The sequence below is a fragment of the Aegilops tauschii genome, chromosome 2 (assembly GCF_002575655.3).
Source record: "Aegilops tauschii subsp. strangulata cultivar AL8/78 chromosome 2, Aet v6.0, whole genome shotgun sequence".
Lineage (NCBI taxonomy): Eukaryota > Viridiplantae > Streptophyta > Magnoliopsida > Poales > Poaceae > Aegilops > Aegilops tauschii.
Window position 1 is genome coordinate 136087935 of NC_053036.3, and position 72089 is coordinate 136160023.

Here is a 72089-nt window from a genome sequence, read left to right on the forward strand (position 1 = left end):
GTTGGGAGGGCAAGTACTCTAGCTTTTTTGGATTGTAGCAAGGTAAATGGGAAGCCGGTCAGCCGGCTGTTCTGACAACCGGTAGGCGTCGTGGGAGGCCGGCTTGTGTTATATAGGTTCATTAGTCCTTAGCCATTTTTTGTGTGGGCATCCTTTCCTGCCTTAGGCTCTTGCCAGTCGGTCAGTCGGTTCTTCGGGCTGCGACTTTCGACAAGAGAGGGCTCGGGTGCTGGCACACTACTTGTCTGACTGCAGGTAGAACTTTAATATAACTCAAGGCGGCAAGTCCCCGGGCCGACTGGTCGGACCCGGTGCCGGACAGAAAATCAAATGTAACAATACATTCATATGTATGACACTCATCATATATAGATAGAAGAGGGTAGTCCCCGAGTACACCTCGGGGGGCCCGTTGTCTTGTACTTAATACAAAAGGTAGCGTGGTACATACTGCTTTCAACTGTAAAATCTTCTGAGGAGATTGGCGTTCCATGGTCGTTCCGACTCCTTGCCGGAATCATCTCTCTTGCGTGCTTTCGGCTTCTGTGCGTCGATCAGGTAGTAGGAGTCGTTGCCTAGGGCCTTGCTGAGGACGAAGGGGCCTTCCCAAGGGGCCGAGAGCTTGTGCTGGCCGGTTGTTCACTGGATCAGCCAGAGCACAAGATCGCCTTCTTGGAAGGATCTTGGCTTGACCTTCCGGTTGTGGTAACGGCGCAAGCCCTGCTGGTAGATGGCGGACCGGCTGAGTGCTAACAGCCGGCCCTCTTCCAGCAGGTCGACGCCGTCTTCTCGCGCTTCCTTGGCATTCGCCTCCGTGTACATGGTGATCCGAGGCGAGTCGAACTCGATGTCAGTTGGGATGACCGCCTCGGCACCATATACAAGGAAGAAAAGGGTGGAGCCGGTTGACTTGTTCGGGGTAGTACGCAGACTCCAGAGGACAGCCGACAGCTCATCGAGCCAGTAGCCAGCCAAACGCTCCAGTGGTACGACCAGTCGGGGCTTGATGCCGGAGAGGATGAGGCCGTTTGCTCGCTCGACCTGGCCGTTTGACTGCGGGTGGGCTACGGACGCTAAGTCCAGTCGGATGCCCTATGTCACTCAGAAACGTGCCAGTGCTCCCTTGGCGAAATTCGTGCCGTTGTCGGTGATGATGCTTTGTGGTATGCCATACCGAGTGGTGATATCTGCGATGAATGTCACGGCAGTCGGCCCATTCAGCTTCTTGATTGGCTTCGCTTCAATCCATTTGGTGAATTTGTCTACGGTGACAAGCAAGTGTGTCATGCCACCGCGCGCCGTCTTGAATGGGCCCACCATGTCCAGCCCCCAGACGGCAAAGGGCCAGGTGAGGGGGATGGCCTTGAGTGCGGAAGCCGACAGGTGTTGCTTGGAGCTGAAGACTTGGCACCCTTTGCAGCATTTGACTAATTCCTTGGCGTCCTCCAAAGCAGTCGGCCGGAAGAAACCATGGCGGAAAGCTTTGGCGACAAGTGACCTTGAGGCTGCGTGGTGGCCGCATTCGCACGACGGCGTGGTGGTGGAAGTAGCGGGGATCTCGGCAGGGCTTCGCCAAGCTCAGCGAGAGGGAGAGGTGTCACGGGAGGGAGAGGGAGGCGCCAGGGGCTTGGGTGCGTAGCCCTCCCTCCCCCCTCTTTATATAGGGGTCTAGGGGGGCGCCGGCCCCCAGAGATCCATCTCAAGGGGGGGGGGGGCGGCGGCCAAGGGGGGGACTTGCCCCCCAAGTCAAGTGGGGCGCCCCCCACCCCTAGGGTTTCCAACCCTAGGCGCAGGGGAGGCCCAAGGGGCGCACCAGCCCACCAGGGGCTGGTTCCCTCCCCCACTTCAGCCCATGGGCCCTCCGGGATAGGTGGCCCCACCCGGTGGACCCCCGGGACCCTTCCGGTGGTCCCGGTACAATACCGGTGACCCCGAAACTTTCCCGGTGGCCGAAACTGGACTTCCTATATATAATTCTTCACCTCCGGACCATTCCAGAACTCCTCGTGACGTCCGGGATCTCATCCGGGACTCCGAACAACTTTCGGGTTACCGCATACTAGTATCTCTACAACCCTAGCGTCACCGAACCTTAAGTGTGTAGACCCTACGGGTTCGGGAGACATGCAGACATGACCGAGACGACTCTCCGGTCAATAACCAACAGCGGGATATGGATACCCATGTTGTCTCCCACATGTTCCACGATGATCTCATCGGATGAACCATGATGTCGAGGATTCAATCAATCCCGTATACAATTCCCTTTGTCAATCGGTACGTTACTTGCCCGAGATTCGATCGTCGGTATCCCAATACCTTGTTCAATCTCGTTACCGGCAAGTCACTTTACTCGTACCGTAATGCATGATCCCGTGACCAAACACTTGGTCACATTGAGCTCATTATGATGATGCATTACCGAGTGGGCCCAGAGATACCTCTCCGTCATACGGAGTGACAAATCCCAGTCTTGATTCGTGCCAACCCAACAGACACTTTCGGAGATACCCGTAGTGCACCTTTATAGCCACTCGGTTACGTTGTGACATTTGGCACACCCAAAGTACTCCTATGGTATCCGGGAGTTGCACAATCTCATGGTCTAAGGAAATGATACTTGACATTTGGAAAAGCTCTAGCAAACGAACTACACGATCTTATGCTATGCTTAGGATTGGGTCTTGTCCATCACATCATTCTCCTAATGATGTGATCCCGTTATCAATTACATCTAATGTCCATAGTTAGGAAACCATGACTATCTGTTGATCAACGAGCTAGTCAACTAGAGGCTCACTAGGGACATGTTGTGGTCTATGTATTCACACATGTATTACGATTTCCGGATAACACAATTATAGCATGAACAATAGACAATTATCATGAACAAGGAAATATAATAATAACCATTTTATTATTGCCTCTAGGGCATATTTCCAACACTTAGTGGGTCGCTCAGAAAACTTAATCACATAAAGACTGTTCTAGACATGCCCAACAAAGGCTACTTTAAGAGTCTTTCTCCACAAGAGGGCCACGAAATCAATATCAAAGAAAGTGGCAAAGCCCATGAGTGCAAGTTGACGAACGGAAAGTAAGTTGTATGCAAGGGACTCAACAAGCATAACTTTCTCGATCGTGAGATCATGAGAAATGACAACCTTGGCAAGCCCCAATACCTTACAAGATGAGGCATCACCCCACTCAACATTGGTGGGCATAGATGAAATCTTGTGCACGTCCACCACCAAGTCCTTGCTTCCGGTCATATGATTTGTGGCTCCACTATCGAGCAACCATGATCCCCCACTGGAAGCAAACACCTACAAGAGATCAATGCTTGGTTTTAGGTACCCATTTTGTAGTGGGTCCTTTGATTTAGTAACAAGGGTCTTCGGAACCCAAATAGACCACTCAATGTACTCATAAGAAGAACCAACAAATTTGGCATAAACATGCCCATCACTAGCACGGCATAACACATAAGAAGGGTTAAAGTCGCCGGCTTTGTTGGAAGGGGTGGCATTGCTCTTCTTTACACCACCACCCTTCACATTGTTCTTCTTCTCCTTAGAAGCATCCTCTCCCTCATTCACAAAAGTTTGCTTTAGAGGAGGAGGTCGTTTGGCCTTGTCATTCTTCTTCTTGTTCTTGGACTTGGGTTCAAACCCAATTCCCTCCTTGGCCACAACTTCCTTTTGATTGCTCAAAAGGTCGTTGAGGTTCTTCCCACATTGTATGCAAGACAAAAGGCCTTTCTCAAGTTGCTCCTTCAAATTTGTATTCTCCTCCACAAGATGCACATCCTCACAACATGGGTTAGTAGCATTTGTATTTTTAATTAAAACCATATAAGGAAATGTGGCTTTCTCCTTGGTTAGCTTCACTTGGAGTTGATCATGAGACTCTTTAAGGCTAGAATGAGTACCCTTCAAGGCCTTGTGAGCCTTGTCAAGTATATCAAACTCCTCCTTGAGTCTAGCAAGATCAACCCCAAGTTTGGCCTTCTTGGAATTGAGCACACGAGATACAACAAGAGCATGATCAAGATCTTTCTTCAATTTAGCATGATCATCCTTGTGTGACTCCTCAAGAGCCAAACGATGACCACGCTATTCCTCAAGCGCATTAGAGAGATCTGATATCTCATCGGCATAGTCACGACTATGCCCCTCCATCTTAGAAATGGTTTCTTCGTGAGCCTCGATCATGTCATTGGCTTCACCAAATTGTTCCAAGAGAGCAACAAAGTGCTTCTTGGATTTACCCTTGAGCTTACTCATAAAAGACTCAAATTCATTTTCTTCCTCATTAGACCCCTCACTTTCATCAATGCAATCTGCCAAAGAGGGATTAGTAGTGATGGTGGTTTTGATTTGGGGGTTACCTTGTTGGTGGCTTTGGCCATGAGGCACTTGGCGGTGATGTTCTCGTTGGGTGAATCGAAGAGGGACACCCGTGGAGTTGTGGCAATGGCAACGGAGGCCATGGCAACCGTCTCACCGTCTTCATCATCATCATCATCATCATCCTCATTGTACTCCTCTTGAGCCACCAACCCCTTGGGAGGAGTCTTCTTGGTGAAGTTGTTCTTGTTGGGGAAGGACTTGGTCTTGTCTTTTTAGATGAGCTTGCCACCATTGTCTTCCCTCTTCGCATATGGGCACTCCACAACAAAGTGGCTCACATTGCCACAATTATAGCATGTCCTCACACGTTGCTTGCCCTTGGTGCCACTTGAGTTGTTCTTGTTGAAGTTGGGCCTTGAGTTCTTCTTGCTCCAAAATTGCCTTGAAGCGAGAGCCATGTGCTCATGATAAGCATATTTTGTATCTTCAGGGTTACTGTCCTCTTCTTCCTCTTCGTTCTCTTCTTCCACATTAGCCTTGGCCTTCAAGGCAAGGTTGGGCTTCTTTGCGCGTTGAGAACGCAACACCGCATTGTCGGCGGTCTTGTCCAAGATCCTCATTGCCACAAACTCATCCAACACTTCACTTGAGGACAAGGTGTGGAAGTCCGGCCTTTGACGGATGACGGAGGACATGGCCTTATGGTAAGGCATCATGGCCTTGAGAAACTTGCGTTTGATCCAATTGTCATCTGTATCCTTGCTCCCATGATCTCGGAGTGACACCGCGAGAGTGGTTAGTCTCCGGTAAAGCTCACGAGGTTCTTCATCTTCATTCGTTACAAACTCATCGGCTTCATCTTGCACCACTTCATAGTTGGAGCGTTGAATGCTTGTGCTTCCCTTGTAAATGGAAACAACATGTTGACATGCTTCCTTGGCCACGGTGAAAGGTCAGAGATGCGCAATATCTTCGAAAGGAATTGCATCTTGGATGATGAAGAAATTGGACTCGTTGAATTGATTATCCGCGGCTTCTCTAGGGGTGAAGTTGCTTGGGTCATGTGGGTAGAAACCTTGCTCAATAATTCTCCAAAGATTAGTATTAATATGATTTAAATGACGTTTAAAGCGATAGACCCAAGAGGAAAAATCCTCATTTTTCACAAACTTAGGAGGAGGACCAACATGATTCAAATGAGTGGAGGGAACCGGTCCTCCATAAGTAAGGGGTGGTTCAACATGGGCAAAGATGTCGTTTCCACTTCTACCACTAGACAAAGGAACTTTATCACCAGTAGCCTCCCCCTTGTCGGAGTTAGCATCCGTCACCTTTTTAGTGGGATCGATCACTTCCAACGGTGCGGTGGATAATTTAAGACCATCAAGAAAGTTCTTAAGCATGCCTTTGACCTCGGCCGTCATGGAGGTCTTCAATGTGTCCAAGGCCACATTGAACTCCTCACAAGAGACTGAGGTTCCCCCATCGGCCGTAGACGATGACGGAATCACACCGGGGTGCTCCTCCCCACCGTCTACGGTGTCAACCATACTCTTCGGACGGCAAAGTCCTTAATAAAGAGACGAGGCTCTGATACCAATTGAAAGGATCGATATAGTTGACTAGAGGGGGGTGAATAGGCAACTAACAATTTTTAGCTTTTCTTTACCAAATTAAACTTTGCATCAAAGTAGGTTCTAGATATGAACTAAGTGAACAACCTAAATGATGCAACAACAACAAGCACAAGAGCAAGCAAGGGATACCCCACAATATAGCTTGCACAAGTAAAGGTGAGAGATAACCAACAGTGGAGCCGGTGGAGACGAGGGTGTGTTACCGAAGTTCCTTCCCTTTGAGAGGAAGTACGTCTCCGTTGGAGCGGTGTGGAGGCACAATGCTCCCCAAGAAGCCACTAGGGCCATTGTATTCTCCTCACGCCCTCACACAATGCGAGATGTCGTGATTCCACTATTGGTGCACTTGAAGGCGGCGACCGAACCTTTACAAACAAGGTTGGGGCTATCTCTACAACTCAATTGGAGGCTCCCAACGATACCACGGAGCTTCACCACAATGAAATGTGGCTCCGAGGTGACCTGAACCGTCTAGGGTGCTCAAACACCCAAGAGTAACAAGATCCGCAAGGGATTAGTGGGGGGAATCAAATTTCTCTTTGTCGAAGTGTAGATCCGGGCCTTCTCAACCAATCCCTAAAGAATCAACAAGTTTGACTAGCTAGGGAGAGAGATCGGGCGAAAATGAGCTTCGGAGCAACAATGGAGCTTGGGTGACAAGAGGTAAGTCAACTTGGAGAAGAAGACCTCCTTTTATAGTGGGGGAACCAATCCAACCATTACCCCCCCTCTTCAGCCCGCACAGAGCGGTACTACTGCTCAGTAGAGCGGTACTACCACTCGTAGCAGCGGCACTACCGCGACCACCAGCTGTACTACCGCATAGACTGAGAGTAGAAGAAGCAGAGGTAGAACAGAAGAGAGAGAGAGGGGGGGTATGGACGGTACTAGTAGCGGTGGTAGCCGCAGTACTACCGCTTGTGGGCGGTACTACTACTGCTACTGCCGCTACTAGTGCCGCACAACCGGACACGAGAAAATGCATCCTCAAATCGAGGCGGTAGCGTTGCCGAGCCAGTGTGGTACTGCCGTCGATGCCCTGAAGCGGTACTACCGCCGTTGGACAGCGGTACTGCCACTTGAGGACCATGGGCGGTACTACTGCTTTCTCCTCATAGTTTCCACTTCTGATAAAACAGCAAACTCCAAGGTGAGGGAAGGATTTGGGGGTGCAACAAAGACATGTATGTGCTGATTCCACCCTAGCCTTTCCAATGGGGACCCCCTCTTGATAGTACGGTGTCTCATACGACTCAAGTCCACCAACCCGAAATGAAAGAGACTACACCGTCTTCACATAAAGATCCTAGGGGAAGGAATCGTCTCGTGCCAATGAATGAATCTCTGAAATACTCAATGCACACGATTAGTCCGCAAAAGCATTGTCATCAATCACCAAACCTACTTAGAGAGAGACATGCCCTAACATGAATGCTAAATATAAACTTGCTAGAGATAAGGGTTGAGAACATGTTGTGTTTGCACCTGGAGATATTTTTTGGTTACATTTGCGTGATAGATTTCCTGATTTGTGCAAATCAAAGCTAATGCCACGTGCTGATGGACCTTTTAAGGTGTTAGAGAAAATAAATGATAATGCATATAAACTTGAGCTGCCTGCAGATTTTGGGGTTAGTCCCACTTTTAACATTGCATATTTGAAGCCGTATTTGGGTGAGGAAGATGAGTTTCCATCGAGGACGACTTCATTTCAAGAAGGGAGGATGATGAGGACATCAATACATTGTTACACCCACAGCCCCAGCTGCTATACATACTGGACCAATTACTAGAGCTCGCGCACGCCAATTAAATTACCAGATACTTTCGTTTCTTGGTAATGATTCTAATGTTCATGAGAATATGATGCTGCCTAAATTGGATACATTTGCTTTGCTTACAAATGAAGGGCCAAGCTTGGAGAAGGATGAACATTGGAGTAAGAACAATCATGGAGATGATTGCACGCGCAAGGGGAACAAGAATGGAGTTTCAAGTGATGATTTCAGGACTTTGAAGCCACTGTAATGAGTGCATGAAGGCTTGGACGAAATATACAAGATGCCGCTTCACAAATTTCGTCCAGAGGCTATTATAGGTGCTGTGTCACCTTATTATTGGGCCAAGCCCATGTAATTACGAAATACTTGAGTATAGGCTGTTTTTAGAGTCCGTATGTGTGGGGAAACAAGAGATAGGGTTGGATTCGGACCCCTCCTTCAAGGGCCACGAAATTCCCCTCTGTTCCTCCATATATACAGCACTTAGGGCGTCGTTTATACTTTGGGTTTTGTTTAGATTAAAAGTTTGCCACAGCTGCAACTTCGCATACTTCGTTTGTGTTCAACGACCAGGCCAAGACGTCACAGAACCCCACCTTGATCAATAAAGCTTTCATCTTATATTCGCAATATCCAGATTGCAATCTTAGTTTCTTGCTTGTAGGAAATAGACCTTTGTGGTCAGGTTGATCGTGCTCCGGCGTGGTCAATAACCTCTCGGAGTTGGTTTAGCGATTGCTAAGGCGCGACGTCCTCGCACGTTCGTAGTCGGATCGTCAAAGTCTACTCCTCCGAAACGATAATCACCATCTCATCGAAAGACGGGACACCTTAGCCTCTATCAAGTGGTATCAGATTTCCAGGTTGCTCGGTGACATATTACAGTTTTTCGTAGTTTAGATCCAAGACATTCCAATCCACCACAAGAATCTTGATCTCTAGCCTTCGCCAAGTTGCTTTCCACTCAAATCATCTTTCCACCATAGCCAAATCTGTGAGAGAGAGTTGAGTGTTGGGGAGACTATCATTTGAAGCACAAGAGCAAGGAGTTCATCATCAACACACCATCTATTACTTTTTGGAGAGTGGTGTCTCCTAGATTGGTTAGGTGTCACTTGGGACCCTCCGTCAAGATTGTGGAGTTGAACCAAGGAGTTTGTAAGGGCAAGGAGATCGCCTACTTCGTGAAGATCTACCCAAGTGAGACAAGTCCTTCGTGGGCGATGGCCGTGGTGGTATAGACAAGGTTGCTTCTTCGTGGACCCTTCGTGGGTGGAGCCCTCCGTGGACTTGCGCAACCGTTACCCTTCGTGGGTTGAAGTCTCCACCAACGTGGATGTACGATAGCACCACCTATTGGAACCACGCCAAAAACTTTCGTGTCTTCAATTGTGTTTTCACACTCCAATCCCATCCCTTTACTTTCTTGCAATTTGCATGCTTTACTTTCCGCTGCTCATATACTCTTGCCATGCTTGCTTGAAATGTATTGTGAATGCTTAAACTTGTGCTAAAACTCCACCTCAACTTGAAGAACTTAAAAACTGCCACTTTTACTTGTTGAGGGTCTAATCACCCCCCCTCTAGACCCCTCTTCTCGATCCTTTCACAGGGGCACTACTGCTACTTTTTTAGCAGCAGCTCGCTTTACACTACGGCGCTACTGCTAAACCGCAACCATCACCTTTTTCATCCCCCTCCCTCATCCTCTCTCCTTCACTTTCCCCTAGCTCCCACTTCCTCTCTCCCTCATTTTGCTTCTTTCTCACTACTTCTCCCCCCATTACTCTCTTTATTCTACCTCTCTTTCTCTCTCTCTCTCTTTATTGCTCCTAGCTAACTACACCACCTCCATTAATGCATCTCCTTTCTCTTTTCCTCCCCCTCCACTAGTTAAACTCATCTCCTTCCCCAACTAGCTAGGTAGATCTAGCATTTAATGAAATGACCTATGTACCTCCCTAACTAGATCTAGCCATGTCAAGAAGTAAGCTTTGTTCACTTTTGATCATTCCCTAGGTGTGTGGCGACACCGATCGACATCATCATCACCGTGCTCGATTTCAAGATAGGTGATTAAAAATTCGTGCTTTTGCAAGAATGGAAATATGTGTATGTGTGTGATATGACATAATCGGGTGATATGACATAATGTGTGTGTGTGGCATGAGTTGCCGTCGAATTGTGCTTGAGTTGCCTATGTTTTGCCGAAATGTGGATTTATTTCCGTTCGGCGAATTTCGGGCGAACTCTATATGTCCTATTTTTAGGGAAGGTCATGTCAATTTTTTGTATTACTTTGATGCATGCATGCATATTTATAATCAATTTGTTTATTATTACCGTGCATGCGTTCATGATGGTCAGTGGAACGATGGTGGAAAGATGGTTGCGGTCGGCAGTGCAGGACCTGAATGAAAATAACCGGACAGAGATTTTATGTCCGTGTAGAAGATGCAAAGGAGGAGTTTGGCTCGACCCCTATGAGGATGGTTGTTTGATGGCGCACCTGCTCATGACTGGTTTCATGGATGGCTTTACTCGGTGGATAATTGAAGATGAGGAGGAGGACGCCGATGGGGCAGGCAATGACGACACAGAGCAAGACGAAGAGATGGCCGATAATGGTGGCGGAGAAGGGGCCAGACATGGCGGCGGGGACAAAGCACTACAACTATTAGCAGTAGCGCGTTTAGGAGAAGCCCTCTACTGCTACATATGTATAGCAGTAGCGCGGTTCAACACGCGCTACTGCTAGAAGTTAGCTGTAGCGCCGTATCAGTAGTGCGGGACACCTTAGACGCATGCTACTGCTAGGCTTTTCCCTAATAGTGCTCCCCTCGGATGATCCGCCAGACCCTCCTAAGAATGAGGGAGACGTTCATGCGACGGGAGGCAAGGATGCCCAACCTCCCAGATCTTTAGGCAAGAAAATGTCGGTCCACCTCACCATGTGGTACTTTTGTCGATCGTTCATCACTTGCCAGAAGAACGGGAGAGGTCTTTATTGAACAAGCTATGAACTCCCTTCAAAAGAATATAAATCCTCATCATATACATGGGCAGGCTAGAGAGATTAGAGTCAATAAGGACAGTCTTACTTCCCTTGGAAGTAAACCGTCCACACCGCAGTTCGGCCCGCGCGGCTATCCTCACCATAAAAGGGTCGAACGCACCGAGAAGAACCCTCGAGTCACAAAGTGGCATCCCCAAATTCTCTATGGGGAAGGCGGACAAACTACAATTCAGGTTGTCCGCAATCCGCTGCTACTCGGCCTTAGAATATCCCAACACAACCACCTCGCACTTGTCAAAATTAATTTCCAACCCACAGGTTTTTTTTTTTGCGAAGAGTTTCTTACACATAAGAGAAGCGAAGTATCATTAACATGTGTTGCTTGTCTGGCCTACTTTTTCTAAAACATTGTTAAATCTTAAACAAACTACTCCCTCCAGGTCATACATAACTGATGCTTTTGGATACTGATAATCTACTAGATGCGACTTTAACCAACAGTTTCTACTATAGTATGTATATTGATAACGCTCAAATACTTTTCGACAAAACTACATATAATATTTCCAAGTTTTTCCCTACTAAATATACTTAAAATAATATGAAATCTACATATAAGATTTTTCAAGTTTTTCCCTAATAAAACACTTAAAATAATACAAACAGTCAGAGTTGTAAAAGCTTTCAATAGATATGTCCAAAAATATCACCTATATATTTGCTATGGGTGCTATTTAAAACGAGTTATGGACGTTTGTTGATGTGATGGAACAATATTGTAGAAGTTCATACAAATACTCGAAGGAGTGCATCTATTTAGCCGTACAAATCAATTGGTTATTTATTTTCATTTTTTCTTAGTCAAGATTGATGTGAATTGTGGAGACATTTTTCATGCTCCGGAGGATGTAATGCAAGTTTTAATTTTGTTGAAAGAACAAAAGAATAGGAATTGTATGATACTATGTAGTTATGCCAACATAATAAAAAAAATCCCCATTACAGATACTTACTTCCTCTGTTCCAAACTATTTGAAGTCCTAGCTTTGTCCTAAGTTAAACTTGAACCTTATTCAAGTTTGACCAATTATATAGAAAAGTATATTACTATCTACAATATCAAATATATACATATAGAATGAAATTATATTTTGTGACGAATCTAATGCAACTAATTTGGTTTTGTAGAAGTTACTATATTTTTCTGTAAACTTGGTCACACTTGACACTTCAAATATTTTCAAATGGAGGAGTATAGAAAAATATATTTTCACCAACTTGATGAACAAATAGTTCTACTTGGTACCTAAACAATAAGATGTGCTAATGAAGTTAGTGACCATCTTTGACTATATCCAGTGTTATTTATGTTGCATAAGTTGTAATTTATTTATTTATTTGGGGAAATCCCTATTGTTGCATAGGGAGTAAGACCCCAAAAGTATATGACAAGATGATAATGGATTAATAACATATAGTCCTTCTGTTAGGTAGCTTCGGTGAACACACTTTTTCGTACAATGACATGCATTCACGGGCTGGGGTATCGAAGTATTATTATTACGAGCTGGCCCTCCGTTTCTTTTTACTCTGCATATAAAATTTGATCAAAGACAAACTTTATAAAGTTTGACTAACTTTATAGGAAAAATATCAACATCTACAATATTAAAGCTAAAAGACTCCCGACCCGTATCAAACAAATGTGGAACTCGGTGCAAAGCAGCTCGACTTGCTCTATTTGGACGAGCTGCAATGGCATGTTTGTCGGTGTTGCATCACCGGCTGGTGCAGACGGTGGAGCAGTATGTCGGAGAGTCATGGACCAGTCGTCGCAAGGCTTTAAAAAAAACAAGCTTTATCCCGAAGTGGAGGCAACTCGTGAACCAAATTGGACCCCTGCATTTGTGGGTGCGATGACCTCTAGAAAGGCATCGGAAGCAACGATACTTCACCAAGGTTGGGGATTTGGATGAGCAATGAAGGCAAGGGTGATAGAAGGAAGTCGAAGGTGACCAGCACGTCCAGTGTGTCGGCATCCCAGAGGATCCCCATGAGATTTCGGTGTCCAACACACAGGAACCATAGGCGCTGCTCGACGCCAATGCCTTTTTTTTTCGAAAAGGGGATCTCCCCGGCCTCTGCATCAGAGTGATGCATACGGCCATCTTATTAAAGAAATAAAAGGTTCCAACAAGGTTCCAAAGTCTCCAACTGAAAAGTAATAAAAAGACAGCTCACACAGAGCTAAAGAGGTTGGCCACACAGCCTAGCCAAGATAAGACGCCACAACCGGCTGGCTAAAGATAGATAGGTAAACCGGCTCGACGCCAATGCCTACAAATCTTTATAACAACTGTCGCAACTACTAAAAAATACACGCAACATTATGTCGTTATGCCAACATTATCAAAAACAAAATATCCATTAAATGTACTTACTAAATATATATCTTTACCCATTTGATTAACAAAAATGTTCTAATTGGGGTCTAAACAACAAGGTGTGCTAATGAAGGTAGTGACTATAGTTTCCAATATTATTTATTTTGCATAAATTGTAACTTATTTATTTTTGTGAGAAATATTATCATTGTTATATGGGGAGTAAAAGCGACCCTGAAGGTAATATATAACAAAGCGAGAAGTAGATAATAATATAGTCTTTTTGTTATATAGCTTTGATTAGGGTACTTTTCCTAAAGCGCCATGCATTCAGGGTATCAACTATCAAGTACTATTATCAATATACATTTCTGAGCCTTGCCTCATCTGCACCTGGTGAACAGTAAATTAAAAAAACTTTTTTTTGCATGAAAGATGTTTCAATGCATGAGATCCATGCCAATTTTCAGCGTGTTAGGACATCTACTTAGCAAAAAAAAAAACGGTCTGAACAAATAGTAAACTGTTTCACAGACCCCCCAATTTTTTCTTTTTTGCCGAGAGCTACTGGGATGTCCATACGCTCAAAATTGGCACGGACCTCACGCACTAAAACATCTTCGGTGCAAAAAAAAAACTCAGATTTTTTTTATTTTCCAGTATTTTTTTCCTCTTTTACTGTTCATGGCAGGAGTATATGAGCCCGGGAGCCAAATCACCGCTCTCGTACTATTATTACTAGCTACACCCTTCGTCGGGGAGTTATTAGTACCCATCATATTCCAGTAAAATTTAAACCATACATGTGGCTTGCAAATATAAATAATTTGTCGTAAAAGTTATATTATTGGATTTGTATTCAAAAGTAGTTTTTTTGCGGGGTGTATTCAAAAGTAGTTACCAATGATACTATTTTTTCTACATACTATAACTCAAATATATGGTTGAAAATTGATCCAAAATACAATGAAGCCCAGTAAATCCAGACGGAGGAAGTAGCTGGTACCTGAAGAATTTTATGTGTGTATGGCTTTGGTACCTGGAGAGTTAGATTGCTTAAGTTGCTTGAATAATGGTCACGTACGCCAACATGAAAAGGAAAGCGCCATGGAATGGTCATTTTCAACTCCATTTGAAACTAGCTAGTGAAGTCAAATATACTTCATTGCACTACTATGCATCTCAGCAGCTTGTCTTTGACATCCAAGTCTGCTCATTCGTTATATAAAAAATAGTCTGCTGATCTGCTCTTAGTATTCCCAACTAATATACCCGGAAGTCGTTTTCTGCTCAACTTGCAACCGAGCTAGCAACCGCCTGGTCGATAGACACATCCCACATGTTGCATGCGATCACGTGAAACTAGCCCTAATGAAGCACAACCACCACAAATGACATTCCACCATATCAAAATAAGCTCGGGGGGGCACACGTTAAGTGTGATAAAAGCAATCTCAAACACGGAAATTAAGCGCGCCGGGATGTTTCCTCACCACAGCCACTGAAATTAACATGCCTCGATCGTTCGCTGGCGGGTGACTGGTGACCTAACACCTGCCGTACCACGACGACCGTGCGCCAGTGACCTGACACGGCGGTACGGCGACGGACGCTCCTACGCGAACGCGCGCGCGGGCAGTTCATCACCAAACGGCCAACTCTGACTAGTGACTGATGTATGGCGTCTTCAGGAGATCAGCCAGACCAACCAGATAGGTGCAGCTGAGCTGCCCAACCGGCCGACCAATTACCGAATCATCCCAAAAATACTTGCCTTCAGGTTCGATGTACCACAAAATATTTCGGTGCATAGGCTGAATAGCATGTATTGATATGAGTACAATTGAACGGCAGGCTCTGGTACAATCTTAGAGCCATTCTGTAGAGCAAACTAAGCAAACAATCAGAGCTTGAAATGTATCACTGACCATATCATGTGATCACTCATGTCTTCTCAATATTCCAAACTAATTTAACCACACATAACTAGAGATGGATAGGCAGAGATGGATCACACACAAAGTAAACAACCACCGAGATGCAGGTGGCCTACCAGGCCACCAAGGCACCAAAATTCAGTCAAATCACTACTAGTGTCTACCTCAAACATGCATGCATGTATACCCTACACATGTAGGTCTAGCATTTTTGGCTATAAATACCAGCCTTCTTCTATCTCCCAGCCATCACAGCAAGAAGTTGCCTCTCGCTGATCGATACACGTAGACAAGAACACTATGCCGCGCAAGAGCACCATGTCCTCCCTTTTCTTCCTCGTTGCGCTGCTGCTCTCATGCAGCTCCATGAGCAGCGCAGCACGGTACCTAGAGGAGGCTGTGCCCAAGGAGTATCCACCACATCCGATCGTCCCGGAACAGCCAAAGCCGGAACTTCCACCGCACCCTGCCATGCCCGAGCTGCCGAAGCCTGAACTACCGCGCCCTCTCGTTCCCGAAGTGCCACACCCCGTGGCGCCGGAGACACCAAAGGAGCCTGAAGTGCCACACCCCGTGGTGCCGGAGACACCAAAGGAGCCTGAACTGCCGCACCCCGTGGTGCCGGAGGTGCCAAAGCATGAGCTGCCGCCGCACCCTGCTATGTCTGAGCTCCCGAAGCCTGAACTACCGCATCCGGCTGTGCCACAGACGCCAAAGGAGCCTGAAGTGCCACATCCCGTGGTGCCCGAGGTGTCAAAGCATGAGCCACTGCCGCACCCTGCTATGCCCGAGCTCCCAAAGCTTGAACTACCACATCCGGTTATGCCTGAGGTGGCAAAGGAGCCGGAAGTGCCACACACTGTCGTACCGGAGGTGCCAAAGGAGCACGAGCTGCCGCACCCTGCCTTGCCAGAGTTGCCGAAGCCTGAAATGCCACACCATGCCGTGCCAGAGGTACCAAAGGAGCCCCATGTGCCGCACCCTGAGGTACCAGAAGTCGCAAAGGAGCCCGAGTTACCGCATCCTACTGTGCCAGAGGTCCCGAAGCACGAAATGCCGCCGTTCCCCAAAGCCGAGCTGCCCCCGAAGCCCGAGTTTCATTTTCCGGAGCCAGAGGCCAAGCCATGATCGGAGCTGCACCCGCGTAGTGCCGTTATCTAAGTATTATTAAACTATATACTATATGTGTGTGTGATTGTTTTATTATACATGTGCGTGCGTGCGTGCGTGGTACATGTCGTTTAGAGCATGCACTCTAGTTCCGGACGGCAGCGTTATGTTTGAGTGGTGTTGCATGGTGCAGCTGCTCAATTTGTTCCCTACTTCCCTTTACGTACACGCAGATGTATATGATATATGTACATGAATAATTATGTTTTCGTGTTTGGAGTTTTTATATTGGATCACACATTTGTGTTTGGATTTACATATGTGCATCACTAAAGAGTTCTTATGTTTTGGCTACATTATGCGCTTCGGACAAATTTCTTTTTTGAGCGGACAATTTATTTCTTTTGTCATTTTGTATTAATAGTACAGAACTCCCGCAAAAATATATTAATAGTACAGAAGGCCTGAAAGCCCAAGTTTGATCGGAAGCATAATAAGATATAACGTCTTGAAGGGGCGCATCTCTTATTCATACAAAATCAAATGGTTATTTATTTTATTTTATTCTGAATTTTCATGCTCCAGACGATATTAGTTGAGGCGAGAAATATTGGGTGTAATGCAGAAGTTTTAATTTCATTGAAAGAACAAAACAATAGGATTTGTATAACACTATGTAGTTATGCCAACATAATAAAAAAAAATCCCCATTACAGGTACTTACTCCCTCTGTTCCAAAATATTTGAAGTTCTAGATTTGTAAATTCAAAGTATTCAAGTTTGACCAAGTATACTGAAAAATATGTAACTATCTGGATTAACACCAAATACAACATATAGGATGGGAATATATTTCGTGACGAATATAATGCAACTAGTTTGGTTTTGAAGATGTTAATACATTTGTCTCTAAACTTGGTCACACTTTAGACTTAAAAAAATGGAATGGACGGAGTACAAAAATATATTTTCACCAAACTGATGAACGAAAATTGTTCTAATTGGTGTCTAAACAATAAGATGTGCACATGAAGTTAGTGACCATCTTTGACTATTTCCAACGTTATATATGTTGCATAGATTGAAATTTATTTATTTATTTATTTCAGGGAAATCCTTATTGTTGTATGGGGAGTAAAAGCGACCCCTATATAGTAATATATGATAAAATGAGAATGAACTAACAACATATAGTCCTTGTGTTACGTAGCTTTGGTGAACATACTTTTTCCTAAAAAGGGCCATGCATTCACGTAGCTTTGGTGACGCAGGCTGGGGTTGAACTAAAAGTCCTTGTGTTACGTAGCCCGTGAGTAGGAGTATATTATTACTAGCTGGTACCTGAAGAGTTGGCTAGCTAGCTTGAGTTGCTGGTCACGCCAACATGAAAAGGAAGGCGTCATGGAATTAATGGTCACCTTCAACTCTCGGAACTACGCAGCGAAGTCAAATGTACTTCGTCGCAGATGACTGTTTATTTCAGCAGCTTGTCCTTGACATGCAAGTCTTGAGTGCATCGTCTCCTGATGGCGTGGCGCGGCGCGGCCGGTGACCTGCATCACGCACGGGACCGTCGACGCTCCTACGCGACCGCGTGGACGCGCGATTCGTCCCAGCCAGCCCTGACGGGTGTCGGGTAGGTGGACGACCTGCTTCCATCAGGAGACGGACCGGCCGGATCGATCAGGTAGCCTCGGCGAACCACGAGCAGCCGATCGTCTAGCGCAGTAGAAGGATAGCGAAAACGACCGGGACCTACTGCCCGGAGCAGCTGAGCTGCCGATGGATCGAGATCGGCAATTGACCCCAGGAGCAGTTGCATTTCGGTACTGCTGTCAAATGACCGTCCAGCGGAGGTTTCGTGTCTGAATCCGACTTCTTTGTATGCTTTTGTACATGTTTCTTCTCAGACAACAGCTGACAGCAAACAAGTGTTTTTAAAATCACCGCCAATAATCCTCTCATCTAAACATGAAACATAATATTTGTGCATATATCTTTCCCTAATAATAAAGCATGGACTGTTTTTGGTCGTCCGTCATTTAAATTGCCCTCAAAACTGCCGTAGTTTACCCATCATGTCACCCATAAGCGAAAAAATGATTCGGACTTTTTTCTGTCAAACTCGCAGTTTGGTTCGTTTCTTAAAGGGCGAGACCCTAAGGCCAACTACACTGCGCGACCCCATTTTGTCCGCTCCCGTCCGTTTGGGGTAAAAGGGACAAACGAGGCGGCCCAGCGCGCGACGGCCCGGACCCATCTGGTCCGTTTTGTGTCCGGACCGACCCATTTCGAACGCAAACATGCGCCGGGTTTGGGTCATGGCGGACAGCGAACGGACGCTTCGAATGTCCGCGTCGGGGCCGCGTGGCAGGCGGCCACCTACCTCTCACCCGCCAACATCAATGCGCACGGGCGGGTGGCCCCACCTGTCATCCGCCCAGCGAACGGTCGCCGTCCTTCTTAAATGGGAAGCCGTGGACTGGTCGTCATCCACACTTCCCACTCCGGCCCCTCTCTGCCCCCTCGAAACCCGACACTCTCGAAACCCTAGCCGTTCCCCGTCCTCGACCTCGCCGGCCGGCCGCAGCCATGGGGCTTTGGAACTACGGCCGCAAGGGGAAGCACGGCCGCGAGGCCGGCTCCTCCTCGGGACGCCGCCGCGGCTCCGTCAAGAAGGAGGAGCCCGCATCTCCGCCGCGCTCCTCCAGTCGACCCCTCGCGCCTGCCCCCTTCACCATCGCCCCTAGGGCCGCCGGCGAGCGTGACCGGCGGTACCTGGCCGTGGATGTGTGCTGGCGGTACTGGGAGACGAGGACGCCAGTCTCGTGGAGCGACGTGCACCTCCCCAACAATTGGCACCTCTCCGCAGACCGGGTCCCGATCCCGCCGGTGCCGACGAGCGGCCGTGCGCGGCGCAATGAGATCGAGCGCCGCCGCCTCCTCCCCGACGACCTCTACTACGACGAGAGGTACGCCCCCGACTCCATGCTGTGGGACACGTGGCTCCAAGACGAGCACGACGTGCGGCGCGCGTCCGACTTCGCCGACACGGTGTCGGGGCCGCGGTGGCCACGTCGGGAGGTGCGCGGGTCTACGCGGGTGTGCGGCCTCACGCCCACGCCGTCGCCTTCCCCGTCTTCGTCACCACCTCCACCTCCTCGCATGACAGCGAAGGAGGAGGCCCGTCTCATGGCGCGTGTTGTGGAAGACTCCATGCGCACGCACGACGAGCGTCAATGGGAGGGCCTCGAGGAGATGACGGCCCTCTCCGCGACCGGCGACGTTGCCATCCCCGAGCTGGAGATGGTGCTGAAGGAGGAGGTGAGGAGCCGCCGGTGGCCGCCTTCCACCCGGGCCTGGTGGGACAGGGGTGGACCTGGTCGTGCACGGCGGAGCAGATGGCCAACGCTGTGGGGAGCGTTAACTGGTGCCCCACGCCGCCGCGGTCGCCTGAGCGGGACGCCTCGCCTCGGGAGGAGGTGGTGCAGGCATCGGACACCTTCCAGCCCGCCGCCCCCGTGCACCACGGACTGCCGGCCCACCTCTGGACGCCGCCGGACTACGTCGACCTCGTCAGCGACGACGACGACACAGGCGGTCACTGAAGACAGCGACGGCTACGGCATCGACGGGCGCGGCAGGAGCACGCGGGCGGCGTTTTTTTATTTTGTTTTATGTAAATTATGGAACTGGGCCGTTTAAGCGAACCGTGAAACTGGGCCGTTTTGTGGCCGTGACCCCTAAATTATGTTTTAAGTTTTTTTAACTGCATTTATTTACCTTTTTACGCATTTTATTTAAGTTTTTATGTTTTTTTATCACGTCCACCCCGGACATGATTTGGGGTGCGGCCGCGCGTTGGGCGCACCCACGACCCAACGGACAGAGGCGGACATGGGCGAACCCATTGCCGTCCCAAAAGGACAAAATCTGGCCAAACCGGACATCCATTTAGGTTCACACGATGGAGTTGGCCTAAGGAATCATGAGGACGTCAGAGGTGTAGTGGTTGGAGCGCCCGTCCTCCATACAAGAGACCTAGGTTTCATCCCTCGTTGTTGCACTTTTTCTTCCCTCTTTTCTCTCTTTATTATGCAGCAAAACTCTCCTCCTCCCCAGCACGGGTTTATGTTTTATTATTTTAATTTGTTTTTCCTTTCTTTAAATTAATTCGAGATTTTCCAAAATTCTAAATTTAAAATGTTGTGAGTTAAAAAAAAAATGTTCATGAAATCATAAAATGTTCAGGAATTCAAAATGAGGACGTCCGAGGTGTGGTGGTTGGAGCACCCGTCCTCCATACAAGAGACCTAGGATTGATTCCTGGTTGCTGCACTTTTTCTTCCCTCTTTTCTCTCTTTATTATGCAGCAAAACTCTCCTCCTCCCCAGCACGGGTTTATGTTTTATTATTTTAATTTGTTTTTCCTTTCTTTAAATTAATTCGAGATTTTTTAAAATTCTAAATTTAAAATGTTGTGAGTTTTGAAAAAATGTTCATGAAATCATAAAATGTTCAGGAATTCAAAATGAGGTTCAAGAAATCATAAAATGTTTATGGATTCAAAAAATGTTGATGATTTCAAAAAGTTGTTTGAATATTATAAAAAATTCACGATTTTTAAAAATATCTTCAGCAAATATAAAATGTTCATGATTTTGAAAATGATCATTTATTCAAAACTTGTTCGTGAATTGGAAGAAAATATCTATGAAATTTTTAAAAAATGTTCACAAAAACTCAAAAAAATCGCGAATTTCAAAATTTGTTCCCCAGTTTAAAAAAAGTTCACCGATTCAAAAAATGTTCGCTGAGTAAAATACTGTCCATGCATTTCCCAAAAAAGATAAGTGGACATCAATCAATATAATTTGATCACACGGACACAATGGCCATCATTAACGAGGATAAGAAAAAAAAGATAAGTGGCAACATGATGGGCCACCGTGTTAAAATAGAAAAATAGAGTACACTTATATGTCAGGGTATTAAGTCATATTAATTTGGCTATGGTGTAATCCTTTTGTCTCTATATACAAACGATGAAAACCCCCTGCTTCCATCACAATGGCGACCTTATATGACTTGCATCATCCGCAAGCCTAATACTAGCACGGATGTGTAGCAAACGTACATGTCCCATAGAGTTAGCCTTCTTTCTGAATTTATAGAGGAAGAAGAGCATATGCCCACCATATATAAATCGACAACATCGCCCCTAAACTTCGAAACCGGTTAATTGATCCCCTGAAGTTTAGAGAAGCTAACAAAACAGCCTCGAAATCCATTTTAAGTGGCCTGGATAGGTGGTAGACTGACTATAAACATCAAGTTTGGCAAAATTTGCTCAGCAATCAACTACTCCCTCCGTCCCAAAATGTAAGACATTTTTTGACTCTAGTGTAGTGTCAAAAAAAAGTCTTACATTACGAGACGGAGGGAGTACAAGACAATCAAGATCAAGGCCCATTAAGCACCAAGAAAAATTACACGCATCATCCAGTGGAGTTTGTGATCTATCTAAATCCCCGACTGTCTACGCTCACAATGTTAACGTTCCTTAGGTGCTGCGTCCTACATTTCCTTTTCCTGACATTTGGACTGCTTTATCCACTCACGGCACTCCTCCGCGGTACCTTTGGGATGCGCAAGCTGCCACTTCACTAGCCTTTCCTTCTGAAAGAAAATGAAAAAAATATTGCGTTAAGAATGTCTGACAACTAGAACAATGTGATCACTTACAAAGGGAAGGGAAGCATCAGTGTATACCCATTCTTTAACCAAGGGACCTTCTTCGATGTCCAAAACTCCCATAATGTCGTTCCCATCGAGCAGCGGTTTGATCTTCTTCCATGCACCTTCAAGATCTGAAGAACCAAATGATTAAGGTATAAATCAGGACAGCAAATCAGAATTTCAGACTAGTACTGACAGACTCGAGTCAGTACTTTACCGAAAACTATTCGGCATCATCAGGTAGGAAACTGAAAATAATTCTGCATCATCAGGTAAGTTCTTTACCGAGGTCAGTTATTAAACGCTCAACTCTGATATATATCTCTTTCCTTCTATTTAGCTCATCCTGCTGGCTGAAGGAACCATTTGCACTGCGGACTTCTGGATAGGACAGAGTGGATATCAATAGCGCCAGACGCCAAAGGTCCTTTATTCCAAGGAGTAGAAGTCCTGAAATGCTTAAACTGTCACAAAATTTTGGTCTAGCAACAAAAAAGGAGCAAGAATGTCATGCAAGAATAGATCCAATTGATTCATCAACAGCAACTCTATTCCAATATTCTAATAAGTTTAACCAAATATATCGAACGATCAAATCAAGCAATTGACATCACAGACATGGGGTTATAGAGAACCCGACAATATAAAAAACGTTCGGGATTTGAAAACAAGCATGTTCAGCACTGACCTGCCAAAACGCGTGCTACCATGTCTGTTGGTATCTCAAGATTTTTTTTTTCGAAAAAGGGGGACTCCTCAGCCTCTGCATCAGAACGATACATACGGCCAACTTATTAAACAAATAAATAGGTTCAACAAGGTCTTAAAGTCTGAAAACGAAAATAAAGGAGAGCTCACAAAGAGCCAAAAAGGCGAAAAACAAACTCGCCACAACCGGCTGGCATAAAAAAGATAGGTAATTGCCTATCCTATTACATGACCGCCATCCAAACCGGTTGAAGATATCCCGTGCTACCATCTCTCAGCGGATAGATCCAGTAACCAAACGCTCCCTGGCCTCCGTCAGAGTGAGTAGGGACCACATACGGATCAACGCAGTGGCCCAGAAAATAACCTGCAAAAAATGAATATTTGTTGTTCTGTTAAAAACCAAATCATTTCTGCAGTTCCAGACTGCCCACAGTAAAGCACAAACTCCTACGCGAATGTGTCTCGCTGTTTCGGGCCCTATCCCGTTAAGCCACGTTCCAAATAACGTGTTTGACAGAACTCGATGGAGTAATGTTAAATGCAATATGGACTATCCGCCATAGAACTTTGGCTAACGGGCAGTCAAGAAAAAGGTGTTTGATAGTTTCATCCCGATCACAGAAACTACACCTAGTAGGTCCTGTCCAATTACGCTTTGCCGAATTGTCCTTGGTTAAAATTACTTGTTTATGGACAAACCACATAAACACTTTGATTTTCAAAGGAACTTTGACAGCCCGAACATGTTTGGAACTAGGAATCGAGCTTGAATTGATAACATCAACATACATTGATTTAACTGTAAACTCTCCAGACCTAGTAAGTTTCCAGCGTAATTTATCGGGTTGTTGAGATAGTTGAACTTCCATCAGTCTACCTACTAGATGGAGCCATTCTTCCCAACGATTGCCAATTAGCGTCCTTCTGAACTGCATATTAAGGGGAGTGGATTGAAGTACCGTTGCAACGAATGCTTCACGTCGTTGAACAATACGATGCAGAGACGGGTATTGAATGGCAAGGGGGGTCTCTCCGAGCCAAGTATCCTCCCAGAATCGCGTGCTAGCGCCGTTGCCAATAATAAACTTTGTCCTATTAAACGAGGTTAATTTGACTTCCATAAGCCCTTTCCAAAAAGGTGAGTCAGTCGGCCTTGCTGTCACCTGGGACAAAGTTTTGGAGTGAAGATACTTGCTACGAAGGATTTGCGCCCAAGTGGCATCAGTCTCTACCGATAACTTCCACAGCCATTTGCTGAGAAGACATCTGTTCTTGACCTCAAGATTCTCAATACGAAGACCCCCTTGGTCTTTCGGTCGACAGATGATATCCCATTTGGCGAGTCGGTACTTTCTCTTTAGTTCATCGCTCTGCCAGAAGAAACGTGATCGATAGAAGTCCAGTCTTTTCCTAACTCCAACTGGGACTTCGAAGAACGACAAAAGAAACATAGGCATACTCGTGAGAACCGAGTTTATCAGAATTAATCGGCCTCCGTATGACATGAGCTTGCCCTTCCAGGAACTCAGTTTCTTTTCAAATCGGTCTTCGATGCACTTCCATTCTCTGTTTGTCAGCTTACGATGGTGAATTGGGATACCGAAGTATGTGAAAGGCAAAGTCCCCAATTCGCACCCAAACAATTGCCTATATGCCTCTTGTTCGTCATTGGCTCTACCAAAGCAGAACAATTCGCTTTTGTGAAAGTTAATCTTTAATCCGGACAATTGTTCAAATAAGCATAACACCAGCTTCATATTTCTCGCTTTGGCCAAGTCATGCTCCATAAAGATGATCGTATCATCGGCGTACTATAGGATAGACACACCTCCATCAACTAGATGAAGTACCAAGCCACCCACCTGACCAGCCTCCTTAGCCCTTCCTATCAGAATTGCCAACATATCAACTACAATGTTAAACAAGATAGGAGACATCGGATCCCCTTGTCTTAGGCCCTTATGTGTCTGGAAATAATGACCTATGTCGTCATTCACTTTAATTCCAACACTCCCTTTTTGCGTAAACGATTCTACCTGGCGTCGCCAGGCTTCATCAAAACCTTTCATACGCAAGGCCTGTTGAAGGAATGGTCATTTGACTTTATCGTACGCTTTCTCGAAATCCACCTTAAAAACAACTCCATCTAATTTTTTCGAGTGGATTTCGTGTTGTGTTTCATGAAGGACCACCACCCCTTCTAGGATGTTTCTGTCCGGCATGAAAGCAGTTTGGGACTGCTGCACCACAGAATGCGCAATCTGTGTGAGCCTATTAGTCCCAACCTTGGTGAAAATTTTGAAACTAACATTGAGAAGGCAGATCAGCCTGAACTGCTCAATTCTCACATCCTCCGTTTTCTTAGGAAGCAATGTTATTGTTCCAAAATTTAAGTGAAATAGCTGAAGCTGTCCAGAGAATAGATCATGGAACATAGGTAGCAAATCCCCCTTGATAATATGCCAACACTTTTTGTAGAACTCTGCCGGAAATCCATCCGGCCCTGGAGCCTTATTGTTTTTCATCTGCACAATAGCTTCAAACACCTCTTTCTCCGAGAACGGGGCAACCAAAATATCATTATCATCAGCAGTGAGTTGAGGCACATCCTCAATCCTGGACTCATCCAAAGACACACAGTTATCCTCCGGAGGACCAAACAACTGCTTATAGTACTCGGTTATGTATAATTTTAGGTTATCCTGACCTGAAATAGTTCCTTCATCTTGTTCAAGCTGAAAGATTCTCTTCTTTCTGTGCTTGCCATTAGCGATCAAGTGAAAGAACTGAGTGTTCGCGTCCCCCTGGACAACTTTGCGGACCTTAGCCCGCAACGCCCACTTTAATTCCTCTTCACGGAGCAGCTCTTTCAATCTCATCTCTGCTTCTAGCTTAGCATGAAGCTCTGTGGGTTGCAAAATTGTGGATTCGGCTTTTAAATCTAGGGACTGAATAAGTGTAAGGAGCCTTTCCTTTTCGACCTTATAAATCCCACTAAGGTGCTTAGCCCACCCACGTAAGAAACTCCTCAAATGCCTAATCTTATTCTGCCAGCGCTCAACGGAAGTCCTACCTCCTGCATCCTTAGCCCATTCCCTGGCTATCAGATCCAAGAAGCCTTCACATTCAAACCATGCCAGCTCGAATGAAAAGGAGTTTTTGTTTCCCACGTGGTTTGGCTCACCAGAGTCCACGAATAAAGGCGTGTGATCAGAGATTCCGCGCGAGAGAGCCTGGACCGTTACCAAAGGGAATTTATGTTCCCATTCGACGCTCGCTAGGACTCGATCCAGCTTCTCAAACGTCGGGTTTGGCAAAGCATTAGCCAAGTAAATTTTCTGCCAGAAAGCTCTATCTCTCTCAGATCCAAGCTTTGAATAATGGTATTAAACATAAACGACCATCTGCCGTCAAAATTATCATTATTCTTTTCCTCTCTCCTCCTAATGATATTAAAGTCACCCCCAACTAATATTGGGAGCTGCTCAGAGCTGCAAATTCGAACAAGATCCGCCAAAAACTCTGGTTTAAGCTCGGGCTGCGCGGCACCATAGACCGCCACCAGAGCCCAGTTAAACCCATCTGCTTTGGACCTAACCCGAAACTTAACCGCGAAGTCACCCATCACGACACTTCGGACTTCCAGCGAATCGCATCTCACTCCAATTAAGATCCCACCCGATCTTCCTCGCGGAGGCAGGCAGTGCCAATCGAAATCGACACCGCCCGATAAAGTATTGAGAAACTGGGGCGCAAAATTATCTCTACTAGTTTCCGAGAGAGCAATAAAATCTAATCTATGCTCGATAGACGCATCTACAAGAAACCTCCTTTTAGCCAAGTCTTTCAGACCTCTGCTATTCCAAAAGATTCCTTTCATATTTCATCATGAAATTTTTTAGTAGTACGGATCCTAGCACTCCTACGAACCGCTGAAACAGGATAAACTTTCCGCTTCCACTTGCGTTTGGGTTTGCTATAGTCCTCCACCCGGTCCTCATAACCGGGCTCAGTGGATCGAACTACTGTATCTTCTAAAGTAGCATCCTCTTCCTCAGACTCAGGAATGGATGGTGCAAGATCCGCACAAAAATTATCGAGCACTCTGACACCCAACGCATCAATATCTGCATCATTCATGTGTTTTACTGCTGCTAAATTTCGAATTGTTTCTAACGCGCGTTCCGCTTCCAAGTCTAGGAGATCATTAACAGAGTTTGAAATTTCACTATCATTACTACCTAGTGAAACTCCTAACTGATTTGCATTATAAATAATTTCATTATTAGAGAAATGCAAAATGGAGTTGGAGGTGTTGACCGACATACCAGTAGTGATCTCGATATCACGAAGCTTGGCCGCCCGCTTGGCGCACCTCAGCTGCATGTCATCAACATCCTGCTGGTCCTGGAGACGGGAGCTCATCCGCCTCCCCTCAGACACAGGATCTGGGATGCCTCCAAACGCGATGACCTCCTCCCGAGTGGCCCCGTGAGGGACGAGGCCTCCAACCCCACCCCCAACGCGCGGCCAAGCCAAATCTCCCAGAGGGGCGCCAGGATCCGCAGGCACCGGCACCGGCGACCTCGGAGAAGGAGAGCTCAGGGCCGCCTGCCCACGCTCCGCAGTAGGCGCGGTCGCCCCTCGCCCAGGAGAGAAAGGAACCGGGGCCTCCTGCCGCGTCCCTCGCCCAAACACTGCAGGAGAGGAGAGGGCCAAGACCTCCTGCCCAGGCCCCCCTCCCAAAGCGGGTGTGTTGCCGATAGTCACCAAAGACACCTCCACTGCAGTCCTCAAAGGTGGTAAAGCATCGGAATGAGATGGGGTCATTCGGGTTCTCTTTAACAGTTTCCAGATTTCCATTTGACTCGAGGAAAATAATTAAATCGGCAAACTTGTCACTTGCAGCATGTATTTGGACAATCTTTAAGAACAAAAATAAAAAGATTATGAAAAGTGATAATCCCAAGGTGTACGATATGCAGAAACAAATGCTGTTGGAGGCTGCTCAGGAAACTGTACCGCTTCAGCATCAGAACCATTCAACTTCAGAGAGTTTCCAATAATATAGCGAACGACCTCCTGCAGATGATGCCACAAACTTGGTAATGTACTTGCTTCAAAACCGACCAAATTAGCTCAATTAAAGCACCTAATATCCAGTTTCGTCAGCTTACTTACAGAAGAACTGACCCAAGTCTTTTCTAGAGCAACAATTCAACAGAATTTAAGTACATAACAAAAGAATTTTTTCCCTGCTTTAACAGATAGAATTTTTGAATCAAATAGGGTGAAGATGATGCAATAGTAGCATCTAATATTTGTACTAAGATATATATTATGATTTCGATGAACCAAGACTGCTCTCTCCAGTCATTCTACTTGCAAGCAAAGTTCGAGCTTGCCTCCTTAAATAGTTACCGTTTGCATTGAAGTTTGGAGGATTCATGAGTTAGATGTTACCTTTTTCTTCGTGTACACCATATTTCGAACTGGAGTAAATAGTGCACTATACATGCAAAGCCTTCTCTGTTCATCCTGAACAGCATCACAAAACTTAATTAGTGTTATGAAAATAAAAGGAAATTATTTGCAGGTAAAAGAATGTCAGTCGTAACAAAAAGCATGTACAGTAAAGTTGTATACCATAGGAATCATCAGTTTTTCTATAATTAAGATGAAACTGTGATGAGGATCTTAGTATCAAAATTTTTTTGACAAGAAAACACTAGGAGAGGCTCCTACTGCTGTATTATTATATATAGTGGAGGATTTACATGGAATATTACAAGTCCATCAGCAAAATTCTATGACCAAATTACGAAGATCTGAGAAAGAGTTTAATAGATGATATAATGTCCTTTTGGAATCTATAACGAAGAAACTCAAAAATCTGTTCGCAACCTTCTCAACCAGGTTCGGAGTGATAATACTGTGTGTAATCATCTATAAGATTTACTGAATTGATAAACAGATTCATTTTTTTACGAAATCGATTAACAGATATTGGAAAAATGGAGAAGCTTTACTTGGTAGTACCAACCATGATTTCAATCAGGTGCAAAAGAATGTATGTGCCCTGTTTTTGTTTGTAAAAATGAATCTCACACAGTTTACAGATAAGAATAAGGGTAATGTTGGTTACACTTTCGACTCTGCTCAAAATGTTACACCCTTGACTATAAGCATTTTAAAACCATCACTGAAAAGTATTTTAAGCCAAGCATGGAAGATAGAACAAAGAAAAAAACATGCATAAATCATGTCAGAGTACGATATTTCACGGTGTATCCTTAACCAGACATGCTGAAAATCTCAGACCTGCGACATGGAACCAGAACCACCTCTGAAAACCGAGCAGCCAATTGATTGTGCAAGATTCCATGCTGCTTCAATATGTGAAACACATAGCCTGCGTCAACAGAAGATACGAGATGAGACTGAGTTGAAGTAAATATGCCAATGGAAATAAACACACCAGTGAACACTGGTAGTGTCAAACTCTACGAGTACAGAAGTTCGAAGTGTAATTTTGCCAGACATTGTTGCTTATATTGAAAACACAGACTAATTACATATTAGAACATGGACATACCAATCATGTTTGTCGAGAACTGGAGGAACTGTTTTTTCAGGAAATGCAAAAACAATGTAAAATAATCCCAAATCACGGATATGGCACATTGCATCAACCGGATATTTGCCTGACATCATGTGGTCAACCTGCACAATTTAGACTTAGATAAAATCGGTGACCTAGGGTCTTGCATGATATCAAAAGATAAAAGAAAGTGACAAGGAAAACAAGAAGTGTAGAAATCAAACCTCCTGACCAATGCGTTCTCTGCTAATCTTGCTACGAAGATTCAACTTCACTTTTTCATCAGAAGCGGCTTCTTTCAAATTTTCAGCTAATGTAAAGCTGAATCTAGCAGCTGTCAGAGATAAATATTGGCACATACAACGAAAATCAATATTACAAGTCACTGTTTAACTATTTAATTGACTAGATAAGGCATAAGCACAGCAGCAAAAGAAAATGAAATGACAATGGGTTGACTACTTATGGACACACATAAGATTTTGACTTACAAACATGAGAAACATTTTTCCTTGAGTTTTCAGAATAGATTACCGCAGTATTATACTTTTCATGTCATTATTATCGAATATTAGCAAACCAATTTATACACCTCTCTAATCTTAATGGTTTAGATAGTAGCATAATAAAAGAGAAGGATAAAACTATAGCAAGAGTTATTGGTGTTCAGGTACGTGATGTTTGAATATACCAAATCGGATTGCTCGAAGAACCCTCAGGGGATCATCGAGGAATGTAACTTTGGCTGGTAAAGGAGTAACAATAAGGCCTTTCTTCAGATCTTCAAGACCTTCATAGATTATAGGATATTGATCAATTATGGTTACATAGAAGCATGGATTTTAAACTGGTCACATGAGTTTACAAGCGTGTAATAATGGCTAAACTCACCTCTTCGAGTTAAATCTTCCACCAAGTTCGTGTTGATATTATAGAATAAGCTGCCAAAATTCAAAATTCAGAGAGGACAAAATAGGATACTATCTTAAAAATAAACATTGTAGCAATGAAAGCATAAATCTAAATACCCTAAAAATCATTTCAAAATGAAAACTGTATTACCTATTAATTGTTAGGTCCCTGCGGAATGCATCTTCTTCGGGCATACCATACTCCTGCACGTCAACAAGTATGACATATCAGTAAACTATAGTAAATTGGTGCACAAGGTCGCTAAAATGAGTATGCAAAGCAATTCTAAGTGCATGTGCGTACCGCAGTGGGAATACGACTGTTTTCAGCATATTTTTCAGACCTCAAGTTGACAAAATCAATCGTGATGTCAGAGATGTCAGATAGTATTATCTTTGCGGTTTCCAAGTGCTTAGATTGGCCAGGTTTGCTGCAGGAAACTATAAAATGTCACAAGTTCATGATAAAAGGCATTTAAATTACTGCATATGTTAATGCGACAAAGTATGGTACACTTAGGAGTTGGGAGCATGTATATAACACTCTGCTTGGACCAAAAGGTGACCTATCCTATGGTACACTTATGAACATATAGAGCACACTGCCTTGATAAAATAGTTACACTCCCTGCCTCTGTTTAAACTCAACTCAAACAAAATTGAAATGCACAGAAGTGTAAAGGCTATAAATCTCAAAGAAGTGGCAAAATGATATCAGCATTGACAGTAATACGGCACTAACCAGAATTAGTATAACAAAGATTGCATACCATGGGATAACACAAGGTGTTTTCAGCTCATGGCTGATAACCTTCTCGTAGTAGTCAGTTATTTTCTCACAGAATTCTTTGCCGGTCAAGTCATCAAGCGCGATGTCAATGTCAGTAGAGTTTTTCCCCAATAGCTGCCAAGAATATGCCAAAGCAAGGGTTTAAGTCACAACACCACCCAGTGCCCCACAATCGTTTAGTAAACCACAAGCCACAGATGCGATTTTCATGGAATTCTCTACTTGATCATTAAACAATTCCTCCTTTTTTTTTTAAACTAAAAGTGCCTCCTTAAACCCTAGTACATAAACTCTAGAGAATATAAAGGGCCTACATCTGCCCATCACCCAACGATTTTCCCCATATTTTCTAAACACAGATATCGAACCCTGCAGGAGAGATCACACCATAAACCCTATATAGACTAAACACTGCTACGTTTCTAATTTCAGTATTTTTACTGCACCGCGAGAAAGTGGCACTGCTCACCTTGTCTCTGACCCATCCGCCGGCGACGCGGAGCTGGGTGCCGAGGCCTCCGTGGTGGACAACATCGAGAAGGCGCCCGAAAATCTGCTGCTCCAGCTCTGTGGGCACTATGCTCGGCTGCTGCGCCCCCGCCGCCATGCCGGCTGGAGCTAGTTCTCCGAAGGCGGAGAGGGGAGATGAAAAGGAGGAGGCCGCCACGAGGTGGGATGAGCAGGCAAAGAGACCTCCTGCATGCAGGGGTTGGCCTCCCGGCTGTTGTTAGGATTAGAAAGAAATAATCCCGATGTGCAATCCGTCCGTGTACCCAATATCGAACAGCCGTAAACTTTTGGAAATCGCTAGGGCATGCATAGGCTGTTATTAGGTTACCTTCTCTGCTGGGCTCGTGACGCGGCCGCGTGGACGGTGGGAGACCGCCGCCGACTGCTACCGGGCGTCCATGTGGCGGCTATGGCCTCCTGGCTCCTGTTCGCCTGGCTGCCGCAGTCGCTGCGATGAGGTGAGGTGGTGGGGACATGAGCCGATGCGATCAGGCAAGGCAACGGCGTCGCGCCCGGGGAGATCAAGCGATTAGTCAAAACCGAGGTCGATCGGACCCCTCCCGCGCCGTGTGGCAGACTGGCAACGCCGAGCGGTTCGTCGGCGCGAGCGTCGTGTTTTTCCTGTCGGCCCGAGCGTCGTGGCGAACAGCGGCATATCGATCGATGGGCGTAGGGTGGACCGGCCCATTAGCTCTGATCGACACGACTTGTAGATACAACTAGTACAAATGTCCGTGCGTTGCAACGGGCAAAAACTATTGTAAAAATTACTCTGCATGATTGTACGCGCCATTTCTTACATACAGTTTTGATAAACATCATTAACAAGTCTACCTTGAAGTGTGGACGTAAAGAAGCCACTCTAACATCCTTCATTTGATGGAAGAGTAGTGGAGCATGGAATAGTCTAGTAATTGGTTTTTTTTAAAAAAACACAACTATTTATTTATTATAAAATAACTAAACAATCTTGAAATTTTAATATTTTTACTAGAACTGAAACATGTTTCGAAAATGAATATTTCTTGAACACATGTTTTTTAAACACAATTTTAAAATTTTGTGATCGATTTTCAAAAAATTGGAACATTTTTTGGGAAATTTTGAGAATTTTTTTAAAAGCGTGAACATATTTAAAAGCATTAATTTTTTTAAATCAAGAAGAATTCCAAACACTCATACCTTTAAAAAAAACACACGCCCTGTGTCTGCAATTAAAAAAGATTGTTGGTGTCAATACCAGGTAGTATAAAGTTGAGAAGGTCGTAGGGATATCCTTTGATGGCACCTCCTTCGGCTTAGCACTATCATCGAGTGGAAGAGAAATAGTCTAATTGTTTTTAGTAGGATATACAAATGGTGGAATTGTTGTATACTATTCGAGAGTTCAATAACCAATCCAAAAGTTTTGCATAGAATTTTCAAAAGATCTGCAAATGATTTTTGGATTCAAGTGTAGTGGTGCATTGAAGTGAGATTGTTTGTATATAAGTTTTTTGTTAGTATTCGAAAGCAAACAAGTTTTTACTCTGTTAGAAAAGGTTGGTTATTTGATTTACAAGATTATATTCCGTTCCTCCTCTTTTGCACCATTTGGACTTGGCCATCATCACCACAACAAAAAAGCTTTTCCTCCTCATCACGGCTAAATTTCAGGTGGATGCATCGTTGTCACATTCTCTCTACTCTTCATCCCTCCCTCTCTTCACCCTATCTCACCAACGACGTCGGTGACATCTAGAGTTGAGGAATATCTTAATTGTCAGCAAGTCTGCGTGAGCTCCAAATATCTTCTCCTTTAAAAATATCTATTTCTAATATTTCACTCATTATTAATTATTGTATCTGATGATGTATTCATAAGATATGGTAGGCATGAATACTAAACTATGACAGTAACAACAAACAACGACAAGTAATTAGGGCAACTCTAACGCGCAGACACAAATTGTGTGCGTGTGTCCATTTGGATCGAAACAGACATAAATCATGGCCCAATGCGGCGACGCAAACGGACCCAAATTTGGGCAGGGTTTGCGTCTGCGCGGACACGGAGCAGACGCACGCGACACCCACCCTAGTCCTCCCCTGGCCTGCCAGTCGATGGCACATTGGCCATCCCCCCCCTCTCCCACAGACATCCACCACACCCGGCCACCCCTCCCTCGCCGTCGTCGCCCAGTTCTGATGCCCAGGCCGCCGCCCGCACCCACATACCTCCGCAGCAGCACGCCACACCCGGCAACTGTTCTTGCTGGCGTTGGTGAACTATTTTCTCCGCCGCCGTAGCACCCCAACGTCCAGGCCACCCCTCGCCTTCGCTGCCGGCAGCAACGCTCCAAGCGCGGCTACTATGAGATTTAAATTTTATCTTTGAAATTTATTTGTGATAATTTAAATTTTATTTGATTTGTAAATCATGAGACTTTATTTGGTTGTGTAACTATAAGATATTTGTATTCGGTTGAATTATGTGAACTTTGGGCAAAAAAATTATATATACGCTAAAAGAGTAAAAACTGTGTCAGCGTATTGGATGCACTACCAATCAAAATGCGAACGGGCGAACAAAGCCGAAAATGCCGACCAAAGGACAAAAAATGGATAAAATTCATGGAGTTGCTCTTATATCAGTGCTTTGCAATCGGTGCTAGGGCTAGCACCTTCTGGTCGGTTAAGCCATTAAAAAAACCAATCCACAACAAGAAATCCCCACCGAGAAGCTCACCACTGCGTGGACTTTTATTCCACATCTCCATTCCTCCATAGCAGTGCTGCTCTTCTCCTCTTCTATCTATCCATCCATCCAGCGAGCCAAGGAACCCCATCTCCATCAGCGCTGCTCTTCTCCCATCTCCATCAGCGCTGCTCTTCTCCCATCTCCATCAGCGCTGCTCTTCTCTCTATCCGTGCTCCAGCCACACCACACCCACGCGCCCGTGGCTTCCACAGCCCACGACGTCGCGTTCCCCTCTCTCTTCCTTCACCGCGCGGTAAGCTCCTCCTCCCCGCCCCTGATACCCTCCTTTGGCGTTTGTTCCGTTCACCCCATCTCTCTCTCTCTTCTGATTTCCCAGGCCCGTTGACCCCATCTCTATGATTTCCCAGGCCGCATCGCCTGCGACCGATGGTTGCTTCGCGTTCGTCAGCCGGTTGCGGCGCGGGTTTGGCTGGGCCTGCACGCACGGGGCTGGATGGGCCTGTGACAGAGGCGCGGCAGCGATGGCCTGCTCAGGCTCGACCTCGGCGGCTGCTTGACGGGGCCGCGTGCCGACGCTCCGGCGCTCCGGATCGGCATGGATCCGCAGTGGCATCCTCCTCATCCTGATTCTCTCCATCGTCACCGGCACGGCCTCGGGGTCCGCGCTGGTGGGTGACAGGTGCGCAGCGGGCTCGCAGTCCCCATGCGGCGCCGGGATGCGCTGCGCCTCCTACTCCGCCACCTCGTCCACCCCGTTCGCCGCGGCGGCCTCCAACACCGCCGGTCTGCATACGAAGAAACAGAGGACACGCGAAAGGGATTTTTTTTACCGAATCGTTTTTCCCAGAGCCACTTACGTGGGAGTGCGGGTTCAATCTCCGGAAAAGAGAAGGGCCTTTTTGCAATAGTGCCACGATGGGTGTGCGGGAAAACTAAAGGCTCACATGATTACTAAAGGCTCACATGATTTTTTTTTGGCCCATATATGTATCCGTACGAAGGAGGCCCAGCACCCAGCAACAGACTTAAAATTGAGATCAACGTTTAGTACCACCTCGCCACCTCGTACGTGTTCAAAACTAATGGGAAAAGAAACTAATCGCGGGACGAAACCAAGAATATCACCTTGCTATATATATTTGTGGCTTTTTCCCTTCTGCTTTTTTTTCAATCCATCGAAAAACTTAAAAGTGCTCAAAAAAGGGAAAAAATGTTTGTGAATTCAAAAATCGTTGTACGAATTTGAAACATTGTTCGTGAGTTTGAAAAAAGTTCAGTAATTCCAAAAACATCGCAAATTTGAAAAACAATCATGGGTTTGAAAAAAAAAGTGTTAATTTTTAAGAAGTTTAAAAATTGAAAGAAATAATTTGTGAAATTTTTAAAAATAGTGATTTTTAAAAGTGTTTACGAATTTTGAAAAATGTTCATGCATTTTAAAAATATCGTTAATAAAAGAAACACGAATTTAAGAAATATTGGCGGACTTGAGAAATATAGAAGAATTAAAAAATTGCGAATATGGAAAAAATCACGAATCCGAAAAACATACATGAATGTGAAAACACTTTTACGGATTCAAAAAAATTCAGAAATTCAAAAAATGAGTATGAAATTAAAAAAATTCTGCATATTATGAAAAACTCGCAACGTCGGTAATAAATTCAGGGATTTGAAAATTGGTTGCTGATTTAAAATAAGTTTTTGAATTTTACAATTGTTCTCAAATTTTTTAAGTGTGAACTTGAAAGGAGATAAGAAATTAAAAAATCACATATATATAAAAAGGTTCATGGAGTTTGAAAAATGTTAGCAGATTTAAAAAGGACTATGAATTCTAAAAATGTTCACGGATGTAAAAAATGTTAATTTTTTGGTCAAAACCAGTCAAACATAGGGATGAAACTGATATAACTAGAGACGGGTTGATTTTTGTCCCGCTTTGCAAGTTTGAGGTTATACTACAAAGTATACGGTTTTGAGTTTGAGAATTGAGACAATTGAGAATTGTAATATAGACTTCTCCCTAAAAAATAAGTATATTGGATTGGACGTCGATCACGCACACGCGAGGCTGTTGCCTGTTGAGGAGTCGACGGCGACGACGACCCTCATGTCAACCAGTCTGTGCTCACGGGCAACCTCCTCTTGGCGGCCAAGTGGCTCGGCGACGCCGTGTACGTATAGGTGTCTCCTCCTCCTGGACTGTACACGAGGAGTCTCCTAAACCCACTGCGCGAACTTGTCGGCGATCTTTACCACGGGATCGACAGTCCTCAACAGTGGAAGGAGGAACTCCACCGCTGGCCAGAGAGCCTTCCTCCACTAATGGCGTGTGGTTACCTGCAATCTACGCATCAAGGTCGCACATGAACTGGGACAGGACAACCCAGAGGACGGTTTGCGGCATGAAGTCAATGAAGAACCTGGCGAAATTGGGGGCTCTGGGTTCCCCGAAAAGGAAGAATTTCTTATTGATATGAGTGTCATAAGTCAGGATGTCATAATATTGTTGTACAAAATACGGCTCAATTTAGTTAGACACATCAACTCTTTTTTTCGAAGGGCCTAGACACATCAACTTCTAGAAACCGTGTGAAACTTACAAGTTTAATTGAGAAGATGAAAGAGTGCACCCGCAAAGAAAAAGAGAGAGAAGATAAAAGACTGAACTCCGGACCATATAAATGCAGACAAGAACTCTTTTATATATTTGTACACCAATCCAAAGATACAAACACATACTTCCATCAAACGTCATAAAACAAAGTAGTAGACATATACACCACGGAAACATGACGCCCCTAACCAAAGCAAGTAACAGCTAGCTCCTCACGAACAAAGAACGCACACAATGAAAAACACATCATCGTAGCTTACATATAATCGTACGTGCATACTAGGACATGCTACATAGACATAGTCACGGAGTTCTTCATCATGGTTTAGCCTCCGTCTTCGGGTAGTGTGATTTGCCCTTTGGCCCCTCTGGTGCAGCTGGGTGTGGGACTTCAGGCTTAGACACCTCTAGTACGTCGATGTGAGGTACTTCAGGAATCTTTGGCATCTCATCTATTGCAGGGTGTGGTATCTCTGGTATCTCTGGCATCTTTGGCACCTCTGGCGTAGGAGGGTGTTCTAGCTCGGTCTTAGGTGCCTCAGGCGCAAGAAGGTGCGAGACTTCAGGTATCTTTGGCACCTCCGGTACAATCAGATGGGGCATTTCTGGTACAACATGGTGTGGCACTTCCGGCGTTGTAGGGTGTGGCACTTTGGGCATCTTGGGCACCTCTGGTACGTTTGGGTGTGGTAGTTCGGGCATCTTTGGCACCTCTGGCATGGTAGGGCGTGGCACCTAAGGTATCTTTGGCACTTCGGGCATCTTCCGCACCTCTGATACAATTGGGTGTGGCAGTTCGGGCATCTTCGATACCTCCGGCATGGTAAGGTGTGGCACTTCAGGCGTCTTTGGCATCTCAGGAACAACGGTATGTGGGATTTCAGGCTTCGGTTGCTCCATTGTGGTGGGGTGCGACGCTTCAGGCATCTTTGGCACCTCAGGCTTTGGTAGCTCTGGAACAGTAGGGTGCGGCAGCTCTGGCATCTTTGGAATGGTGGGGTACGGCATTTCTGGAATCTTCGGCACCTCATCCACAACTGGATGTGGCAGTTCAGGCATCTTCGACACCTCAGGCGCCGTAGGACTCGGCAGGTGCTCCTCCTGTGGCGCCTTCTCTTCAAGGTACCGTGCCGCGCTGATCATGCCAGTGCATGAGAGCAGCAGCGCCACGACGAAGGCAAGTGTGGGCACGGTGGTCTTCTTGGAATCCATGCTGAATTGTCTGCGCTTGTGCTCGTGTGTGTGTGTCAACTACTTCCTCCGTTCCTAAATATAAGTCTTTTTAAAGATTCCACTATGGTCTACATACAGAGCAAAATGAGTAAATCTACACTCTAAAATATGTCTATATACATCCGTATGTAGTTTGTAGTGGAATCCCTAAAAAGACTTATATTTAGGAATAGAGGGAGTAGAACTAAGCTAGTTCTTTGTGTGGGATATCCATACGAGAGATGAGAAGGCCTGTATTTATAACACCTGCCCCAAAAGTGAAATCAGGCTTCATGTTCATTTTTGTCAGTGGCAGCTCATCTGCATCTCGCGGTGGTTGCTCAGTCTGGTCGCCGCATGTGATTTCCCGATCGGTGTCTGTGTGTGGTTTAATTAGTTGGGAATACTGAGACGTGGGTGACCTAATTGGTGTGTATGCGCAAGTATCATGAATACACGTGTCCATATAGCGGACGTTGGCGAGGCGGAGTCGCACTCTCCGGTGATGTGTATGGTGCACAGCCACCCCGGGTGCCGCAACCGGTTATGGTGGACGTAGCCGGCTCAATCCATCATCGATCCCACATCCACCGGAGACGTGCAGGCGACAGGCTCCGACGAGGAAGAGTAGCGCATGGGAGATGGCGGCAACTCGTGTCCTGTTAGCCGGTATGTGTCCCATCTTCTATTGTACCTCGCCAGCGACCGGAGCAACACTTCGAAGGGCGCAGCCGGCCGCCAGACAAGGTTCCGGCAGAGCCGGGCGAGCTCTACTTAGATTAGGTTTGATGTTGCATGTAATATGGATTTGATGATTTGAAAATGGAGTATCTGGTTGTAGAATCGAATGTTTGTGTGCTGACCTGTAAGTATGCGGACGTCCGCAAGCGATTGGGGACCGGATTTTGGTACTTGCGTTTTTTTAAGCAACCATATATTTTATTAGACAATCTGTTTACAAAGATTACACATATGGTCACCATACGAGACAAACATGCTTGTCAAGCAATTTTGCACAAAGAATTCCACAACAAGTGAAATTAATATTCCAACCTTGGAAAAACTTGTGCCTCGCCGAAACGTAGTCCACAAACATCCTCCGCCACCACCATGGCAACACCGGAAAAAGATGAGAACAGCCGCCATACCAAGATCTGGGAGAGCACCATCGCATACAAAGATGTTTTTCGAGCCGATGAAGCGGGTCGCCGCAAACTACGAAACCGAGTCTTTGTGGCATGTAGGCCAGGGATCTTCCCGGTGGTCACCAGATCTCGACGTCGTCAACTTCATCCGAAGTAGTCGAAGAAGAGGAAGGTCGCCGCCTGACGTCGTCCACGCACCCAACTGTAAGACAGTAAACACAACTATAGCAGCTGACACGAACGCCACCCGTGAGAGCGCCGACGGCCGACCACCAGACACGAACCTCGCTGGATCCAAAGATCGACGAGACGATCGGGCCACCTGCCCCTCGTCGCCACTGGTTGGAATGACGCCGAGATGGAGGAAGAGCAAAGGCAAATTATTCCGACGAGGCGCCATCTCCTCCATGGAAGCCGCGCCCCAAGAAAACACTACACCAACCCTAAACACAAGTCGGAGCCGAAGCACCAGGGTCCCCACCCCCTCCCGTCGCCGAAGCGACGGATGGAGTAGGCAGGGACCGGCGGGCAGCGGATTGGAGGCCGGTAAAGTTCGGGGCAGAAGGACCGCCCGGATCCTCTTTTCTCGGAGGGAAACAACGTGGACTGGTACTTGCCGTTTGTAGATGCTCTGAAGCAGATATGAGAAAGGGAGCTAAGGTGGGACTGTTTTTTTCTTGTTTTTTGACATCAAATTTTAACATGGATGACGGGGAGGTGGGGTCGTTCGATGGGAGGGAGGAGATCGACGAAGGTAACCTGGGGGTTTCCTTTTAATGTTAGAGATTTGCAAAATATAAGATTTTATTTTTGTATTAGGAAAAATTGTAACTGTGATTCAACAGTAGAGTTAATAGTAATAGATAATAAATGTTGCATGGGATTGGCAATTTTTAGTATTGAGGAATATTTGATTTTAGTTTGGAAGGTTATTAAGAAAAATCTTTTGTCTATGTTTTAGAAAAAGTGATAGCACATATATGGTGTGATTTTTGAATTTTTTATTACTAATATTTACATGATTTAGTTGAATCAGCACCTATCACGAAAAATCAGAGTTGAGAGGTGAGGCGAAAATTAACCATGTAGCGTGCTCGGTTTTCGACAGGACTTGGTTTCCCTATTTGAATGTTACTGTTTATTTAAATGGAAGGTTATTGGGTGGATTAGGGTGGGCCAATCAGGGGGCGGAGAGATTAGCAGTAGGAATTAGGTGGGTTGGAGTCTTGCATGCACATCCCGTGCACACACATACCTTATTCATGTGGTGAGACCCGATCAGAGAAGCCTGTCGGTTGAGCGGTCGAGCTTTGATGAATTCGCTCGTTGGAGCGCCGGGGCTTGAAAGAGCTTTTTCGGCACACACATACCTTATTCATGTGGTGGGACCCGATCAGAGAAGCCTGTCGATTGAGCGGTCGGGCTTTGATGGATTCGCTAGTTGAAGCGCGGGGGCTTGAAAGAGCTTTTTCCAGGATTAGAGTTGTGCATGCACATCCCATGCACACACATACCATATTTACGTGGTGGGACCCCATCAAAGAAGCTTGTCGGTTGAGCGGTCAAGCTTTGATGAATTTGCTCGTTGGAGTGCACGGGTTTGAAAGAACTTTTCTGGGATTAGAGTCCTGCATGCACATCCGTGCACACACATACCTTATTTATGTGGTGGGACCCGATCAGAGAAGCTTGTCGGTTGAGCGGTCAAGCTTTGATGAATTCGCTCGTTGGAGCGTGCGGACTTGAAAGAGCTTTTCCAGGATTAGAGTCCTGCATGCACATCCCGTGCACACACATACCATATTTACATGGTGGGACCCGATCAGAGAAGCTTGTCGGTTGAACGGTCGAGCTTTGATGAATTCGCTCGGTGGAGCGCGCGGGCTTGAAAGAGCTTTTCCGGGATTAGAGTCCTGCATGCACATACCGTGCACACACATACCGTATTCATGTGGTGGGACCCAATCAGAGAAGCCTGTCGGTTGAGCGGTCGAGCTTTGATGAATTCGCTCGTTGGAGCGTGCGGGCTTGAAAGAGTTTTTCCGAGATTACACTTCTGCATGCACATCCCGTGCACATACATACCTTATTCACGTGGTGGGACCCGATCAGAAAAGCATGTCGGTTGAGCGTTCGAGCTTTGATGAATTCGCTTGTTGGAGCGTGCGGGCTTGAAAGAGTTTTTCCGAGAATAGAGTTCTGCATACACAACCCGTGCAGATACATACCTTATTCACGTGGTGGGACCCCATCAGAAAAGCATGTCGATTGAGCGGTCAAGCTTTGATGAATTCGCTTATTGAAGCGTGCGGGCTTGAAAGAGTTTTTCTGAGATTAGAGTTCTGCATGCACAACCGGTGCACATATATACCTTATTCACATAGTGGGACCCGATCAAAAAAGCCTGCCAGTTGAGCGGTCGAGCTTTTATGAATTCTCGTTGAAGCGCGGGGGCTTGAAAGAGTTCTTTGGGGATTAGAAACACACAAGAAAAACATGTACGATTCCGTCCAAACTTTCCGATTTATGATCAACGAATGGCAGTCATCAACGATTTTATCTTGCGTCGTTAAAGACACTAAAGCGCTCGCTAGCTAGATCTGATTGACTTGGTAAAGACTGCAAAAGCAAAAAAAATTGATATATTTCCATGTAGTATTACTCTTTTTTTTCAGTTTATAAGGCGTGCGCATACCTTTAGGTCGTCAATTTGACCAACCTAATACAAGTCAAATATTACAAAAAATATACCAATATAAACTTCATATGTTCTATTTTCGAACGGTATAATTTTGGGAAACCTTTCCACACGGCGCACCGGCCGAATCGTCGGGCTGGTCGCACCGCTCGCTTTCTCTGCAAGTAGGCCCACCACCGAACGACCATCTCCCGTATTACCTTATCTCTTTAGGGACAACACCATCCACTCATTCTTCGCTCGTGCATCTCTACCGCAACCTCCTCCGCTCGCCCTTTTTCTCCCTCTCTGTAGATGCTTGCGCCTCCCCCACCGGCGACCGGCTGTGCCACCAGCCATGGCCACCGCGCCTCCCCCACCATGGCTGCCCCCACCCCGCCCCCTCACCCCCCAACCAGCGACCAGCACTGCAAACCAACACCCACCGGTGCTGCCGATGGCGGCGAGAAGTGATGGAGAGCCGCGGCGGCCGGCGTTGAGGCGTTGCAACCACGGCGACAAGTGATGGAGATCCAGCATTTTCTTTTCTTGGAAGCAGCCCCAATTTTTGCTGCCAACGCCCTTGATTTTTGATGGAACCAGTGTAAGATTTTGCTACAACCACGTTCTTTTTTTATGGAACCAACTCAAAATTTTGCTGCCATGTTATTTGCTTTTTGGTACAACCGGTTTTCAATTTTGCTACCACCATCTTCAGTTCTTGCTGGAACCAATCAATTTTTTTGCTACCACCATGTTCGTTTCTTTTTCGTGGAACCAACCCAAAATTTTGCTACCATGTCATTTGTTTTTGGTACAACCACTGTACATTTTTGCTACAACCAACCTCGGTTTTTGTTGGAACCAATCAAATATTTTGCTACCATGTTTTTTTGGGGGGAACCAGTGCATCAATTTCTTTGCTACCACCGTTTGAGTTTTTGCTACAACCAATGTTCTCAATTGCTACATCCAACATGCATCAGTGTCATGTAATTTGCTGGAACCAGCAAACATTCTTGCTCAAAGCGGCATGATTTTTTGTTGGAACCGGTGTTTCTTTTTGTTGGAACTAGCTAATTTTTTTGCTACAAATCTACTACCGAAGTTTTTGTGCTGTTGAGATTTTTGCTGGAACCATCATTATTTTTTGCTGGAACCGGCACGGGAGGTTTTTGTTGCTTTTTTTGCTAGACATGGCGGTGCAAGTTCACAATGGGGGCGAGCCGGAGACGGGGACGCCGGGGATGCTCCAACCATGAATGACAGCGCGCTGGAACCCTCCTGTGTTCGAGCTGCAACCATGACGAGCAGAGGGAGCCAAGGCAAGTGCCAGACACAACTGTCAGGCAAGCGGCAGGCGAGCGCGGGTGACGGGCGCGGTGTCGCGGTGGCAAGCAAGATCGCAGGCGGCCGGCGAGCCAACTGATCCGGCATGTGCGCACGCTGTCCTTTTTTTCTTGTTTCCTGTGCGTGTTTTTTCTGTGTGTTTGACTTCTAAAACAAAGCAATCAGACGGTTGGGAACGGATGTATCGGGCGGCTGGGGCTTGACCGGCCCAACAGTTCGGCCGGTGCGCCGGCGCCTATAAACGTCCTATAATTTTTGTGTTATATAGTTTATATTAGAATGATTGACAATCTAGATATACACGCAAGACTTGTAAACTGAGACGAAGGGAGTTCTTATCTTCCTCATCGCTGGTAAAATAGTCATTCCAACTGTTCCTTACTTAATCCATTCTATTCGTTGCCTGCATAAATACACGCCGCCGACTGGTGCGACATGATAGTCACGGTGAGGTGAGTAGAGTACGACGACAGTCATATGTCGATGGATCCTCATGTAGTTCTACTTCTCACCCTCATCCTCCTCCTGGGTACCGGAGACGGCAGCCTCGCCGTCGGCACTCCGTCCGCGATCATCAGAAGGACATGCGCGGCTGTCGGCCGAACCGGCCCGGGAGTGGGTTACGACTCCTGCATGGACGCGCTCTCGGGCGACCCGGCCGCCGCGGCCGCCAAGGACGCACGGGAGCTCGCCGTCGTCGCCACCAAACTCACAGTGGCCAACGTCACGTCGACGGTGCTCGTCCTCGACGACCTCGTCTGTAACCTCGGGGAGTGCCTCCGCTCCTACAGGGACATGAACGAGACCCTGGAGGGCGCGCTCGGTGACCTAGCTGCTGGGCGCCTCAAAGCGGCGTCCGACAAACTGCAGCATGCCTCCTTCGCGCCCAGCGACTGCGACATCCTCTTGTTCGAGGGGAGCGCGGAGAAGAACCCGATGAGCGAGGAGAACAACGACGCCGTGTGGCTGTCCCGACTGGCGTATGTGATTGCTAGCTTGTAGGCGCCGATCCTCGGCTCCGACGTCAAGTTTAATTCTTGCCTCACGCGGCTTATTAATCTAGCTACGTAGCTAGCTGGTGGTTGATTTCCATTTGCTCGAGCGGTCGCATAAAATGGAATTGCCATTTGTTGTCCAACGTGTGCGATGTCATTTCCACTAGTAGAGTGTCCGTTGCCACAGGCGACAAGCATGTAAGTTTTTATATATAGGTTGCATCCGATATTAATAAATTTAGGCTCACTTATAAATCACTTGTTGATGATTATTCTCGGGAATTTACTATTTAATGTATGTGATATTGTTCACTATAAAAATATGTTACATTTCTCTAGGAGCAAATAGTTGATTTCCCTTTATATGAAAAACAACCAACTTTTCTATAAAAAACAGGTCATCCCTCTCACACCCTCGCTGCACGGACACAAGCCTTTACTCACATCTCACTCAACTCGCACAGGTCGACACCCCATGTCTCCTCGCCACGGCGTCGCCACCGCCATATCTCCTCACCACGATGTCGCTATCGCCGTCTCTCTCCTCATCATGGCTTGGATCTGCTGCCACCCCTCCACGCTCACCGCCGCCTCCTATCCCCTCCACCGTGATGTCACCCGTCCCCTCCACTCCCTGCCATGGTTTACAATTTCGGCCGGATTCGGTTAGCAGCCGTTAGCACATCTGGCGCGGTGAGCAGCCGGATCCGTTGTCAGCCGGGAGGTGCAGAAGGGTCACCCTCACTAGTGTAGAACCGGGCTTTAGCGCCGGTTCGTAAGGGCCTTTAGTGTCGGTTCTGCAACCGGCACTAAAGAGTGGAGACTAAAGCCCCCTGTTGGGAATCGTAGCATAATATTAAAATTTTCCTACGCTCACCGAGATCCATCTATGGAGTATACTAGCAACGAGGGGAAAGGAGTGCATCTACATACCCTTGTAGATCGCGAGCAGAAGCGTTCCAATGAACGTGGATGACGGAGTCGTACTCGCCGTGATTCAAATCACCGATGACCGAGTGCCGAACGGACGGCACCTCCGCGTTCAACACACGTACGGTGCAGCGACGTCTCCTCCTTCTTGATCCAGCAAGGGGAAAGGAGAGGTTGATGGAGATCCAGCAGCACGACGGCATGGTGGTGGATGTAGCGGGATGTCGGCAGGGCTTCGCCGAGCTTCTGCGAGAGAGAGAGGTGTAGCAGGGGAGGAGGGAGGCGCCCAAGGCTGTAATCCTACTGCCCTCCCTCCCCCCTTATATAGGCCCCCTGGGAAGGGGGGGCGCCGGCCAAGATCCCATCAAGGGAGGGGCGGCGGCCAAGGGGGGAGACTTGCCCCCCAAGGCAAGTGGGGCGCCCCCCTACCCTAGGGTTTCCAACCCTAGGCGCAGGGGGGAGGCCCATGGGGGGCGCCCCAGCCCACTAGGGGCTGGTTCCCTTCCCACTTCAGCCCATGGGGCCCTCCGGGATAGGTGGCCCCACACGGTGGACCCCCGGGACCCTTCCGGTGGTCCCGGTACAATACCGATAACCCCCGAAACTTTTCCCGGTGGCCGAAACTTGACTTCCTATATATAATTCTTCACCTCCGGACCATTCCGAAACTCTCGTGACGTCCGGGATCTCATCCGGGACTCCGAACAACTTTCGGGTTTCCGCATACTCATATCTCTACAACCCTAGCGTCACCGAACCTTAAGTGTGTAGACCCTACGGGTTCGGGAGACATGCAGACATGACCGAGACGCCTCTCCGGTCAATAACCAACAGCGGGATCTGGATACCCATGTTGGCTCCCACATGTTCCACGATGATCTCATCGGATGAACCACGATGTCGAGGATTCAATCAATCCCGTATACAATTCCCTTTGTCAATCGGTATGTTACTTGCCCGAGATTCGATCGTCGGTATCCCAATACCTTGTTCAATCTCGTTACCGGCAAGTCTCTTTACTCGTACCGCAATGCATGATCCCGTGACTAACGCCTTAGTCACATTGAGCTCATTATGATGATGCATTACCGAGTGGGCCCAGAGATACCTCTCCGTCACACGGAGTGACAAATCCCAGTCTCGATCCGTGCCAACCCAACAGACACTTTCGGAGATACCCGTAGTGCACCTTTATAGTCACCCAGTTACGTTGTGACGTTTGGCACACCCAAAGCACTCCTACGGTATCCGGGAGTTGCACGATCTCATGGTCTAAGGAAAAGATACTTGACATTGGAAAAGCTCTAGCAAACCAAACTACACGATCTTTTATGCTATGCTTAGGATTGGGTCTTGTCCATCACATCATTCTCCTAATGATGTGATCCCGTTATCAATGACATCCAATGTCCATAGTCAGGAAACCATGACTATCTGTTGATCAACAAGCTAGTCAACTAGAGGCTTACTAGGGACACGTTGTGGTCTATGTATTCACACATGTATTACGATTTTCGGATAACACAATTATAGCATGAACAATAGACAATTATCATGAACAAAGAAATATAATAATAACCATTTATTATTGCCTCTAGGGCATATTTCCAACAGTCTCCCACTTGCACTAGAGTCAATAATCTAGTTACATTGTGATGAATCGAACACCCATTGCGTCCTGGTGTTGATCATGTTTTGCTCTAGGGAGAGGTTTAGTCAACGGATCTGCTACATTCAGGTCCGTATGTACTTTACAAATATCTATGTCTCCATTTTGAACACTTTCACGAATGGAGTTGAAGCGACGCTTGATATGCCTGGTCTTCCCGTGAAACCTGGGCTCCTTCGCAAGGGCAATAGCTCCAGTGTTGTCACAGAAGAGAGTCATCAGGCCCGATGCATTGGGAATCACCCCTAGGTCGGTAATGAACTCCTTCATCCAGACTGCTTCCTGTGCTGCCTCCGAGGCCGCCATGTACTCCGCTTCACATGTAGATCCCGCCACGACGCTTTGCTTGCAACTGCACCAGCTTACTGCTCCTCCATTCAAAATATACACGTATCCGGTTTGTGACTTCGAGTCATCCAGATCTGTGTCGAAGCTAGCGTCGACGTAACCCTTTACGACGAGCTCTTCGTCACCTCCATAAACGAGAAACATATCCTTAGTCCTCTTCAGGTACTTCAGGATATTCTTGACCGCTGTCCAGTGTTCCATGCCGGGATTACTTTGGTACCTTCCTACCAAACTTACGACAAGGTTTACATCAGGTCTGGTACACAGCATGGCATACATAATAGACCCTATGGCCGAGGCATAGGGGATGACACTCATCTTTTCTATATCTTCTGCCGTGGTCGGGCATTGAGCCATGCTCAATTGCACACCTTGCAATACAGGCAAGAACCCTTTCTTGGACTGATCCATATTGAACTTCTTCAATATCTTGTCAAGGTATGTACTCTGTGAAAGACCAATGAGGCGTCTTGATCTATCTCTATTGATCTTGATGCCTAATATATAAGCAGCTTCTCCAAGGTCCTTCATTGAAAAACACTTATTCAAATAGGCCTTTATACTTTCCAAGAATTCTATATCATTTCCCATCAATAGTATGTCATCCACATATAATATGAGAAATGCTACAGAGCTCCCACTCACTTTCTTGTAAACACAGGCTTCTCCATAAGTCTGTGTAAACCCAAACGCTTTGATCATCTCATCAAAGCGAATGTTCCAACTCCGAGATGCTTGCACCAGCCCATAGATTGAGCGCTGGAGCTTGCATACTTTGTTAGCATTCTTAGGATCGACAAAACCTTCCGGCTGCATCATATACAACTCTTCCTTAAGGAAGCCGTTAAGGAATGCCGTTTTGACGTCCATCTGCCATATCTCATAATCATAGTATGCGGCAATTGCTAACATGATTCGGACGGACTTCAGCTTCGCTACGGGTGAGAAAGTCTCATCGTAGTCAACCCCTTGAACTTGTCGATAACCCTTAGCGAGAAGTCGAGCCTTATAGATGGTCACATTACCATCCGCGTCTGTCTTCTTCTTAAAGATCCATTTGTTTTCTATGGCTCGCCGATCATCGGGCAAGTCAGTCAAAGTCCATACTTCGTTTTCATACATGGATCATATCTCGGATTTCATGGCTTCTATCCATTTGTCGGAATCCGGGCCCGCCATCGCTTCTTCATAGTTCAAAGGTTCACCGTTGTCTAACAACATGATTTCCAGGACAGGGTTGCCGTACCACTCTGGTGCGGAACGTGTCCTTGTGGACCTGCGAAGTTCAGTAGTAACTTGATCCGAAGCTTCATGATCATCATCATTAACTTCCTCCCCAGTCGGTGTAGGCACCACAGGAACATTTTCCCGCGCTGCGCTAATTTCCGGCACGGAAGGGGTGACTATCACCTCATCAAGTTCCACTTTTCTCCCACTCAATTCTTTCGAGAGAAACTCCTTCTCCAGAAAGGACCCGTTCTTGGCAACGAAGATCTTGCCTTCGGATCTGAGGTAGAAGGTATACCCAATCATCACGTGGTGCTTCGAAACAACGAACCTTCGCAACGGTGCACAGTTAGGGGGAACACTTTTCTTGAAATTATCATAAGGGATCATCTTACTTACTACCGTCGTTCTAAGCAAATAAGATGCAAAACATGATAAACATCACATGCAATCAAATAGTGACATGATATGGCCAATATCATTATGCTCCTTTGATCTCCATCTTCGGGGCACCATGATCATCTTCGTCACCGGCATGACACCATGATCTCCATCATCATGATCTCCATCATTGTGTCTTCATGAAGTCGTCACGCCAACGATTACTTCTACTTCTATGGCTAACGCGTTTAGCAACAAAGTAAAGTAATTTACATGGCGTTATTCAATGACACGCGGGTCATACAAAATAATAAAGACAACTCCTATGGCTCCTGCCGGTTGTCATACTCATCGACATGCAAGTCGTGATTCCTATTACAAGAATATGATCAATCTCATACATCACATGTATCATTCATCACATCTTCGGCCATATCACATCACATAGCACTTGCTGCAAAAACAAGTTAGACGTCCTCTAATTGTTGTTGCAAGTTTTTACGTGGCTTGTATAGGTTTCTAGAAGAACGTTTCTTACCTACGTAAAACCACAACGTGATTTGCCAATTTCTATTTACCCTTCGTAAGGACCCTTTTCATCGAATCCGTTCCGACTAAAGTAGGAGAGACAGACACCCGCTAGCCACCTTATGCAACTAGTGCATGTCAGTCGGTGGAACCTGACTCACGTAAGCGTACGTGTAAGGTCGGTCCGGGCCGCTTCATCCTACAATACCGCCGAAACAAGATACGACTAGTAGCGGCAAGAAGAATTGGCAACATCAACGCCCACAACTGCTTTGTGTTCTACTCGTGCATAGTAACTACGCATAGGCCTGGCTCATGATGCCACTGTTGGGAATCGTAGCATAATTTTAAAATTTTCCTACGCTCACCAAGATCCATCTATGGAGTATACTAGCAACGAGGGGAAAGGAGTGCATCTACATACCCTTGTAGATCGCGAGCAGAAGCGTTCCAATGAACGTGGATGACGGAGTCGTACTCGCCGTGATTCAAATCACCGATGACCGAGTGCCGAACGGACGGCACCTCCGCGTTCAACACACGTACGGTGCAGCGACGTCTCCTCCTTCTTGATCCAGCAAGGGGAAAGGAGAGGTTGATGGAGATCCAGCAGCACGACGGCGTGGTGGTGGATGTAGCGGGATGTCGGCAGGGCTTCGCCGAGCTTCTGCGAGAGAGAGAGGTGTAGCAGGGGAGGAGGGAGGCGCCCAAGGCTGTAATCCTACTGCCCTCCCTCCCCCCCTTTATATAGGCCCCCTGGGAAGGGGGGCGCCGGCCAAGATCCCATCAAGGGAGGGGCGGCGGCCAAGGGGGGAGACTTGCCCCCCAAGGCAAGTGGGGCGCCCCCCCCCCACCCTAGGGTTTCCAACCCTAGGCGCAGGGGGGAGGCCCATGGGGGGCGCCCCAGCCCACTAGGGGCTGGTTGCCTTCCCACTTCAGCCCATGGGGCCCCGGGATAGGTGGCCCCACCCGGTGGACCCCCGAGACCCTTCCGGTGGTCCCGGTACAATACCGATAACCCCCGAAACTTTTCCCGGTGGCCGAAACTTGACTTCCTATATATAATTCTTCACCTCCGGACCATTCCGGAACTCCTCGTGACGTCCGGGATCTCATCCGGGACTCCGAACAACTTTCGGGTTTCCGCATACTCATATCTCTACAACCCTAGCGTCACCGAACCTTAAGTGTGTAGACCCTATGGGTTCAGGAGACATGCAGACATGACCGAGACGCCTCTCCGGTCAATAACCAACAACGGGATCTGGATACCCATGTTGGCTCCCACATGTTCCACGATGATCTCATCGGATGAACCACGATGTCGAGGATTCAATCAATCCCGTATACAATTCCCTTTGTCAATCGGTATGTTACTTGCCCGAGATTCGATCGTCGGTATCCCAATACCTTGTTCAATCTCGTTACCGGCAAGTCTCTTTACTCGTACCGCAATGCATGATCCCGTGACTAACGCCTTAGTCACATTGAGCTCATTATGATGATGCATTACCGAGTGGGCCCAGAGATACCTCTCCGTCACACGGAGTGACAAATCCCAGTCTCGATCCGTGCCAACCCAACAGACACTTTCGGAGATACCCGTAGTGCACCTTTATAGTCACCCAGTTACGTTGTGACGTTTGGCACACCCAAAGCACTCCTACGGTATCCGGGAGTTGCACGATCTCATGGTCTAAGGAAAAGATACTTGACATTGGAAAAGCTCTAGCAAACCAAACTACATGATCTTTTATGCTATGCTTAGGATTGGGTCTTGTCCATCACATCATTCTCCTAATGATGTGATCCCGTTATCAATGACATCCAATGTCCATAGTCAGGAAACCATGACTATCTGTTGATCAACAAGCTAGTCAACTAGAGGCTTACTAGGGACACGTTGTGGTCTATGTATTCAGACATGTATTACGATTTCCGGATAACACAATTATAGCATGAACAATAGACAATTATCATGAACAAAGAAATATAATAATAACCATTTATTATTGCCTCTAGGGCATAGTTCCCCCACACCCCCCCTTTAGTACCGGTTCATCACGAACCGGCGCTAAAGTGCCACCACGTGGCACGAGCCAGGCCCGGGTGCGTGTAGGACATTAGTACGGTTGGTAACACCAACCGGTACTAAATGTTTGGGGGTGTTTTGGTATTATTTTTTATTTTTCCTTTAATTTTGTGTTTTTTATTTAATTTAGTGATTATTTTAGTTGTTAAATCATTAGGTGAAAGTAGCGCAGATTAGTTTCGACTGGGTGCATGTGGATCCTAGCTAAGTGATCAAGTATATGCCATATCCATATTATACTTGATCACCTATAATTAAGTGATCAAGTATAATATGGATATGGCATATACTTGATCACTTAGCTAGGATCCATCCAGCTGAAACTAATCTGCGGTTTCTTTTATAAATGATATAATAACTCATCATCATCATCATCATATTTATATAAAAACTCTTGCATCGTATCATCAACAACAGTAAATTAGCTAGCTAAAAATCATCATAGTCGTCATTACCACTGTTTAATCATCATAGTCATTACCGCTATCTAATCAGCACCAACACTAGCTTAAAAAAACATTCACTTGTACCAGAAGCAAAGATATCATCGAGTTCAACATGGTCATCATATTTTAAGCGTTCATAACACCACAAAAGCAAATCACCCTTTGAGATTAAGTTCAGGACGAAGAACACGGACATGAGAGGACAAAAGTACTAAGAGCATGAACTAGCTAAATCACTCCTGCTGCTCTCTCTCTCAGGTAAAATAGCATAGAACATGTATAGCTCTCCGGATTCATCATACTGGAGCATGCAGATGAACCTATCTCCTAATCGTGGGCTGCGCTTCTCATTGCTGCCCCCAAGTACTTCTCTGCTGGGATCGTTAACAATTTTGCTCCAATCTTTCACTATTAAGCATTCATCGCTGTTAGAAATCCTGAATGCACTCATGTGCAATGTAGGATATCTTGGCCGTAAGCTAACCATTGACATGTGACCTTTAGTCTCGATCCACTGAGGCACAACTGTCATCGGGAGTCCCTGTTGAAGAACATCGTATAGTAATTAATATACTTAGCAATGAAAGTTTAGCAAAAAAATAATGTATGCAAAAGATGCACTAAGGACAAATAGTAAAAATCTTACCATCTTTCTTAAATAGATGTGACCGTAGTTCAATACGATCACTATTGGTCGCACGTTTTGAGTACTAACATTTCTAACTGCAGGAAGAAAATTTGTCTTAACAGTATGAAGATCCTCAAGCCATGAAACATAATGACTTATCTCCTCGCAGTTTAGTTCAGCTCCGGAACAGTAGTAGGTCCTGTCTACCAAGCGTCGGACATGTTTGCTTGAATGAAAATAAGCTGTCAATAGAAATTAGTTGTCAACTATTTTTGAATAAACAATATCAAAGACATAAATATGGTTGAGAAACTCACATAATGGTAGAACTGGAGGCGTCTGCACATCGACCCAGATGTCTCTATTACCTTCAATATCATCTTCCGGACGAAAGGTGATAACCATATCAGGCTCAAATGCATAAGCCTTGCATAGTGCTTGCCAAGTTTTGCATTCAAAATAGGTGTACGTGTCTGCATTGTATAATTTGACGTTGAAAGTATAACCATGCTCGGTCTTCAGGTAAACTCTCTTTACCTCCATAGTTTCCATAGCACTGAAACCTATCTTATCCAAGACAAAAATTCTTGCATGGCAGGGGATGCGCTAGTAGAATAGTGAAAATTTAAAATTATAAGTTCAAGCAAATGAAGCATATATAAGTCATGCTTAATTATGAAAAAAGACTTGTCGTTGTGACTTACTGTATCCACTTCGAAGGTCTCATCCAGCTTGATGCTGAAGCGCCTATCATCAACAAGAAAATTTATGTCGCACAGGCCGCGCTGGTCTTCACAGTATTCGCACTTAATGAAATCTTTCTCGTCGTCAGACGACATTTCCTATGTTTATATAGGTGAAACATTAAACACTTACTAGTTCTATTAATTCAACTACTTCTATTAGTTCAACTAGTTCTATTAATTCAACTAATTCAAATAAAGTAGCTAGTTCTATATAGTAATATTTTAATTAGATCATCAAATCTCAGATATCTAAATTTTCTTACTAAAAATAAACTAGTCCTATTAATTCAACTAAGAATTTACTAAAAATAAACTAGATCTATTAATTATCTTACTAAAATATATAAAGTAGCTATATATATAGTAATATTTTAATTAGATCATCAAATCTCATATACCTAAATTTTCTTACTAAAAATAAACTAGTTCTACTAATTCAACTAGTTCAACTAAGCATTTACTAAAAATAAACTAGTTATATTAATTCAACTAATTCAAATAATCTCATATACCTAAATTTTCTTACTAAAAATAAACTTGTTCTATTAATTTTCATACTAAAAATAAACTAGTTATATTAATTCAACTAGTTCAAATCTCATATATATACCTAATTAATATCTAGCTAATTCATCTAAAATTGACATTAATATTTAACATCTTTTCCATATAATTCATCTAACATTAACATTTCTAACATTCTTATCTACGTAATTTATCTAACATTAATCTAAACATATGTGTGTGTGTGTACGAGCGGGGGGCGGCGGCGTACGGGCAGCGGCGCTCAACGGCGATGCGACGGGGACGGCGCGACGACGAGCGGCGGGCCGGGGGCGACGGCGCGATCGAGACGGCGATGTACGGAGTACGGGGCAGCGGCGACGGGCGGCGGGGGCGATGGCGGTGACGGCGACGACGGGCGGCGGGGGCGGCGGGGGCGGCGGGGCCTGCGAGGGCGGCGCGGCAGCGGCGGCGATGTCGCGCGAAGTAGTTGGAGAAGAAGTGGTGGTCGATGAAACTGAATTTTTCGTAAGTGCCATATATATAGGAGGGGCCTTTAGTACCGGTTCGTGGCGCCAACCGGTACTAAAGGCCAATTTTCGCCAGGCCAAGGGGCGGGAAACTGCCCCTTTAGTACCGGTTCGTGGCTCCAACCGGTACTAAAGGCCCCCTTTAGTACCGGTTGGAGCCACGATCCGGTACTAAAGGGGTGCGCTGGCGCAGGAGCAGTGCGGGCAAGTTTAGTCCCACCTCGCTAGTTGTGGGGCGCCCGCACCAGTTTAAAAGCCCCGGCGTGGCTGTTGTCTCAAACTCCTCTCTATAGCAGGCTTCTGGGCCCAACTTTGGCGCGCTGCCCTGTGAGCCTGCTGGCCCTTCTGGGCCTATATTTGCAAACCCTAGGTCTGGCAGGCCCACTGGGCAGCGCCCCAACAATTTTTTATATAATTTTCTTCTATTTATTTCCAGTAGCTTTTTGCTGTATTTAGTTTCTTTGCGAATATAAAAAAATTATATAGTTTTTTCTTTTCCGCATTATTTATTTTCTGCTATTTATTTTTTAGTAATTTTTATATATAGTTTTTGTCTTTTCTGTTTTATTATGATGCATACTGAACGCAAAAATAGGCTGGAGTTCAAATAAGTTTAATAAAAAATTGAAGTGCCCGTGTAACAGATGAGTTCTCGTCCGAAACCCTGATACTCCGAAAGAGATTGTCCAGTTTGTACACGAGGTGCGTCCAGTGTTCGCCGTGACCCTCTCTACTCTTTTGCACATGCTATGCAGGTGAAATGATGATATCATGCCAAGTTCCAACATTTTCAAAGTTCATTTTGTAGTGATTTTCAATTTCACCGTCATTTAGCTCTCTAAACAAATAGGTAAATGACTGAAAAACAGCAAATGATGTCAGAACGTGTTGGAAATTGATGACGTCGCTTTGAATGCTGCATACTGAACGCAAAAATAGGCTAGAGTTCAAATAAGTTTAAAAAATATTGAAGTGCCCGTGTAACAGATGAGTTCTCGTCTGAAGCCCTGATACTCCGAAAGAGATTGTCCAGTTTGTACACGAGGTGCGTCCAGTTTTCGCCGTGACCCTCTCTACTCTTTTGCACATGCTATGCGGGTGAAATGATGATACCATGCCAAGTTCCAACATTTTCAGAGTTCATTTTGTAGTGATTTTCAATTTCACCGTCATTTAGCTCTCTAAACAAATCGGTAAATGACTGAAAAACAGCAAATGATGTCAGAACGTGTTGGAAATTGATGACGTCACTTTGAATGCTGCATACTGAACACAAAAATAGTCTAGAGTTCAATTAAGTTTAAAAAACATGAAGTGCCGGTGTAACAGATGAGTTCTCGTCCGAAGCCATGATACTCCGAAAGAGATTGTCCAGTTTGTACACGAAGTGCGGCCAGTTTTTGCCATAACCCTCTCTACTCTCTTGCACATGCTATGCAGGTGAAATGATGATACCATGCCAAGTTCCAACATTTTCAGAGTTCATTTTGTAGTGATTTTCAATTTCACCGTCATTTAGCTCTCTAAACAAATCGGTAAATGACTGAAAAACAGCAAATGATGTCAGAACGTGTTGGAAATTGATGACGTCGCTTTGAATGCTGCATACTGAACGCAAAAATAGTCTGGAGTTCAATTAAGTTTAATAAACATGAAGTGCCGGTGTAACAGATGAGTTTTCGTCCGAAGCCCTGATACTCCGAAAGAGAGTGTCCAGTTTGTACAGGAAGTGCGGCCAGTTTTTGCCGTAACCCTCTCTACTCTCTTGCACATGCTATTTGGGTGAAATGATGATACCATGCCAAGTTTCAACATTTTCAGAGTTCATTTTGTAGCGATTTTCAATTTCACGGTCATTTAGCTCTCTAAACAAATCGGTAAATGACTGAAAAACAACAAATGATGTCAGAATGTGTTGGAAATTGATGACGTCGCTTTGAATGGTGCGTACTGAATGCAAAAATAGTCTGGAGTTAAATTTATGTTTAAAAAACATGAAGTGTCGGTGTAACAGATGAGTTCTCGTCCGAAGCCCTGATACTCCGAAAGAGACTGTCCAGTTTGTACACGAAGTGCGGCTAGTTTTTGCCGTAACCCTCTCTACTCTCTTGCACATGCTATGTGGGTGAAATGATGATACCATGCCAAGTTTCAACATTTTCAGAGTTCATTTTGTAGCGATTTTCAATTTCACAGTCATTTAGCTCTGAAAACAAATCGGTAAATGACTGAAAAACAGCAAATGATGTCAGAATGTGTTGAAAATTGATGGCGTCGCTTTGAATGGTGCCTACTGAACGCAGAAATAGTCTGGAGTTCAATTAAGTTTAATAAACATGAAGTGCCGGTGTAACACATGAGTTCTCGTCCGAAGCCATGATACTCCGAAAGAGATTGTCCAGTTTGTACACGAAGTGCGTCCGGTTTTTGCCGTAACCCTCTCTATTCTCTTGCACATGCAATATGGGTGAAATGATGATACCATGCCAAGTTTCAACATTTTCAGAGTTCATTTTGTAGCGATTTTCAATTTCACGGTCATTTAGCTCTGAAAACAAATCGGTAAATGACTGAAAACAGCAAATGATGTCAGAAAGTGTTGAAAATTGATGACGTCGCTTTGAATGGTGCCTATTGAACGCAAAAAAAGTCTGGAGTTGTAATAAGTTTAAAAAATGAAGTGCCGGTGTAACAGATGAGTTTTCGTCCGAAACCGGCCCTGATACTTCGAAAGAGATTGTCCAGTTTGTACACGAAGTGCATCCAGTTTTTGCCGTATTGTCCAGTTTGTACACGAAGTGCATCCAGTTTTTGCCGTAACACAAGAAGTCCGGAGTTGTAATAAGTTATTAAAAATAAAAAAGAGGCGCAATGCTCGTTAATTAGCTTCAAGCCTTTCGGAATAGTGTAGACTGCACTGCACATAGCTCCATGCAGTCTACCCTATTCCTCAAGGCTTGAAGCTAAGCAACGTAAAGGTGAGCATTGCGCCTCCTCTTCATCGTCTCTGCACTCAGGGCTTATAAACCGCTCCTAGTGCCTCTCTCTTCGCGAGGTGAGACTGAAAACAGCTTAGTAAGAAACTCTAGTACCGGTTCGTGCCACGAACCGGTACTAAAGGTGCTCGTGGGGCCACAGCCTCATTAGTACCGGTTCGTGGCACGAACCGGTGCTAAAGATTCGCCACAAACCGGTACTAAAGAGCTCCTCCCGCCTAGCCGTTGGAACCGGCACTAATGGACACATTAGTGCCGGCTCAAAATCAAACCGGCACTAATGTGCTTCACATTTGACCCTGTTTCTACTAGTGCCTACTGTTGGGAATCGTAGCATAATTTTAAAATTTTCCTACGCTCACCAAGATCCATCTATGGAGTATACTAGCAACGAGGGGAAAGGAGTGCATCTACATACCCTTGTAGATCGCGAGCGGAAGCGTTCCAATGAACGTGGATGACGGAGTCGTACTCGCCGTCATTCAAATCACCGATGACCGAGTGTCGGACGGACGGCACCTCCGCGTTCAACACACGTACGGTGCAGCGACGTCTCCTCCTTCTTGATCCAGCAAGGGGGAAGGAGAGGTTGATGGAGATCCAGCAGCACGACGGCGTGGTGGTGGATGTAGCGGGTCTCGGCAGGGCTTCGCCGAGCTTCTGCGAGAGGGAGAGGTGTAGCAGGGGAGGAGGGAGGCGCCCAAGGCTGTTGTGTTGCTGCCCTCCCTCCCCCCCTTTATATAGGCCCCCTGGGAGGGGGGGCGCCGGCCAAGATCCCATCAAGGGAGGGGGCGGCGGCCAAGGGGGGAGACTTGCCCCCCAAGGCAAGTGGGGCGCCCTCCGCCCTAGGGTTTCCAACCCTAGGCGCAGGGGGAGGCCCATGGGGGGCGCCCCAGCCCACTAGGGGCTGGTTCCCTTCCCACTTCAGCCCATGGGCCCTCCGGGATAGGTGGCCCTACCCGGTGGACCCCCGGGACCCTTCCGGTGGTCCCGGTACAATACCGATAACCCCCGAAACTTTCCCGGTGGCCGAAACTTGACTTCCTATATATAATTCTTCACCTCTGGACCATTCCGGAACTCCTCGTGACGTCCGGGATCTCATCCGGGACTCCGAACAACTTTCGGGTTTCCGCATACTCATATCTCTACAACCCTAGCGTCACCGAACCTTAAGTGTGTAGACCCTACGGGTTCGGGAGACATGCAGACATGACCGAGACGCCTCTCCGGTCAATAACCAACAGCGGGATCTGGATACCCATGTTGGCCCCCACATGTTCCAAGATGATCTCATCGGATGAACCACGATGTCGAGGATTCAATCAATCCCGTATACAATTCCCTTTGTCAATCGGTATGTTACTTGCCCGAGATTCGATCGTCGGTATCCCAATACCTTGTTCAATCTCGTTACCGGCAAGTCTCTTTACTCGTACCGCAATGCATGATCCCGTGACTAACGCCTTAGTCACATTGAGCTCATTATGATGATGCATTACCGAGTGGGCCCAGAGATACCTCTCCGTCACACGGAGTGACAAATCCCAGTCTCGATCCGTGCCAACCCAACAGACACTTTCGGAGATACCCGTAGTGCACCTTTATAGTCACCCAGTTACGTTGTGACGTTTGGCACACCCAAAGCACTCCTACGGTATCCGGGAGTTGCACGATCTCATGGTCTAAGGAAAAGATACTTGACATTGGAAAAGCTCTAGCAAACCAAACTACACGATCTTTTATGCTATGCTTAGGATTGGGTCTTGTCCATCACATCATTCTCCTAATGATGTGATCCCGTTATCAATGACATCCAATGTCCATAGTCAGGAAACCATGACTATCTGTTGATCAACAAGCTAGTCAACTAGAGGCTTACTAGGGACACGTTGTGGTCTATGTATTCACACATGTATTACGATTTTCGGATAACACAATTATAGCATGAACAATAGACAATTATCATGAACAAAGAAATATAATAATAACCATTTATTATTGCCTCTAGGGCATATTTCCAACAGTCTCCCACTTGCACTAGAGTCAATAATCTAGTTACATTGTGATGAATCGAACACCCATTGCGTCCTGGTGTTGATCATGTTTTGCTCTAGGGAGAGGTTTAGTCAACGGATCTGCTACATTCAGGTCCGTATGTACTTTACAAATATCTATGTCTCCATTTTGAACACTTTCACGAATGGAGTTGAAGCGACGCTTGATATGCCTGGTCTTCCCGTGAAACCTGGGCTCCTTCGCAAGGGCAATAGCTCCAGTGTTGTCACAGAAGAGAGTCATCGGGCCCGACGCATTGGGAATCACCCCTAGGTCGGTAATGAACTCCTTCATCCAGACTGCTTCCTGTGCTGCCTCCGAGGCCGCCATGTACTCCGCTTCACATGTAGATCCCGCCACGACGCTTTGCTTGCAACTGCACCAGCTTACTACTCCTCCATTCAAAATATACACGTATCCGGTTTGTGACTTCGAGTCATCCAGATCTGTGTCAAAGCTAGCGTCGACGTAACCCTTTACGACGAGCTCTTCGTCACCTCCATAAACGAGAAACATATCCTTAGTCCTCTTCAGGTACTTCAGGATATTCTTGACCGCTGTCCAGTGTTCCATGCCGGGATTACTTTGGTACCTTCCTACCAAACTTACGGCAAGGTTTACATCAGGTCTGGTACACAGCATGGCATACATAATTGACCCTATGGCCGAGGCATAGGGGATGACACTCATCTTTTCTCTATCTTCTGCCGTAGTCGGGCATTGAGCTGTGCTCAATTGCACACCTTGCAATACAGGCAAGAACCCCTTCTTGGACTGATCCATATTGAACTTCTTCAATATCTTGTCAAGGTATGTACTCTGTGAAAGACCAATGAGGCGTCTTGATCTATCTCTATAGATCTTGATGCCTAATATATAAGCAGCTTCTCCAAGGTCCTTCATTGAAAAACACTTATTCAAATAGGCCTTTATACTTTCCAAGAATTCTATATCATTTCCCATCAATAGTATGTCATCCACATATAATATGAGAAATGCTACAGAGCTCCCACTCACTTTCTTGTAAACACAGGCTTCTCCATAAGTCTGTGTAAACCCAAACGCTTTGATCATCTCATCAAAGCGAATGTTCCAACTCCGAGATGCTTGCACCAGCCCATAGATTGAGCGCTGGAGCTTGCATACTTTGTTAGCATTCTTAGGATCGACAAAACCTTCCGGCTGCATCATATACAACTCTTCCTTAAGGAAGCCGTTAAGGAATGCCGTTTTGACGTCCATCTGCCATATCTCATAATCATAGTATGCGGCAATTGCTAACATGATTCGGACGGACTTCAGCTTCGCTACGGGTGAGAAAGTCTCATCGTAGTCAACCCCTTGAACTTGTCGATAACCCTTAGCGAGAAGTCGAGCCTTATAGATGGTCACATTACCATCCGCGTCTGTCTTCTTCTTAAAGATCCATTTGTTTTCTATGGCTCGCCGATCATCGGGCAAGTCAGTCAAAGTCCATACTTCGTTTTCATACATGGATCCTATCTCGGATTTCATGGCTTCTATCCATTTGTCGGAATCCGGGCCCGCCATCGCTTCTTCATAGTTCAAAGGTTCACCGTTGTCTAACAACATGATTTCCAGGACAGGGTTGCCGTACCACTCTGGTGCGGAACGTGTCCTTGTGGACCTGCGAAGTTCAGTAGTAACTTGATCCGAAGCTTCATGATCATCATCATTAACTTCCTCCCCAGTCGGTGTAGGCACCACAGGAACATTTTCCCGCGCTGCGCTAATTTCCGGCACGGAAGGGGTGACTATCACCTCATCAAGTTCCACTTTTCTCCCACTCAATTCTTTCGAGAGAAACTCCTTCTCCAGAAAGGACCCGTTCTTGGCAACGAAGATCTTGCCTTCGGATCTGAGGTAGAAGGTATACCCAATAGTTTCCTTAGGGTATCCTATGAAGACGCATTTTTCCGACTTGGGTTCGAGCTTTTCAGGTTGAAGTTTCTTGACATAAGCATCGCATCCCCAAACTTTTAGAAACGACAGCTTAGGTTTCTTCCCAAACCATAATTCATACGGTGTCGTCTCAACGGATTTCGACGGAGCCCTATTTAAAGTGAATGCGGCAGTCTCTAAAGCATAGCCCCAAAATGAGAGCGGTAAATCGGTAAGAGACATCATAGATCGCACCATATCCAATAGAGTGCGACTACGACGTTCGGACACACCGTTTCTCTGAGGTGTTCCAGGCGGCGTGAGTTGTGAAACTATTCCACATTTCCTTAAGTGTGCACCAAACTCGTGACTTAAATATTCTCCACCACGATCTGATCGTAAGAATTTTATTTTTCTGTCACGTTGATTCTCAACCTCACTCTGAAATTCCTTGAACTTTTCAAAGGTTTCAGACTTGTGTTTCATTAGGTAGACATACCCATATCTACTTAAGTCACCAGTGAGAGTGAGAACATAACGATATCCTCCGCGAGCCTCAACACTCATTGGACCGCACACATCGGTATGTATGATTTCCAATAAGTTGGTTGCTCGCTCCATTGTTCCGGAGAACGGAGTCTTGGTCATCTTACCCATGAGGCATGGTTCGCACGTGTCAAATGATTCGTAATCAAGAGACTCCAAAAGTCCATCTGCATGGAGCTTCTTCATGCGCTTGACACCAATGTGACCAAGGCGGCAGTGCCACAAGTATGTGGGACTATCGTTATCAACTTTACATCCTTTGGTATTCACACTATGAATATGTGTAACATCACGTTCGAGATTCATCAAGAATAAACCATTAACCAGCGGGGCATGACCATAAAACATATCTCTCATATAAATAGAACAACCATTATTCTCGGATTTAAATGAGTAGCCATCTCGAATTAAACGAGATCCAGATACAATGTTCATGCTCAAAGCTGGCACTAAATAACAATTATTGAGGTTTAAAACTAATCTCGTAGGTAGATGCAGAGGTAGCGTGCCGACGGCGATCACATCGACCTTGGAATCATTCCCGATGCGCATCGTCACCTCGTCCTTCGCCAGTCTCCGTTTATTCCGTAGTTCCTGTTTTGAGTTACAAATATGAGCAACCGCACCGGTATCAAATACCCAGGAGCTACTACGAGTACTGGTAAGGTACACATCAATTACATGTATATCACATATACCTTTGGCGTTGCCGGCCTTCTTGTCCGCTAAGTATTTGGGGCAGTTCCGCTTCCAGTGACCACTTCCCTTGCAATAAAAGCACTCAGTTTCAGGCTTGGGTCCATTCTTTGACTTCTTCCCAGTAACTGGCTTACCGGGCGCGGCAACTCCCTTGCCGTCCTTCTTGAAGTTCTTCTTACCCTTGCCCTTCTAGAACTTAGTGGTTTTATTCACCATCAACACTTGATGTTCTTTTCTGATCTCCACCTCCGCTGATTTCAGCATTGAATATACCTCGGGAATGGTCTTTTCCATCCCCTGCATATTGAAGTTCATCACAAAGCTCTTGTAGCTTGGTGGAAGCGACTGAAGGATTCTGTCAATGACCGCATCATCCGGGAGATTAACTCCCAGCTGAGACAAGCGGTTGTGCAACCCAGACATTCTGAGTATGTGCTCACTAACAGAACTATTCTCCTCCATTTTACAGCTGAAGAACTTGTCGGAGACTTCATATCTCTCGACCCGGGCATGAGCTTGGAAAACCATTTTCAGCTCCTCGAACATCTCATATGCTCCATGTTTCTCAAAACTCTTTTGGAGACCCGGTTCTAAGCTGTAAAGCATGCCGCACTGAACGAGGGAGTAATCATCAGCACGCTGCTGCCAAGCGTTCATAACGTCTTGGTTCTCTGGGATTGGTGCTTCACCTAGCGGTGCTTCTAAGACATAATCTTTTTTGGCTGCTATGAGGATGATCCTCAGGTTCCGGACCCAATCCGTATAGTTGCTGCCATCATCTTTCAGCTTGGTTTTCTCTAGGAACGCGTTGAAATTGAGGACAACGTGGGCCATTTGATCTACAAGACATAGTGTAAAGATTTTAGACTAAGTTCATGATAATTAAGTTCATCTAATCAAATTACTCAATGAACTCCCACTCAGATAGACATCCCTCTAGTCATCTAAGTGAAACATGATCCGAGTTTAACTAGGCCGTGTCCGATCATCACGTGAGACGGACTAGTCAAGATCGGTGAACATCTCCATGTTGATCGTATCTTCTATACGACTCATGCTCGACCTTTTGGTCCTCCGTGTTCCGAGGCCATGTCTGTACATGCTAGGCTCGTCAAGTCAACCTAAGTGTATTGCGTGTGTTCCGAGGCCATGTCTGTACATGCTAGGCTCGTCAACACCCGTTGTATTCGAACGTTAGAATCTATCACACCCAATCATCACGTGGTGCTTCGAAACAACGAACCTTCGCAACGGTGCACAGTTAGGGGGAACACTTTTCTTGAAATTATCATAAGGGATCATCTTACTTACTACCGTCGTTCTAAGCAAATAAGATGCAAAACATGATAAACATCACATGCAATCAAATAGTGACATGATATGGCCAATATCATTATGCTCCTTTGATCTCCATCTTCGGGGCACCATGATCATCTTCGTCACCGGCATGACACCATGATCTCCATCATCATGATCTCCATCATTGTGTCTTCATGAAGTCGTCACGCCAACGATTACTTCTACTTCTATGGCTAACGCGTTTAGCAACAAAGTAAAGTAATTTACATGGCGTTATTCAATGACACGCGGGTCATACAAAATAATAAAGACAACTCCTATGGCTCCTGCCGGTTGTCATACTCATCGACATGCAAGTCGTGATTCCTATTACAAGAATATGATCAATCTCATACATCACATGTATCATTCATCACATCTTCGGCCATATCACATCACATAGCACTTGCTGCAAAAACAAGTTAGACGTCCTCTAATTGTTGTTGCAAGTTTTTACGTGGCTTGTATAGGTTTCTAGAAGAACGTTTCTTACCTACGTAAAACCACAACGTGATTTGCCAATTTCTATTTACCCTTCGTAAGGACCCTTTTCATCGAATCCGTTCCGACTAAAGTAGGAGAGACAGACACCCGCTAGCCACCTTATGCAACTAGTGCATGTCAGTCGGTGGAACCTGACTCACGTAAGCGTACGTGTAAGGTCGGTCCGGGCCGCTTCATCCTACAATACCGCCGAAACAAGATACGACTAGTAGCGGCAAGAAGAATTGGCAACATCAACGCCCACAACTGCTTTGTGTTCTACTCGTGCATAGTAACTACGCATAGGCCTGGCTCATGATGCCACTTTTGGTAATCGTAGCATAATTTTAAAATTTTCCTACGCTCACCAAGATCCATCTATGGAGTATACTAGCAACGAGGGGAAAGGAGTGCATCTACATACCCTTGTAGATCGCGAGCGGAAGCGTTCCAATGAACGTGGATGACGGAGTCGTACTCGCCGTGATTCAAATCATCGATGACCGAGTGCCGAACGGACGGCACCTCCGTGTTCAACACACGTACGGTGCAGCGACGTCTCCTCCTTCTTGATCCAGCAAGGGGGAAGGAGAGGTTGATGGAGATCCAGCAGCACGACGGCGTGGTGGTGGATGTAGCGGGTCTCGGCAGGGCTTCGCCGAGCTTCTGCGAGAGGGAGAGGTGTAGCAGGGGAGGAGGGAGGCGCCCAAGGTTGTTGTGTTGCTGCCCTCCCTCCCCCCTTTATATAGGCCCCCTAGGAGGGGGGCGCCGGCCAAGATCCCATCAAGGGAGGGGGTGGCGGCCAAGGGGGGAGACTTGGCCCCCAAGGCAAGTGGGGCGCCCCCCCCCCCCCCACACTAGGGTTTCCAACCCTAGGCGCAGGGGGGAGGCCCATGGGGGGCGCCCCAGCCCACTAGGGGCTGCTTCCCTTCCCACTTCAGCCCATGGGGCCCTCCGGGATAGGTGGCCCCACCCGGTGGACCCCCGGGACCCTTCCGGTGGTCCCGGTACAATACCGATAACCCCCGAAACTTTTCCCGGTGGCCGAAACTTGACTTACTATATATAATTCTTCACCTCCGGACCATTCCGGAACTCCTCGTGACGTCCGGGATCTCATCCGGGACTCCGAACAACTTTCGGGTTTCCGCATACTCATATCTCTACAACCCTAGCGTCACCGAACCTTAAGTGTGTAGACCCTACGGGTTCGGGAGACATGCAGACATGACCGAGACGCCTCTCCGGTCAATAACCAACAGCGGGATCTGGATACCCATGTTGGCTCCCACATGTTCCACGATGGTCTCATCGGATGAACCACGATGTCGAGGATTCAATCAATCCCGTATACAATTCCCTTTGTCAATCGGTATGTTACTTGCCCGAGATTCGATCGTCGGTATCCCAATACCTTGTTCAATCTCGTTACCGGCAAGTCTCTTTACTCGTACCGCAATGCATGATCCCGTGACTAACTCCTTAGTCACATTGAGCTCACTATGATGATGCATTATCGAGTGGGCCCAGAGATACCTCGCCGTCATACGGAGTGACAAATCCCAGTCTCGATCCGTGCCAACCCAACAGACACTTTCAAAGATACCCGTAGTGTACATTTATAGTCACCCAGTTACGTTGTGATGTTTGGCACACCCAAAGTACTCTTACGGTATCCGGGAGTTGCACGATCTCATGGTCTAAGGAGAAGATACTTGACATTGGAAAAGCTCTAGCAAACGAACTACACGATCTTTGAGCTATGCTTAGGATTGGGTCTTGTCCATCACATCATTCTCCTAATGATGTGATCCCGTTATGAATGACATCCAATGTCCATAGTCAGGAAACCATGACTATCTGTTGATCAACGAGCTAGTCAACTAGAGGCTTACTAGGGACACGTTGTGGTCTATGTATTCACACATGTATTACGATTTCCGGATAACACAATTATAGCATGAACAATAGACAATTATCATGAACAAAGAAATATAATAATAACCATTTATTATTGCCTCTAGGGCATATTTCCAACACCTACTGCTTATGGCTAGCTCCCTTGCATCTCCAAGTTGTGCTCGTGCTGCCCGCGCTCCATTCCCCTGAGCGCCCTGGTGTCTTTGTAAATTATACTCCCTTAACAAAATATATCAGTGAGAAAAATACATAACGCACTTTTTTGGGATCAATGCACGTTTTCGGTCATGTAACGATTTTTCTTTACTTCCCAATATAGCACAACGCCGACACCGCACAACACTCTCGTTCCCCTCACTCTCTCCGCACCACTCTCTCATTGCCCTCCACCGAATCCCTAGCTCTCCTCCGACGATGAGCGCTGCCGCCTCCCTCTCACCCGCGTCGTCGCCTCCCTCCGACGGACGCGCATCGCCACTTTCTCTCCCTCTCGCACGCATTGCATGCTCCAAAGTTTTCTTTACCGAGGTTGAGGAGGAGCAGGGAGAGCGCGGGCAGGGCGGACTTCTCCTACTCGACAATGGTTGCGATGAACGCGGGTGCTCCTCGTCGCCCTCGACCTGCAAGGAGGAGCGCATGTACTGGACGCTACCGTCCCCGACAGGCTCTCTTCGACGAAGCCCCCCTCCATCTCGACGGCACTCGAGAGCGAGCCCGCACCCGTCCCAGTCGACTACCATGCTCTACGCTCGACGGCAAGACCCGCAGGAGTAGATGATGCAGTAGTTAGAGTATTTAAATGATGCAAAAATTGTTTAGGAGAAGATGATGCATGCTGTTGAAGGAAATATGCCCTAGAGGCAATAATAAAGTTGTTATTTATATTTCCTTATATCATGACAAATGTTTATTATTCATGCTAGAATTGTATTAACCAGAAACTTAGTACATGTGTGAATACATAGACAAACTAAGTGTCACTAGTATGCCTCTACTTGACTAGCTCGTTGAATCAAAGATGGTTAAGTTTCCTAGCCATAGACATGAGTTGTCATTTGATTAACGGGATTACATCATTAGAGAATGATGTGATTGACTTGACCCATTCCGTTAGCTTAGCACTTGATCGTTTAGTACGTTGCTATTGCTTTCTTCATGACTTATACATGTTCCTATGACTATGAGATTATGCAACTCCCGAATACCGGAGGAACACTTTGTGTGCTACCAAATGTCACAACGTAACTGGGTGATTATAAAGGTGCTCTACAGGTGTCTCCGATGGTGTTCGTTGAGTTGGCATAGATCGAGAATAGGATTTGTCACTCCGATTGTCGTAGAGGTATCTCTGGGCCCTCTCGGTAATGCACATCACAATAAGCCTTGCAAGCAATGTGACTAATGAGTTAGTTGCGGGATAATGCATTACAGAATGAGTAAAGAGACCTGCCAGTAACGAGATTGAGCTAGGTATTAAGATACCGACGATCGAATCTCGGGCAAGTAACATACCGATGACAAAGGGAACAACGTATGTTGTTATGCGGTTTGACCGATAAAGATCTTCGTAGAATATGTAGGAACCAATATGAGCATCCAGGTTCCGCTATTGGTTATTGACCGGAGACATGTCTCGGTCATGTCTACATAGTTCTCGAACCTGTAGGGCCCGCGCACTTAAAGTTCTGTGACGATCGATATTATGAGTTTTTGTGTTTTGATGTACCGAAGGTAGTTCGGAGTCCCGGATATGATCACGGACATGACGAGGAGTCTCAAAATGGTCGAGACGTAAAGATCGATATATTGGACGACTATGTTCGGACACCAAAAGTGTTTCGGGAGGTTTCAGACATATACCAGAGTACCGGGGGATTACTGGAACCCCTCGGGGAGTATAATGGGCCTATTGGGCCTTAGTGGAGAAGAGGAGGGGCGGCCAGGGCAGGCCGTGCGCCCCCTCCCCTTCTAGTCCGAATTGGACAAGGAGGGGGCCGGGGCGGCGCCCCCCTTTCCTTCCCCCTTCTCCTACTCCTACTAGGAAAGGAGGAGTCCTACTCCCGGTGAGAGTAGGACTCCCCCCTGGCGCGCCCTCTTCCAGGCCGGCCGCTTCCTCCCTAGCTCCTTTATATACGGGGGCAGGGGGCACCCCAAGACACAACAATTGATCATTGATCTCTTAGCCGTGTGCAGTGCCCCCCTCCATCATAATCCACCTCGGTCATATCGTAGCGGTGCTTAGGCAAAGCCCTGCGTTGGTAGCATCATCATCACCGTCACCACGCCGTCATGCTGACGAAGCTCTTCCCGGAAGCTCTACTGGATCGTGAGTTCGCGGGACGTCACCGAGCTGAACGTGTGCTGAACGCGGAGGTGTCGTACGTTCGGTGCTGAGGATCGGTAGATCGTGAAGACGTACGACTACATCAACCGCGTTGTTATAACGCTTCCGCTTACGGTGTACGAGGGTACGTAGACGACACTCTCCCCTCTCGTTGCTATGCATCACCATGATCTTGCATGTGTGTAGGAAAATTTTGAAATTACTACGTTCCCCAACAGTGGCATCCGAGCCAGGTTTATGCGTAGATGTTATATGCACGAGTCGAACACGAGTTGTGGGCGATACAAGTCATACTTCTTACCAGCATGTCATACTTTGGTTCGGCGGTATTGTTGGATGAAGCGGCTCGGACCGACATTACGCGTACGCTTACGCGAGACTGGTTCTACCGACGTGCTTTGCACACAGGTGGCTGGCGGGTGTCAGTTTCTCCAACTTTAGTTGAACCGAGTGTGGCTACGCCCGGTCCTTGTGAAGGTTAAAACAGCACTAACTTGACGAAATATCGTTGTGGTTTTGATGCGTAGGTAAGAACGGTTCTTGCTCAGCCCATAGCAGCCACGTAAAACTTGCAACAACAAAGTAGAGGACGTCTAACTTGTTTTTGCAGAGCATGTTGTGATGTGATATGGTCAAGGCATGATGCTATATTTATTGTGTGAGATGATCATGTTTTGTAACGGAGTTATCGACAACTGGCAGGAGCCATATGGTTGTTGCTTTATTGTATGCAATGCAATCGCCCTGTAATTGCTTTACTTTATCACTAAGCGGTAGCGATAGTCGTAGAAGCAATAGTTGGCGAGATGACAACGATGCTACGATGGAGATCAAGGTGTCGCGCAGGTGACGATGGTGATCATGACGGTGCTTTGGAGATGGAGATCAAAGGCACAAGATGATGATGGCCATATCATATCACTTATATTGATTGCATGTGATGTTTATCCTTTATGCATCTTATTCTGCTTTGTTTGACGGTAGCATTATAAGATGATCTCTCACTAAATTTCAAGGTAAAAGTGTTCTCCCTGAGTATGCACCGTTGCCAAAGTTCGTCGTGCCGAGACACCACGTGATGATCGGGTGTGATAAGCTCAACATTCATCTACAATGGGTGTAAGACAGTTTTGCACACGCAGAATACTCGGGTTAAACTTGACGAGCCTAGCATATGCAGATATGGCCTCGGAACACTGAGACCAAAAGGTCGAGCGTGAATCATATAGTAGATATGATCAACATAGTGATGTTCACCATTGAAAACTACTCCATTTCACGTGATGATCGGACATGGTTTAGTTGATATGGATCACTAATACGTCTCCAACGTATCTATAATTTTTGATTGTTCCATGCTATAATATTATCTGTTTTGGATGTTTATGGGCTTTATTAAACACTTTTATATTATTTTTGGGACTAACCTATTAACCCAGAGCCCAGTGCGAGTTTCCGTTTTTTCCCTTATTTCAGTGTTTCGCAGAAAAGGAATATCAAACGGAGTCCAAACGGAATGACACCTTCGGGAGCGTGATTTTTGGAACGAACGTGATCCAGGAGACTTGGAGTTGAAGTCAAGGAAGCTTCGAGGTGGCCACGAGGCAGGGAGGCGCGCCTACTCCCCTGGGCGCGCCCCCACCCTCGTGGGCCCCTCGTGGTTCCCCTGACCGACTTCTTTCTCCTATATATATCCATATACCCTAAAACGTTCGAGGAGCAGAATAGATCGGGAGTTCCGCCGCCGCAAGCCTCTGTAGCCACCAAAAACCAATTGGGACCCTGTTCCGGCACCCTGCCGGAGGGGGGAACCCTCACCGGTGGCCGTCTTCATCATCCCGGCGCTCTTTGTGACGAGGAGGGAGTAGTTCACCCTCGGGGTTGAGGGTATGTACCAGTAGCTATGTGTTTGATCTCTCTCTCTCTCTCATGTTCTTGAGGTGGTACGATCTTGATGTATCGCGAGCTTTGCTATTATAGTTGGATCTTATGATGTTTCTCCCCCTCTACTCTCTTGTAATGGATTGAGTTTTCCCTTTGAAGTTATCTTATCGGATTGAGTCTTTAAGGATTTGAGAACACTTGATGTATGTCTTGCATGTGCGTATCTGTGGTGACAATGGGATATCACGTGATTCACTTGATGTATGTTTTGGTGATCAACTTGCGGGTTCCGTGACCTCTTGAACTTATGCATAGGGGTTGGCACACGTTTTCGTCTTGACTCTCTGGTAGAAACTTTGGGGCACTCTTTGAAGTACTTTGTGTTGGTTTGAATAGATGAATCTGAGATTGTGTGATGCATATTGTATAATCATACCCACGGATACTTGAGGTGACATTGGAGTATCTAGGTGACATTAGGGTTTTGGTTGATTTGTATCTTAAGGTGTTATTCTAGTACGAACTCTATGATAGATTGAACGGAAAGAATAGCTTCGTGTTATTTTACTACGGACTCTTGAATAAATCGATCCGAAAGAATAACTTTGAGGTGGTTTCGTACCCTACCATAATCTCTTCGTTTGTTCTCCGCTATTAGTGACTTTGGAGTGACTCTTTGTTGCATGTTGAGGGATAGTTATATGATCTAATTATGTTATTATTGTTGAGAGAACTTGCACTAGTGAAAGTATGAACCCTAGGCCTTGTTTCCTAGCATTGCAATATCGTTTACGCTCACTTTTACCATTAGTTACCTTGCTGTTTTTATATTTTCAGATTACAAAAACCTATATCTACCATCCATATTGCACTTGTATCACCATCTCTTCGCTGAACTAGTGCACCTGTACAATTTACCATTGTATTGGGTGTGTTGGGGACACAAGAGACTCTTTGTTAGGGATGGCAATGGGTACCCATTACCCGTGTACCCTGTGGGTAAAAACCCTATTAGGGTAAGGGTATGGGACAAAAAATTACCCATGGGTACTTAAATGGGAAAATATCATACCCATCGGGTAGAGAGGGTACGGGTATGGGATCGTATAACCCATGCCCGCGTACCATGTACCCATCTAAAATGTTGACAGGTGGGTTTCCGTTAATATCCCAATGTATTCATTTCCCCTCCTAATCATGCTAGGTAAAAACTCTAATGTTTATTCAAATTATCTCTATAATTTATCATGATTTCGTGAACTTAAAGTGTATGCATATATGTTGTTATTTATTATTATGTGTTGTTGTTTAACATTTTTATATGTCACTTTATAGGCAAGTACTTTTGTTTATGAGAATATGTTGTTGTACATTGTTGTTTAAGATGTGTTGCTATTAATAATTTATGATTATATGTTGCTTTTTACAACTATTTTCTACTCAATTGATGTGTTGCAAACGCGGGTATTTTTACCGCGGGTACCCATATACCCTGTCGGGTGACGGGTATGGGAAAAAATTGTACCCTTGACGGGTATGGGTATGGGTGATGGGTAAACTCACGACGGACGGGTAAGGGTATGGGGTAGCTCCACCCGTACCCATACCCTGCGGGTGCCATCCCTACTCTTTGTTATTTGGTTGCAGGGTTGTTTGAGAGAGACCATCTTCATCCTACACCTCCTACGGATTGATAAACCTTAGGTCATCC

The 72089-nt window shown here is 46.0% G+C and overlaps 4 protein-coding genes across 4 annotated transcripts; 2 read left to right on the plus strand and 2 right to left on the minus strand.

The window, feature by feature from the left end:
* The first annotated feature begins 15346 nt into the window (after positions 1 to 15346).
* On the plus strand, positions 15347 to 16501 carry LOC109768805 (uncharacterized). Its single transcript, XM_020327532.4, has one exon. The coding sequence runs from the start codon at positions 15408 to 15410 to the stop codon at positions 16233 to 16235; it is 828 nt and encodes a 275-aa protein (XP_020183121.1). The 5' UTR covers positions 15347 to 15407; the 3' UTR covers positions 16236 to 16501.
* A 3428-nt stretch (positions 16502 to 19929) lies between these two features.
* LOC109768812 (tRNA nucleotidyltransferase cca2-like) lies at positions 19930 to 31576 on the minus strand. The gene is made up of 16 exons (XM_073506941.1): positions 31439 to 31576; positions 30950 to 31083; positions 30484 to 30610; positions 30331 to 30383; positions 30160 to 30209; positions 29960 to 30058; positions 29493 to 29602; positions 29263 to 29390; positions 28989 to 29079; positions 28131 to 28205; positions 27690 to 27749; positions 27501 to 27591; positions 22645 to 22698; positions 22242 to 22406; positions 21990 to 22087; positions 19930 to 21896 (listed from the first exon to the last, which is right to left on the minus strand). The coding sequence occupies exons 1-16, from the start codon at positions 31574 to 31576 to the stop codon at positions 21795 to 21797; spliced, it is 1575 nt and encodes a 524-aa protein (XP_073363042.1). The 3' UTR covers positions 19930 to 21794.
* A 5247-nt stretch (positions 31577 to 36823) lies between these two features.
* LOC109768804 (uncharacterized) lies at positions 36824 to 38227 on the minus strand. Its single transcript, XM_073508227.1, is given in 1 exon segment — positions 36824 to 38227. A coding segment is annotated over 1 exon segment (894 nt). The 5' UTR covers positions 38013 to 38227; the 3' UTR covers positions 36824 to 37118.
* Positions 38228 to 42166: 3939 nt separating this feature from the next.
* Positions 42167 to 44532, plus strand: LOC109768811 (putative invertase inhibitor). Its single transcript, XM_073509555.1, has 2 exons — positions 42167 to 42438; positions 43029 to 44532. Exon 2 carries the CDS (start codon positions 43662 to 43664, stop codon positions 44184 to 44186), a length of 525 nt encoding a protein of 174 aa, XP_073365656.1. The 5' UTR covers positions 42167 to 42438; positions 43029 to 43661; the 3' UTR covers positions 44187 to 44532.
* The last annotated feature ends 27557 nt before the right edge of the window (positions 44533 to 72089 follow it).

What these genes read in the sequence shown, in the direction of transcription:
- LOC109768811 (XM_073509555.1), top strand. Translation starts at nt 43,662, where the DNA reads ATGTCGATGGATCCTCATGTAGTTCTACTTCTCACCCTCATCCTCCTC.
- LOC109768812 (XM_073506941.1), bottom strand. Translation starts at nt 31,576, where the DNA reads ATGGCGGCGGGGGCGCAGCAGCCGAGCATAGTGCCCACAGAGCTGGAG. An exon ending in GAGAACGCATTGGTCAGGAG is followed by an intron (nt 29,391 to 29,492) that starts GTTTGATTTCTA and finishes TAAATTGTGCAG; the next exon opens with GTTGACCACATGATGTCAGG. An exon ending in TGGTGTACACGAAGAAAAAG is followed by an intron (nt 27,750 to 28,130) that starts GTAACATCTAAC and finishes CATCATCTGCAG; the next exon opens with GAGGTCGTTCGCTATATTAT.
- LOC109768805 (XM_020327532.4), top strand. Translation starts at nt 15,408, where the DNA reads ATGCCGCGCAAGAGCACCATGTCCTCCCTTTTCTTCCTCGTTGCGCTG.